The sequence below is a fragment of the Peromyscus maniculatus genome, chromosome 13 (assembly GCF_049852395.1).
Source record: "Peromyscus maniculatus bairdii isolate BWxNUB_F1_BW_parent chromosome 13, HU_Pman_BW_mat_3.1, whole genome shotgun sequence".
NCBI lineage: Eukaryota > Metazoa > Chordata > Mammalia > Rodentia > Cricetidae > Peromyscus > Peromyscus maniculatus.
This window is the reverse complement of record NC_134864.1, coordinates 3,295,501-3,353,326: the sequence shown is the minus strand read 5'-3', so window position 1 is coordinate 3,353,326 and position 57,826 is coordinate 3,295,501. Positions and strand designations below refer to the sequence as shown.

The window sequence follows — 57,826 nt, the reverse complement described above, 5'->3', positions numbered from 1 at the left end:
GGCACATGGATCGTATTGATCCAAAGCTGGATTGCATTTTGGTTATTTTACCTTCTAGGCATTCTCCTACAGGAATATTAATGCAGAGGGAAGATATTATATTGGAATGGATTTTTTAGCAAATAAACCAAATAAAAAATTTAAAACTTATGTGGAAAAAATCTCTGACTTGATTTGGAAAGGAAAATTGAGACTTTGTCAGTTAGCAGGACTAGACCCAGCAGAAACTGTCATACCTTTAACTAAAGAGGACATTGAAAAATTATGGACAGAAAGTGAACCTTGGCAAAGAGCTTGCAGTAAATTTTTTGGGAGAAATTAACAGCAAATATCCCAAAAGCAATAGAATTGATCTTATAAAGAGAGCTGATTGGATCTTGCCTTGAATTGTATGGGAAAATATCATATCTGGAGTTTGTACATTTTATACAGATGCCAACAAACAAGGAAAGGCAGTTTACAAATCAGAAATTTTAAGTAAGTGGTTCAAAGTCCTTATAATTCAGTTCGAAAATCGGAACTCTATGCTATTCTGTTGGTATTAATGGATTTTTCAGAACCTCTCAACATAGTAACTGACTCTCAGTTATGCTGAAAGAGTGGTATTACATATTGAGACTGTAGAATTTATCCTTGATGCTTCAGAATTAACTTCACTATTTATTCAATTACAAGATACAATCAGGAAAAGGAGTCATCCTTTATATTTAACTCACATTCGATTCCATACTGGTCTGCCAGGCCCTCTAGCACAAGGCAATGATGAGATTGATAAAATATTGATAGGAAGTGTGCTGGAGGCCTCAGAATTTCATAAAAAACATCACGTCAATAGTAAAGGTTTAAAAAAGGATTTTTCCATAACCTGGCAACAAGCCAAAGAAATAGTAAAGAAATGTCCTACTTGTTCCTTCTGCAATCAAAGGCCATTACCAGCAGGATGTAACCTAAAGGGTACTTAGAGAGGAATGAAATCTGGCAGATAGACGTGTTTCCCTTTGCAGAATTTGGAAAATTGAAATATGTACACCACACCATCGATACTTATTCAGGATTCCAATGGGCAACTGCTTTGAGTTCTGAAAAAAGCTGATTCTGTAATCACTCATTTGCTAGAAGTTATGGCCATCATGGGTATACCTGCACAAATCAAAACTGACAATGCTCCATCATACGTCTCTGTTAAAATGAAACAGCTTTTTGCTTACTACAAATATAAAGCATATTACAGGTATACTACATAATCCTACAGGTCAAGCAGTTATAGAAAGATCAAACAGAACTCTAAAGGATATGCTAAATAAACAGAAAGGGGTAACAAAAACCCCCAGAAATAGACTGCATAATGTTCTATTAACTTTGAGTTTTCTCAATGCCAAATTAAAAGGAACAACAGCTGCAAAGAGACATTGGATAATAGAAAAAGCTACAGAATTAAATCAGCCTATATACTTTAAGGATGTGCTGACCTCAGAATGGAAATCAGGATATGTGTTACGTTGGGGAAGAGGTTTTGCTTTTGTTTCTACAGGAGAAGATAAGCTGTGGGTACCATCAAAATTGATAAAGGTTTGATTTGAACAAGACCTCTTAATTAGAGGAGGTGATAGTTCATCAACCAGCATGAACATCCAATTTAAACTAACTTATACCAGTAACACATGCCTTTTCATTTAATCAGATAATAACTTGCCAAAAAGGAACCTCCCCAAAATTAGTCTTGGGGAAAGGTTTTTGTTTTTGTCTTTTCGGAGAATGAAGGTTAAGGAATCTGAAGAACACTGGACAAATGAGACAACTGAAGAAAAGGGACAAATCATCTATCCCAGGAAACAGAGTGAAATGGCCTATTGGTATATCTTCTAAAAAATTTTATAAGTCTTCCTAAATGTTTGTTTCTGCTCTTCTCTAAAGACATTTAACACTATTGGTCTTCTTGTAGTCCAAGTTCAATTAAAATTTAAAGCTGACTTTGGAGTTGGAGAATGGCTCTCTCCTTTTTTAAACTCAAGCATGTTGTTAAAAGGAAAATGCAAACTCCCTGTATCATGCCAGAAGAAAAGAGCTGTCTTCTGCTATGGGGCAGGAGAAAAAACAAATTAATTAAGGGACTAGTCTATTACTAATCTCAACTCTTTGATTCTATTCTGATTCTTTAAACTTTTCTTAAAGTGTGAATTTTGTATCAAAATTTACAAGATTAATATATATATATATATATATACATTTTAAACTTTGTTAAGATATAAATGGTTATATAGAGTACTAACTAATTCTAGAAAAACAGCTTCAAATAGCTGCATATATATGTCTTTGTGTTCGAGTCTCATATCAGTTTTCTGCAGGAAATCACGGCCAGGACTAACATCAACTGAAGTCTCCAGGAAGAAGATGGGGTCCCACAACAACAACAACAATTCCATGTGGACAATAATAATATCACTAAGCTGACAAACATCATCTACAGATCAACTTTGGACTACAAACTGCTCAGAGAAATTTTGAGATGACTAGCTGAGGTGATCCAGTCTCAAAGACTACTTGAATAAGGACTTGAGATAAACCCTGAACTTTGGCATTATACACAGACTGGATAATGAAGGATATAGTTACCTTTCCTAGAATTTGACAATTAACCTAAAATTTTTCTTTTCAGGATAAAGATACCTTCGCCCATATCCAGCAGGAAGCAATTTTAAGAATACGATGTCCACATTCCCAAAGAGGTGGTGTGGGGTGGGTGGTTTTTTTGGTCTTTTAATGGGTTTTGGGTCTGGGATAATTTTCATTGTTTAGGGGAGTTGGTTACAAGTTGTTGTCAAGAGTTAGGAAAAGGGCTAAGCAAAGGAGATTAGATTTAAGGCTCTTGTTTAAAGAAAGAAAGAAAGAAAGAAAGAAAGAAAGAAAGAAAGAAAGAAAGAAAGAGAGAGAGAGAGAGAGAGAGAGAGAGAGGGAGGGAGGGAGGGAGGGAGGGAGGGAGGGAGGGAGGGAGGGAGGGAGGAAGGAAGGAAGGAAGGAAGGAAGGAAGGAAGGAAAGAAAAAGACAATTACTAGTTTTAAATATTTTACATTGGATTGGATTGTTTTATATTATATACAAATTATATATATATTGAAATTGATATTGTTAGAAAATGCTATATGTATATTTCTAATTGTACTTATACCGTTCATTTAACAATGTAATGCAATTTTCTGATCCTTGAATGTTATTATTACCAACTATTAGGATATAAAGAAATGAAAGTTAGTAGTTAGACATTATAATAGAACCTTTAGTAATATTAGTATGTTTTCAAGATTGAGCAGATATATTTTAAATAGACAGGTCATCTTCAAACCCTTCAGAGATCTAAGAATATGGCATTTAAAATGTTTTAATAACTTAGAAATTTTTTCTTTTTGTTATGACTATGAGACATGTCAGCTCCAGGCAGTACCAATCTACTTCAGAGAGAATATGGGCATTGAAGAAACTGCATATGGAGCTAATTTTCACTGTGGCAAAAGTTAGCCACTGGACAACAAAGTATCCTCAAATCAACTGCTGACAAACAGGACAGACAGGACATGAAACAAAGGACTACCAATTCTTGCTAAAACAAGTGTGGTTATGGCTTTATCAAAAGGCATCTTCTGAGGCCAGGACAATACGGAACCATCCCTGAAGTGGCCTTCAAAATCCAGAAAAGGTACAGTGCCCTTTTCTTCGAAGGCAGCTGAACAGGCGGTGGGCCGATGGCTTCTGATGTGCAGTGGAACAGCAGCTGAAACAGTTATTCTTGAAGAGTAACTAAACTCACACCTCTCAATAGTAGACTGGCATTTAATAGAAGGATATGGAGAAGAACAGGATGCTGAGATGAAGCCACACACACACACTATTGGGGAAAATTATAAAGGCCACTCCACGTAGTTAAAAGGAAGATTTATTTAGTGGATGACTTACAAATGAAGGAATGGATAGGTTGTGGGGGTCTGGGGAAGGTGTATCGCAATCCAGCGGTGTTCTCTGGAGCTCTGCACAGTCAATCTCCACCGTCCAGGGTCCAGGCACAGAGAGCGTGCCCAGAGAGAGAGCTCGCCCATCCCGCTCTCGGGTTTTCAGCACCTCCCCTCGCCCCGCCTCGTAGGCGTGACAGTTGCCAGAGTCTCAATGGGGGTTGGAACTTCCAGATCCAAGCTGGAATGGCTACCCACTACAACACACACACACACACATACACACACACACACACACACACACACACACACACACACACACACACACACATAGCCAAGAAGAATGGACAGCTGAATTCAAAAAACATCAACAATTTCCAGAATTTAAAATCCTGAATCATAACAGGACACTAGTGGAATTCAGGTGTTTCTAGTACATGGACTGCTCTCACCCAATGTGAGGTCAAACTATTGACCTTGTGTACATCCTATTTCACAAATGAGTCTGTCAGATACGCTAAGCCTATAGGCTAAAGATGATGCCCCGACACTGTGGAGAAACCTCAGGTGACTGTCCAGGCAGCTGGCTGTTTCTGTCAACTCACAATTTTTTTGGAAGCTGCTTGCATGCACTTCCTGTTTTTATTTTTTAATTAGGTAATATTATTTTTCTTCTTGGATCTCTGAGGAAGTTGAAGATTAGTTAGTTATAGTTGAAGATTAGTTAGGATAGAAATTGAATTAGGCACATTTTGGACTTACCAAAATAGAATAGATAGTGGAATTATTTTCTCTGAATTTGTCAAATACAAATGGACTAGACATTGTTTAGGTATTTATTACTTGTATATATTGTATATAGTTATTGTACTTTTGTATATATTTTTTCTTATGTTATAACTTTTTCCTTTTTTCTTTTTATTAAAATAGAAAAGGGGAAATATGGTGATATTTTATTTGTACTGAAATGTGATTTTATTTGTATGTTAATAAATAAAGTTCCCTGGGGGTCAGAGCTAATAGCAAGCCATAGCAGAGCTGGGCACTGGTGGTGCATGCCTTTAATCCCAGCTCTTGGGAGGCAGAGCTAGGTGGATCTCTGTGTGTTCAAGGATACAGCCAGCATGGAGACACACGCCTTTAATCTCAATACCAACCATAGAAGACCTGGAGGTCTGTGCAGACAGGCAGTGATGAGGAGGTCATGTGTTTGGGTTTACAACCAATGAGAAGGCAGAACAGAAAGTCTATATAAAGACAAACACACAGGAAGTAGGTCTCTTGGCTGAAGAGGCTAGCTGCAGAGTGAAGGGTAAGGCTCTTAGCTCTGACCTCTTGGGCTTTCATCTTTGCCTTGGCTCTGTGTTTCTTATTGAATAAGATGGTTACTTCTACACCCCCCTATTATGTAGCTCTGAATGTGCCAGGAGTTGCTATATAAACCAGGCTGGATTGACCTCACAGGGATCTACCTGCCTCTTCCTCCTGGGTGCTGGAATTAAAGGCATGCACTAACAGGCATTGTGGACAGGCTGTATTTGAACAGAAATCAGGAGAAATTCACTTTGCACTAAGGTAGGACTATACATGTACACTGTTGTCCAATCCATGCAGCAGTCAATTCTCTTTAGCCTACAACTTTCTGGTAGATATTACATATTAATAGCTGCATATCGATTACCAGGGGCTGTAATAAAGATACATGTCTGGTGAGATGACTTAGAAGTTGAGAACACTGGCTGATCTACAAGAGGCCAGGTTTGATGCTTAACACCCACACAACAATATAGCAGTTCACAGCTACCTCCAATTCCAGTTCTAGAATCCAACACCCTCATTTGACTTCCTCAGGCACCAGGCACAAATGTGGTGCACAGGCATATACAAAACACCTATACATACAAAGCAAACAAGTGTCAATCACATCTGATACAGCTACAATCAGGGCTTCTCCTTGTTGATTAGTTTTTGCAGACTGTGGACTGCAGAACAGAATGGAGTTGCAACAGGGATAATAAATACTATATCCTCCCGTATTTACAAGCAGCACTACATTCCCTGGACTGTGCTGGGATACTGCTTTCCAATATTTGTCCCCTGACAAACTTCAGTGACCACCATGCCTTCTGCTTGGTCTTTTGGAAACAGTCTCTGTCATTTCATAGTGAAGAAATCATCTCAACTAACTGCTGTATCTACACTGATCATACATCTAGGAACCAGGGAAATGATTGCTGGGTGGTTCTGGAGATCCAGTGGACTCACTGTGACAGGGACATTACCTGACCTCTTCATGGCCTCCTATCTCAAGAGATAGTGAGGGAGCCTTGGGTTCCCAAATATCAGCATCAGCTCAGATGCTGTGCCCAACATCCTCTGAAAGAGCCATACGTTCCTTTCCTTGGCAGGAAACAATGTGAACAGATGTCCTGAGATTCCTTTGAGGGAAGAACTGTGAGCCATGGTGTATACACATGCAAGGTTCCTTCTATTGAGAAACAGGTCTCATTCATTTGATGGGCTCTGAGTCCCATTTAGAACTGTCTGAAGTTGGAAAGTGTAAAAAGGATCTAGACTTTACATTGGGATAGTGGACTTCCACCATGTGTCCATCTGATTCCCCCCTTTGATGATATATATGAAAAGTAGCCTACAGGCTGCTCCGCTGTCCTGACTGTAGGAATATCCTATCCTATTAGCTTTCTCCACAGACACCTACAGATAAGGTCTCCAGCTGTCTCTCTAAGGAAATTACTTTATCTGGCTCCAACAGCTATGTGCTTCCACCTGGTCTGTTATTCTGGGACCTAATGTTTCCATTGCTACTGTGGAAGTCAGGACTGTGCCATGGTCCTACCATTATTCCATTCTACAGACAGCAGCCACTGATGGGCTGCTCCACGATGCTCAGGGCCACAGCAGTGTGTCCCTAGTCACCTCATGAAGTTCATGCCTCTGAGTGGCCCTGAGAAGCACAGTCATTTCTAGTACTAGAGGGTGAAGCTATCTCACCATTACAATTAGGTTTGTACCTCTTAGTCTGCTGTCATGGTTCCAGCTGCTTACTTCCACTTCATTAATATGCTCTGAATTATGCTGAACCTGCAGGAGCCACCAGGAGACAGCCTGGAATCACTACCCTGGCCATCACCAGGTTGATTAGGTTGTACAGCACAGAGGAACATTTAAGTATCAATAACTCTGTTAGGCAGTTTAGTATTTCAGCTTTCTTTATTCGGTCCACCCCAAACACAACCTTCTTGCTGAGCTTGCCATTCCTCTGGTGTGTAGCCCCTCTCACACCTTCCAGCCACACCCAGGGCTTGTCCACTTGAGCCATCCTGGGAGGCCTCACATAGTCTTCATTCAAGCAAGACAGGGGAGAGTGTTGGCTCTTCCTTCCAAGACACAGCAAAGGGATTCTTTCATAGGCAAGTAGGTTCAGGGGAAACAAGTTCAAGCCCCTACCCATATCTATTTCAATACCCCCTGTCAGGACCCTGACTTTGGCAAGAGACTTCCAGAACTTAGAATCCAGCCTTTGCTGGAGATCTGTCTTTCTGATATAAGGGCCTGGAACAAGCCTTTGCTGCTGTCTGAAAATACAGCTGCAGGATTGGGTGTCTCTTTCCTAACACTTGGGATTCTGCAGCTAAGCCTGCCAGTAGCTTCTATCAATTTATTAGCACAAAGTACCAATAGCCAGCAAACCCAGCATTCTTAGAGTTGCCTTTTTCCCATCCAGTTGTGAATATGCCACTTTGCCTGTCGCTCACACAGTCGTTAGTGCCTTTCTACAGGCTAAAATTGGGTCCCTGTGCTGGTATTGCACCTGAGGGCCTGTTGATATTCCACCAATCACCTTTTGGTTGGACAGTGACCCAACTCTAGAATCCCACCCTAGGCTTGTTTCTAGGACCATTGTCTTCTGGGACCATCATCTTCTAGGACTATCATCTTCTAGGACCATCATCTAGGATGAGTCTCCTAGAGAAATATCCAAAGATGGGGTCTTTTTATGAGTCTTATTTGGTGAGTTGTTTGCTCTTGAATCAGGTTCTTACTTTATAACCCAGAGTAGCTTAAACTCACTATGTAGCCCAGGCTGGCATCACACTTGCAGCTATCCTTCTGCCTCAGCTTTCCAAGGGCTGGGATTACAGGAGTGTGTCACCACATGAGTTGGAGTCTTAGAAGCTTGTGGTTTATTATAAAGTGCTCTCAGGAGTAGGGACAAGGGAAGCAACATATGTGTGTGTGAGAGAGCTAAATCAGTTGGACTTGGGGAGCAGAGAGCAGCAATTTATCACACCCTTGGTTCTAGCTAGAGGCAGGGGGATGGACCACAAGGCCGAATGTGACCCAGAGAATCCTCTGGGGATGACAGAGTCGGTAGAGAGCACTCACTGCTGTGGGTGGGAAGACCTGGCCAGAAAAGGACAAGGGGCCAGGCCACCAGCAGCATCGGGGACGTCAGTCAACTGTTTTCATTTGTGTCCTGAATAGCAAACACTTCCTTGAAAGTCTTCTCAAACTCAGACTCCAGTCTAAGTCCCATTTGGCCAAAGTTAACGTCCTAGAAAACAAATATCAAAGGCAGGAATGATGGTGATCATTATCAGTGAGAGAAATATCTCTTCCTTCTCGGCACTTCTACCCTCTGAATCTGTTCACCCCTGGTCCAATCACATGTAAGGAAACTTAGACTTTGGTATTTCTAAGAATTGTGCCTGTGTAAGGTAAGAAGCAGAAACTTCTCAGCTGGGAGATGACTCAGTGGGTCAATGTTTGTCACACAAGTGTGAGGGCCTGAGTTCGGGTCCCCAAATCCATGGAAAGCTGCACATGGTAGCACACATCTGTAATCCCAGCACTCCACGGTGGTGACCAACAGGTTGCCTTTTCTCAAAAAAGGTGAAATGTGAAGAACACCCATGGTTGCCCTCTAACTTGATCCTCATGTATACTATGACACACATGCTTTTACATTCACATGAACATGCACACACTTATGTATACTATGGCATACAGGCATTTGCATTCACACTTGAACATAAACACACTCATCTGTACTATGACACACATGTTTCTGCATTCACACATGAACATTCACATATTCAAGTACACACACACACACACACACACACACACACACACACACACACACACACATATTTAAGCTAGGAGCTTGACAGATGGCTTGGTGGTTAAGAGTATGTACTATTCTTGCAGAAGACCCAAGTTCAATTCTCAGCATTCATGGCAAGTAGCTGTAACATCAGCTTTGGAGTATCTAACACCTTTGGCCTTTACAGGTACCTACTGTCACAAGTACATACCCTGTGCCTTAACACACACACACACACACACACACACACACACACACACACACACACATACACACTTCTTTCTAGATAGGATTTTGCCATGTAGCACACTTCCTGACACTTGTTCTGTAGACCAGGATGGCCTCAGATTCCAAGATCTGCCTTTCTCTGCCTGCTGTGTGCTAGGATTAAAATACTGTGCTACCATACCCAGATTAAACATAGACATATTATAAAAATCAATTAATAGAAATAAATTCTCATGTGTGTATACAAAGGATGGCTTAACTTTCCTCTGCATGGTCAGTAGACAGGGGATGAAATGAGCTATGAACTCTGTGATGATGGGAACCTTTATGGTGTCTAGACAGTTGATAGATCTTAAACTGAAAAGCAAAGCAAAACAAAACACCTCACTTCCAGGATTCTGGTTTGTTTTTTTTTGGGGGGGGGGGCTGTTTGTTTGTATGTTTGTTTGAGATAGGGTCTCATACTGTAGACAAGGAAGGCTTTGGACACAAGACAATCCTCCTACCTCAGCCTTTTGAGGGCTGTGAACACAGGCATGCACCATGGGGTTGGCATCTCAGACTTCTTGCTTATGCAACTTTAATACAGGAAGATGTGGGAAATGTGAGTTTGCACATACCGGAAACTGAGGGAAGAGTAGCTGGTGAAAAGAAGATGAGATGCAGGCAGAGAGGAATGCTGACCTTGAACGTGGTCCTGTGATTGTGGAAGATGAGCCTCATGTCCTGCACAAACTCTCCCACGTGAGAGTAACCTCTCCTTCTCAGCTTTTTCTTGATGATGTCCAGCCACATAGCTTTCTGCACACCCACAGATGTTTCCCTAAACTGGAGACAGAAACAGCAATGGGAGAGGGACTGGTATGGCTCAGCATTTACCTTCCACGGGGCCCCAGAAAGTCCACAGAAACAACAGAGCCCGTGGACCCGGGGGACTGTGAGCCCAATCCTCTAAGTCACATGACATCATGGCACCAGTGATGGAGGGTTCAAGCACCAATACTTACATAACAATAATGTGGCATCTTGGAAAAAAAGGAGCTCTCAGAACAGCAATAGACTTTCAAGAGGACAAAGTCACACTTCTGCAGGAAAAGGAGACTCAATCAAAATGACTTATTAAGACAGAGTCCTACACATGCCCAGGAGGAAGGCACCACTCAAACCCACATTCTAGAAGTTTCTCTAACTTAGTGTCTCTTGGTTACAGACTTAGAATGGCTGAGTTAGTTCTTATGCCAGTGGTTTATGCTCTGGTAGCAGCATGGTGGAGTGTATCTTGGAGGAGCAGGCTCCCTTTGGTGCTATTCTTCTGACTCCAAACCTGTTTGTGCTCTTCCAGGGGAAAGGAGAAAGTGTGGGGTTCACAGGGACTCACCAACTGTTCCTGGGGCACCATGCGCCTCTGCAGTACCTCAGATTCTGGATGACTCTGCTGGCTTCCTAAGGACTGCATCCTACAGAAGATGCAGCTCCATGGTGTTCTGAAAGGTTGGACGTGAAGTGAGCAGCAGGCAAGCCTTGACAGCAGCCACAGTTCTGTGCCTGCCACTGTGCTTTCAGGAATGGCTGACAGTCTCATCTGGGGGAGAGGTTCCCAAGCTCTGAGGGACCCCCTGCGGGATCTTAAGCTGCCAGTGTTCCCATCAGGGTTGTGGCAGGAGCCAGTCCTTGGGAAAGTGGGATTTATAGTGAGTGCAGGGATCTACATTTTCCAACAGAGGTTTCTGGGAGCACAGAGAGGCGAGGCTATCAGGTCTGTACATAGTAAAATGGATTCCACAAGTTCTTGGAATCTTGGACCTCAATCGGTCCATTACAACCTGGTGAAATGTAGGAAGCAGTCATGTTTCCTTCTTTCATGAGTAAGTACAAAGGAGAAAAAACTTGGCATATTCCACTCTTAATCTTTTTGACAAGAAGTTCTGGTAAACAACTTTGAAGAAAAAGCAGTAGCAAGGCATCGGCAAAGGGCCCAGGCTTTGTGTCAGGAGAGAAGCCTCCCCTAACACAGAGACATCAATCTCTGGCTGACAGCATCTTCCTGTTTGGTGTCTGTTATGAAGAGCTCTTGCTCTTCCCCCATCAAGACACACACTCACAATCTACAAGAGTTATGTCTGTGACAAGGAAAAGATGTCTAAGAGGAGACAGAGAAGGGACGACATCTCACTCACCTCTCAGCCTCCACCGTTGGGATGTGACACTCCTCGTGGAAGGCTCTGGAGCAAGTATCACAGCAGAAGAGTGTTCCTACATCCCGGCACACCTCACACTCATCTGAGTTCTGCATCTAGAGAGAAGAACATCTGTGTCACTGGGAGATGAGACCCACAGAGCCACCACTGTGGCAATCCTCAATGTGGGGCCTTTGTATGTATCTGCAAGGACATGGATGCATCTTCCTGGGACAATAAGGAACATCATGGAATGTAAAATGCACAACAAGACTTTCTGCTCTCCAGTGAAGTTTGAGAGAAGGGGGCCATGAACCATCTTCCTTGTCAACCAAAGATCCCGACACAGGAAGGCTGCCAAGAAAACGCTATTTACACAGTCTGGCTACTTTTCCTATGATGTAGATAAAATAAATTTCTGAAGTAAATATTAAGTCCATTTGCCTACACAGCAATGATGATATTGACTCACCAAGAGATGATACTACTGGGAATTTAATTTGATGGGATAAACTAAGAGAATACCATATTCTGTAATGGAGCCATGAACAAGCCTTTGAAGAAAGAGTCTGCAGAGGAGATTTTAGACAGTGAGTTCTGTACCTAGAGAGCCCTGAGCCTGTGGTGGGGCCTCTGAGAAGACAGGGGATGAGTACAGATGACCAGCCTAGTAGGTACAAAGAAGGAAAGGACTCTGTGGCTGCTGGAATCTTGTAGAAGATTCCACATGACCAAAGAAAATGGGCATGTGAGGCATGGAGTCACCATCACTTAAATATAAGGACTGTAGTCATGACAACCACCCAGGGATGGAGACTGGGATGGTTTTAATTGTAAACTTGATACAATCTAGAATCACCTGAGGAAAGAACTCCCTTGAAGGTCTAGTAGAGATCACGTTAATTACAGTTAGACCCACCCACAGTGGGTTCCTGGAGTGTGTGAGCAGAGAAAGTGCAGTGATCATGAACACACACAGGTTAGGTCATTGCTCTGTGCACTTGATGGCAGATGTGATGTGACCCGTTGTTCCATGTTCCTACCACCTCGACTCCCCTGCAAGGCTGGACTGGAACCTGTGAGTCGGTTAAGCCCATCCTCTCTTAAGCTGCCTTTGCCAGGGTATTTTATCACAGTCACAGGAAAGGGAACTGAGACAGACACCAAAGCTCTGCCATCTTTTTCTGGGAGCAGAAAAGAGAACTATGTTCTATAAAAGAGAAAAATCCCCCCAAGTCAACAGAGATTGGACTTCTTGTCATGCCTAATACAGAGTGGCTTTAGTCAGTCAAATTCAGTTTTTATCTAGAGAAGTTCAATTGACAGTGTGTGTGCCTTGTTGCTATAGAGTAAGGTCTATTTAGTCAAATCAATAGGCTGTTCAGAGCAATGATGAAGAGGCCAATAGATACCCACTGTATGGTACTCAAACCCATGTGTGCTCAAGGTGTAGAAGTGGCCTATGCCTGAACCGCTGCTCTGTGGGAAGAGTGGCATAACACCAAAGTTAAGGCTCATTGTTATATCCTGCCCAGATATCTAGAAAAGTCGGAAGGCTTAAGTGGGGTGCTCAGATTAAGGCATCCCACTTAGGAGATTAAGGCAGCAAAACTATGAGTTTGGAGACAGCTTGAAACCTCTGTACAAAACAAACAACTGAGGGCTAAAATGGCCTCTGAGTTCTCTGTACCACTCTGCTCCTGCAAGTGAAGACCTCTTGCTAACAACCCCCATCATCCTTGACTGGCGGGGTTCAGTTTCTGTCCCCCACCAGAGAACTATTCTAACTGGTACCTCACAACCTCCCTTGGGATGTTGTGGAGTTTCCTATGATCAGTGTTAATACAGGAACCAGAAAGTATCTGAGTGACATGTGGACAGGAACTCATGCATTCCTAGTGTCACTTTCAGAAAGAACAGTGGCAGTTGGAGATCTGGATGGTGGCTCTATATCCATATAGAAAACCCCCAAATCAGACGTGGTGGCACATTCCAGGAACCTAGGCACTGGAAAGTCGAGACAGGAGGATCAGGAAGGAGTTCAAGGCCATCCTTGGCTACATAGTGAGTTTGAGGTCATTTTGATCCAAATGAGACCCTGTCTCAAAACCATCATGGAAGGCAGAGAGGGCGGGAAGCAGCAGGGATGGTGTGAAGGAAAATCTCCTATGCAGTCCTTGGGCTGTTGGGAAAATTCTACTTTCTTGTGACCGTCTGAGGGACAAACATGGCACTGGCCTGAGGACTGGTCCACCACTGAGTGAGTGGTGGGAAGAAGGGAAGTAGGCAAGGTGACAGGGTCAACCATTCTGTGCCCTGTGCCATCTCTGCCTTCAGGTGAAGCCTGGCCTGTGTCACAATTCTTGGTGGTTTTGCTCCATCACCTCAACTGCTGGACCACTTTCCTTCCTGGATCCTCCTCATCATCATCATGCAGACACAAAGGATGGAATTCCTCAGGTTTCCATCCTTGGCAACAGTCTGTCCATATGATCAGAGTCAATCCCCAGCTGCAGGTTTCCCCTTGTGTCCTCAGCTTCAGGGCGTCTCATCTCTCCTCTGCAGCCCTACATGTCCGAATGCTCAGCGATGTCTCCTCTAGGGCTCCTTAAGTGCACCTCACACTCATCCTGTGAAACTATAGCCCGTTGTCCTCCTGCACCCCACTTGTTCTTTGGCACTTCCATTTTATATAACGTGCTCCACACACCACAAACCCCGGAGTCCATCCTGCTTCTGTGCTCTCATTTTCTAAATCAATCCAATTCATTGTGCCCTGAACACTAATTTTAAATTTTATTTAAAATTTTGCTTTGTTTAGCAAGATCCACAAAATACAAGGATGCTGGTGAGCAAAGAATATTGACAGGACCAGAAGGATTACGATGATGTGATAGCTGTTCTTGGTTGTCAACTTGGCTATATCCGGGATGAACTACAATCCAGAAATGGAGGGCACATCTGTGATTCAGATCTTGAGGCAGAAAGACAGCATGCCTTTGGTCAGGATTTTCAGCCCGAATGACACACACCTTTAATCCAGATCCTGAAGCAGGAAGACACATTTTTAATCTGGGCCACAGCTTCCTCTGGGAGCCTATGTAAGGACAGTGGAGAAAGGAAGGGTCATCCATTCTTCTTTTCCTGCTTGCCCCTGCCTTGCCAGTGCATCCCTTCCTTCACTGGCACTGGAGCCTTCTTCTTTGGAATCCCAGTGTATACAGAAGACCAGCTGAGACACCCAGCCTCGTGGTACTGAGTAACTAATAGATTCTTGAACTTTCTATTAACAGCTAGCCATTGTTGGATTAGTTGGACTGCAGTCCGTAAGTCATTCCAATAAAGTCCCTTTTTGCAGATAGATAGATAGATAGATAGATAGATAGATAGATAGATAGATAGATAGATAGATAGATAGATAGATAGATGATAGATGGATTCCTTCCATAAATTCTTTGACTAGAGAATCCTGACTGCTACAGATTTTGGTACCAGAGTGGTTCTAGAGAAACAGAACTATAAGGATGAATCTTTTAAGCATTTGTAATAGGCTTTTTAATTCACCATCACCTTCAGATAATGAAGTCTCTCCAGGCACTCCATCTCCAGGTAGCTCAGAGAATACTGAAAGCCCATGGTGTGAATTATATTACAAACTTAAAAATGTAAATGGCTTTGATTATCTTGATTAACCAATTGTGGGTGGCAAAGAATTTGGTGACCCTATGTATGAAACTTTTGACAGTTTGGGGGAAAATAAGAAAAACGATGTTGCTGGTTGGTTGCTCTTAGCATCTCTGGATAAATTGATAAAAGGATAGGAACGAGCTCCATGATAAAATTAACCAACTTCAGAATACAGTGAAGCACAGCAATGAACTCAAAATTGACCAGCTCCAGATGTGAATAAACAGCCTAAAGGTTTTTAAGTTTGCCATGGAAGAAAACCTTCTCTCCAGCAACCACAGAGCTCAAAACCAAACTGAAAGGTTGCCTGAATTACAGTGAAAATTCAAGTCTCAGCCTCAGGGTGTCAACAGTTAAAGGAGGGGCATTAATTAGTAAAGAATGGGATCCTATAACCTGGGATGGGGATGTGTGGAAGGACTTTGTTGAAGCTGAGAACTTTGTACCCTCAGATTCTTACCTGAGGAAGCAGCGCCCTCAGTCCCACCCTGTGAAACATTGCCCTTTTAACCTTCCACTGAGGGGATTAATCCTTCAGTGTCTGCTGCACCAGTGATGACTTTCTCTGAAGGAAATGCCAAGCAAGACAATACATATGTCCTCCAGGGCCCATAATTTGTTGTCTCTAAACCTTTAACCAGACTCAAGGCAAAGCAGGCTCCTGGAGGGGAAGTAGAAAGTGTAGTCCATGAGGAAGTATGCTACACTACTAAGGAGCTTAAGGATTTTCATTCAAGCAGAAATCTGGGGAATATGTGTGGGGATGGATTTTAAGGGTGTGGGATAATGGTGGAAGGAACATAAAACTAGATCCAGGGCACACTTAAAAACCTTTGGACACATCTGGAGCTGGTCAATTTTGAGTTCATTACTGTACTTCACCGTATTCTGAAGTTGGTTAATTTTATCATGGAACTCTTTCCTATCCTTTTATCAATTTATCCAGAGATGCTAAGAGTAACCAACCAGCAACATCGTTTTTCTTATTTTCCCCCAAACTGTCAAAAGTTTCATACATAGGGTCACCAAATTCTTTGCCACCCACAATTGGTTAATCAAGATAATCAAAGCCTTGATATGGGCCCTCTGAGTGGAGAGGCTAGGTTTAATATGGAAGCTCACACAGTTAAAAAGAAAAAAAGTGTCAAGTTTGTGTGAATGGTTGGCTAAAGCATTTGTTAAAAGATGGCCTCCTTACACCCTGTGGTTGCTGGAGGCTGTCGTGTAGGTACAGCTTTCTAGTGGATAAAATGGGCTAGAGAAACCCTGTGATTTATGCATGGGAGCTGTTTCTTCTCAGCAGCTGCCATAGCCCAGTCATTGGTACATTATTTAAAAACAAAAAAAGGACAAAAACCAAAACCCATGTACATGAGTATATGTTTATGTCTATATTGCACATATTAATTCATAATAAAGACTTGTATATTAGAGTGTTTAAAAAAAAAAAAAAGACGGCCTCCTGAACAGAAATTGGAGATACTTGATGTGCCTTGGCATAGGGATGACAAAGGGATTTTAAGGCTCAGGGAGACTGCAGTGCTAGAGTGGATACTCTGTAAAATCTAACCCTCCACAATGGGAAGGCCCAGAAGACATGCCTTTCACGAAGCCTATAAGTGAGAGGGCACCAGCACGTTTGAAAAGTTTTGCCACCCTTTTCCTGTGTCCGATCTTAGGTTTGGAGATGCTGCTGCTCAATTGGATGAATTAAATGCAATGGGTTTAATTGGGCCAGGTGGTAGCAGGGGCCAGGTGGTAGCACTGAATTGCCAGAGACAAGGTGACCATTGCTATCATAATGGGCAGTGTAGACAAAACAGTGTTCATAATGGCTTAACCTGTAATGGTCAGCACAAACAAGGTGAATTTTATAGTGGCATGACTCCTATGGACCTTTGGTACTAGCTAATCAATCATGATGTTTCTAAGCATGAAATAGGTAAGAAACTTGCAGCATTTCTGTTTGACCTGTACAAGCAGAAAAATTCTCAAATGAAAGAAAGGCACTTTGGATCAAGGCAAAAGGCAATCCCAGCCAGTGAATCAGTTTCCAGACTTGAGTCAATTTGCAGACTCAAAACCCCTTGAATGAAAGGGTGGCCAGGTCCCCTGAGGAAGGACCCTGAGAAGACACCTAAAAATTTTCAATTAATCTTTCTCCAGTTGTTCCTCAAAGGGACCTGAGGCCTTTTACAAGGGTGACTGTACACTGGGGGAAGGAAAGTCAGACTTTCTAGGTTTCATTGGATTCTGGTTCTGAATTGACGCTGATTTAAAGAGATCCCGAGAAACATTGTGTCCCTCCAGTTAAAATAGGGGTTTATGGAGGCCAGGTGATAATGGAGTTTTGGCTAATGTCTGGCTAATGGTAAGTCCAGTGGGTCCCCGAACTCATTCTGTGGTTATTTTCCAAGTTCCACAATATATAATTGGGGTAGATATGCTTAGAAGTTGGCAGGGTTCTCACATTGATTCCCTCTATGGAGTGAGAGCTATTATGGTTGGGAAGGGTAAATGGAAGTCTTTAGAATTGCCTCTGCCAGGGAAAATAGTGAATCAAAAACAGTACCACATTCCAGAATTGCAGAAATTAGTGCTACCACCAAGGACTTGAAAGACACAGGGGTTGTGGTTCCCACCACATCTCCATTTAATGCTCTTATCTGGCCAGTGCAGAAGACAGATGGATCATGGAGAATGACAGTTGACTAACGAAAATTCAATCAAGTAGTGACTCTGTATTGAAGCTGCTGTACCAGATGTAGAGGTACATAGTATGCACCTACTGATTTAGCAAATGCCTTTTTCTCTGTACCTGTCCATAAGGACCACCAGAAGCAATTAGCTTTCAATTGGCAAGGCCAGCAGTATATCTTTACTGTTTTACCTCAGGGATATATTAACTCTCCTATTCTGTATCATAACTTAGAAGGAATCTTGATCATCTGTCTCTTCCACAAAATATTACACTGGTGCATTATATTGACAGCATTATGATGATCAGACCAAGTGAGCACGAGGTAACAACCACTTTGAACTCATTGGTAACATATGCGTGTCAGAGGATGGGAAATAAATCCAGCCAAAATTCAAGGACCGTCTGTCCACCTTGGTGAAATTCTTAGGAATCTAGTGGTGTGGGGCATGCAGAGATACTCCTTCTAATGTGAAAGCTAAGTTATTGCACTTGGCCCCTCCCACCACCAAGAAAGAAACACAACGTTTAGTGGGTCGATTTGATTCTGGAGACAGCGCATTCCTCACTTGGGTGTTACTCTGGTCCATACAAAGTGACTGGGAAAGCTTCTAGCTTTGTGTGGGGCCTGGAGCAGGAGGAGGCTCTTCAACAGGTCCAGGCTGCTCTGCTGGCTGCTCTACCACTTGGACCATCTGATCCAGCAGACATAATGATACTTGAGGTGTCAGTGGCAGGTAGGGGTGCTGTTTGGAGCCTTTGTCAGATCTCTGTAGGTGAATCATAGAAGAGACCCTTGGGATTTTGGAGTAAGGCTCTACCATCATCTGCAGACAACTATTCTCCCTTTGAAAGAAAGCTTTTGGCCTGCTATTGGGCCACTCGTTATGGAAACTGAACATTTGACAGTGGGCCACCAAGTTACCATGTGACCTGAACTGAGTGTTATTGGACCATCAAGTCATAAAGTAAGATGTGCATAGGAACAATCTATTTTCACATGGAAGTGGTATATACATATACATATATATACATGATTGGTCCTGAGCAGGTCCTGAAGGCACAAGCAAGTTACATAAAAAGTTGCCCAAATGCCTACAATTTCTACTCTTGTTACAATGCTGTCTGCTGCCAAGCACACACCTTGTGGGGAGTTCTCTATGGCCGGTTGACTGAGAAAGAGAAGATTAGGGCTAATTTACTGAGGGTTCTGCACGTTATGCAGGCACCACCCCAAAGTACACAGCTACAGGATTACAACCCCTTTCTGGGACAACCTTGAAAGAGACTGGTAAAGGAAAATCTTCACAGTGGGCAGAACTTCAAGCAGTACACACGATATTACAGTTTCTTTGGAAGGAGAAACGGTCAGATGTGTGATTGTTTACCGATTCATGGGCTGTAGCCAATGGATTGGATGAATGGTCAGGGACTTGGAAGAGCATGATTGGAAAACTGGTGAGAAAGACATCTGGGGAAGAAGTATGTGGCTAGATCTCTCCAAATGGGCAAAGGATGGAAAGATACTTGTGTCTTATGTAAATTATAATCAAAAGGTGACTTCAGCTGAGGAGGAGTTCAGTACTTTAGTAGATAAGATGACTTGCTTGGTGGACAGCCAGCCTCTTTCCCCACACATTCCTGTCATTGCCCAACGGGCACATGAACAAAGTGGCCATGGTGGCTGAAATGGGGGTTATGTATGTGCTGAGCAACATGGACTTCTGCTCACCAAGTCTGACTGGCTACAGTTGCTGCTGAGTGCCATATCTGCCAACAGCAGAGATCAACACTGAGCCCCAGATATGGCATTATTCCCTGGGGTGACCAGCCAGCAACCTGGTGGCAGGTTGGCTACATTGGACCATTTCTTCCACAGAAGGGACACTGCTTTGTCCTTACTGGAGTAGATACTTATTCTGGTATCTTCTCCCCAAACCACCTGATCCACTAACATGGTATTCCACACATGGTATTTCTTCTGATCAGGTAACTCATTTCACAGCCAGAGAGGTGTGACAATGGGCCCATGATCATGGAATCCACTGGTCTTACCATGTTCCTCACATCCTGAAGATAGAAAGATGGAATGGCCTTTCAAAGACACAGTTACAGTGCCAATTAGGTGGCAGCAGTCTGGAGGCTGGTATATGTTTGAATCAGCATCCAATATATGGTACTGCTTCTCCCACAGCCAGGATCCGTGGGTCCAGGAACCAAGAGGTGGGAAAGGAAACAGTTTTGCTCACTATTAACCCTAGTGACCCACTAGGAAAGTTTTTGCTTCCTGTTTCCACATCCCTAAGTTCTGCTAGCCTAGAAGATTTGGTTTCAGAGGAGGGGGAGTGCTCCTGCCAGGAGCCAAAACAAGCATTCCATTGAACTAGAAGTTAAGCCTTCCCCCTGGTCCTTTTGGGCTTCTGATGCCCTTAAACCAATAGGTTAAGAAAGGAGTAAGAGCGTTAGGAAGGGTGAATCATCCAGATTACCATGGGAAGATTGGATTGCCACTCCACAATGGAAGTAAGAAGGATTATGTCTGGAGTGCAGGAGATCCTTTAGAGTGTCTCTTGGTGCTACTGTGTCCTGTGATTAAAGTCAATGGGAAGCTACAACAAACAGCCTGATCCAGGCAGGATGACAAAGGGCACAGACCCATTAGGAATGAAGGTGTGGGTCACTTTTCTAGGAAAAGAGCTAAGATCTGTTGAGGGACTTGCCTAGGGTAGAGGAAATACAGAATGGTAGTAGAGGAAGGTAGTTCCAAAGACCATCTAAGGCAACATGACCAGTTGCAGAAATGAGAATTATAACTGATATGAGTGCTTCTGTTGTATTTTGCTAAGAATGTATTTGTACAGATATTTGTGTTTTCTCTCAATTTCCTTAAAATGTTGTAATAACAATTAAGAGAGCCAGGCGATGGTGGCACATGTCTTTAATCCCAGCACTTGGGAGGCAGAGCCAGGCAGATCTCTGTGAGTTCAAGGCCAGCCTGGGTTACCAAGTGAGTTCCAGGAAAGGTGCAAAGCTACACAGAGAAACCCTGTCTCAAAAAAAAAAAAAAAAAAAAAAAAAACAATTAAGAGAATATTAATAAGATATCTCCCAAGGGACATTGCCATCTGTTCTAAATTTAAAATTCATTTGTGGTTGTATGAAAGATAGTTATATCACTTTAGTTATAATTATGACCTAGTTAAATATATAATGTGTTTGTGATTGTATATGGCATAGTTATATTATGTTTAAGTGTTATTATAACTCGGTTATTGTTTTTATTTGGAAATTAATCATGACATAAGGAGATATGATTGTGTGTCCAGTTGACAAGGGGTAGATTGTGATGGCTATTCTTGGTTGTCAACTTGACTATATCTGGAATGAACTATAATCCAGAAATGTTGGACACACCATTTGTGTGCATTGTGGCAGGAAGACAGCATGCCTTTGATCCAAATCTTGAGGTGGAATGACACACACCTTTAATCCAGATCTTGAGGCGGGGGTGGGGGGGACACGACACACCTTTAATCTGGGCCACACCTTCTGCTGGAAGCCTATATAAGGACAGTGGAAGAAGGAAGGGTTTGTTCTTCTTTTCCTGCTTGCCCTAGCCTTGCCAGCCCATCCATTCCTTCACTGGCACTGGAGCCTACTTCTTCAGGATTCCAGCACATACAGAAGACCAGCTGAGACACCCAGCTTCATGGGACTGAGCAACTACTGGATTCTTGGACTTTCCATTCACAGCAAGCCTTGGTTGGATTCACTGGATTGCAGCCCATAAGTAATTCTAATAAATTTCATATATATATTTAATAAATATACTTATATACTAAATATATATTTAATAAATTCACACATATATTATTTAATATATATGAAATTTATTCATATATATCTATATATAGAGAGAGATTCCATCTACAAATTCTGTGACTCTAGAGAACCCTGACTAATACAGATGGTTTGCCTGTGCTTGAGAACCAGCCAAACTGACCAAGGTAAAACACCCTGTGAACTGGTCCATGGTGGTGGTTTTGGTCCTAACCAGATGAGCCCATGATGGCTCCCTTCAGACTGACCCCAGGGTTTTCATGAGAAGCCATTCACTCTGCAGGAAATTTTCTTCAGAACGAAGAGAGGTTTATACCTAGAGCTTGCACATGAGGCCTGACCGCCTCCTCCTGCCCTGAGCTCTACCTGCATTTGGGATGCATGCTGGGATGTTATATTTCCACACACTGCCTTTTACAGATGCTGTCTCCTCTCGTATTTGCTCCTCACCCTTCATTCATGGCCAGCCATGCCCACTGCCACACCAGGCTCTGTCCCAGGGACCCCAGACATCTAGAGCTCTGTCTCCCATCCTCACCTTTAGGGCGAATGAGGACATGAGAACACACGGGGACACACATGGTAGGGTGCTTCTGGCCCAGACACCCAGACTGACCCCTCCTCCCTGGGTTGGGAACAAATCTAGTAATCTTTGCTTATCACCCAGAGTAGTATAACCAAGTTGATGGTGAGTCCTTTCAGGGAAGAGGCAACAAGACATAGGCAATGCACCAAGGGGAAGGCTGGGGCTCTTCAGGGATTGTAGCTAGGAGTCAGTACTTACACAAGGGTCAGCTGGAGAACAGTACAAATTCTGTGTTCTCTGCAGAAAGGGAAAATTGAAATGACAATATTAAATGAAAGATTTGAATATGTTCATTTAAGTAGTCAAATGATGGTTGTTTACGTCTGTTTTATCACTACCAGCTTTATTGTTGGGTTTTGGTTTTTGTTTGTTTGTTTTTGTTTTTGAGACAGGGTTTCTCTGTGTAGTTTTGGTGCCTGTCCTGGATCTCACTCTGTAGACCAGGCTGGCCTCAAACTCACAGAGATCCAACTGCCTCTGCCTCCCGAGTGCTGGGATTAAAGACAGGAACCACCACCTCCCGGCTGTTGTTATTTTTGAGATGGGTCTCAGGTAGCCCAGGCTGTCCCTAGACTCAGTATATAGCCAGTGCTGGACCTGAACTACTGATCTTCTTGTTTCTATGTTCCATGTGCTGGGATTCCAAGCATGTGCCATCTTCCCTGGCTAAAGTTAGTATTATTACTTAGAGTGTGCTGGGTACAAACAACTCAAGTGCTTTGAGTTCCCATCTAACAAATTAAAGTTAATGCCAACAGCAAAATCAGAGGAGGTACTTCAGTCACATAAGGCCATGGCCTAATATGTGGGGGCTTTCTCACTAAGGGCTTTCCATCATGAGCACTCAAATGTGTTTCTCTGTCTCACTTTCACTTCAGCCTTTAGAAACCATGGCCTCATGCACATGTAGGGGGTTTCCAGAAACCACCACTTTACAGAGGGCACTCACTCCTTAATTCTTTGATTAAAAATATTGGTTTTATTCTGTCTAGAGGGTTTCCCTTAAAATATCTACTTTTTTCCATACCTATTTTTATGGACCCGTGCATCTCTCTGGAGAAAGAGATGTTTTCAAACTACTGTTTGACCCAAAGCAAGTTCCACTCCCTGGCTCTTGGTCCCCAAGAAGCCTTTGTGGAGTCATACAAATAGGCAAGGTCTGGTTTCTACAGGCTGGTTTGAACAATTCCACCAGTCCTCAAACATAATGGCTGTCAGCCATTTTTCTTCAGTTTGGCCACCCAGGATGTATCAACCACGAACACCAGCACCTCCCTCAGAGTAGCTTAAGTGAGAATGAAGCTGTGGAGTACCAATCATATCCCAGAATGCATAAGGCTCAGAGTTCTGGAGTCTGGGAGATCCTAGAGAGGAAATCTATCACCATTTGTAGCTCTCCTGAGGTCATAGCCCTGAAAATCAAATGAGCCCAAGGCACCCAGGGCTGCAGCCTTTCCTCTTAATGGCGTCCCACCCCTCTATTCCCAACTCAAAAAGAAGTCAGTCTGGCTGCACATTCAGAAGCAACACTGGACTTCACATTGCTTTTGCAAAGCCACTGGAATGACATGTCACTCTTCCTTTGTGACTCAGCCATTCTCCGCTCTTAACCCCAGTCCAGGGACCAGAGCTGGAGAGAAGCATGGTCTGGTACACAGTCACCTGAGAGGGGTGTCACTGTCCACTGTTCTAGAATCTCCCACTTCACACTATTTGGTATTCTTTAATGTAGACAGTGACTTTGACACAGTCCTTGAGGTCCCTCAGGGCTATTCTTTCCATCTTCTCTACAGTCCTTGGATGTTCTGAGGATACTTGGTAATGGTGCATTATACAGATGAGTAAATATGGCTTTGCTTGGGGAAAGAGAATCCAGGTATCTCAAGGCAGATATTGGCATACATAAATAATGGTTCTGGTGACCATACCAGAGGGTCTGACACACACCAGTTATCACCAGAAAGCTTAAATGGTCCTGCATGGGCTGGGAAGCTGTCATGTGATCCTGACAGCGACATGGAAGCTCCCAGAATCATGGCTCTGAACAGATGAAGAGGCCCTGAGAGACTTAGGAAAGTGGAAATGGATCTTGGCTGCTCTTTCTCTGGGAACTCTGTTCTTGCAAATAGAGACTCAAAATAAGAGAGAGACAATTGCCCCTTGTTGCTATGGAGCATTGCACCCAGGAAGAAGGATGGTTGCCTGGACTGGACATTTCTAGCTCATTTGAGTGATCCAGGAAGAGGTACTCTTAGCATTTGGGGGAGGGTAGAGGCAATGGGCTTCAAAGTATCCATTGACCATGTAATAGGTTACATGGTAGCTTCCTGCTAGAAAACTGAGTGGATGAAACGTCCCAGTGGTTCAGAGTTCAAACCAGCCAGGCAATAATACAAATGACAAATAATACACAGGCCTGAAGTGCAAAACCTCAGTGAGCCATGAAGCTCAGTGTCCAGTGATATGTGGCCCATTGAAGTCTATGTTGGTGGCTCTTTATCATCTCCAGCTCAAAGGGGTCAACACTGAAGGAAGACCTAGCCTTACACACAGTACAGTAGCATGAGTAAAGACACAGGCTGAAAACAAGAAAAGAAAAAAGTAGAGGAAGGAGTGAGGGGTGACTTTAAGTATGATAACTCAACTGAGACATCATAAAATAAGAAGCTTTGTGTGTAAAATCACATGAGAACTCACCTTTTTTTTCCTGCCATATATTCGTGGAGGATTGGGTAGAAAGTTTTCCTGCAAGATAGAAGGACATGAAAAAAAAAAAAAAAAAAAAAAAAAAAAAAAAAAAAAAAAAGCCGGGCGGTGGTGGCGCACGCCTTTAATCCCAGCACTCGGGAGGCAGAGCCAGGCGGATCTCCGTGAGTTCGAGGCCAGCCTGGGCTACCAAGTGAGCTCCAGGAAAGGCGCAAAGCTACGCAGAGAAACCCTGTCTCGAAAAACCAAAAAAAAAAAAAAAAAAAAAAAAAAAAAAAAGATAGAAGGACATGAGTGCATAGTTATCTTAGTTATCTGTATTTCAGTGGTGTGAGTCTGGTGTTTCCAATCTCCTTGCAGAAGTTCTGCCTGGATCTTCTGTGGACTATTCAGATCCAAGTTGTCTGACCCCATTTCCCTCTTATCACCTACAACTTAGAGACTCTGGCCTGTGGCAGCTGGAAATACCTCCTGACATGCCTCTTCCTTAAGTCCTGAGAATGTTCCCTCATTCCCTCATTTTCCTCATTACCATTACATGTTCTCTGTTACCACCTGGCATGTTCACCTTGATTTTCCATGCTAGGACTTAGTCGGTTCACACGCAGTTGATGCATGCATCTAGGGTGTCACATACTCTGATGAGTTTGGAGCACACCAAGACAGAAAATCTCATTTGGGGAGATAGAGGAGAAAGCTCATGGGAGAAATGTCTCTCTCTCTCTCTCTCTCTCTCTCTCTCTCTCTCTCTCTCTCTCTCTCTCAACATGGTTTCTCTGTGTAACCCTGGTCATCCTGCTTGCACTGTAGACCAGGCTGGCCTCAAACTCAGAGATCCACCCACCTCTGCATTAGGAGTCCTTGGATTAAAGGCATGTGCTACAACCACCAGCACAGGGAACTAATTTCAAACAGTTTAAGAGGTGTCTCTGGGAGCTGAGGGGCCAGGACAGTCATGAAGGGGTGAGATATCTGAGCTAAGAATTATAGGATAAATACTAGCTTGCTGGATAGAGAGATAATGAAATCATGTCTAGGGTAGTCTGTTTCTAACAGTTTGATTGTCAACTTGACATACCAAAGAAGAGCAAACATCAATTGAAGAATTGTCTCTCATGGGCATGTCTGTGGAGTCATTTTACTGATTGTGGGTGGATATACAAAGTCCAAGCCCACTGTGGGTGGCGTCATTCCTATTAAGTTGGGTCTAAGCTGAATAAGAAAGGCAGTTAAACATGAGCCAAAGAGCAGTGTTCTTCTGCGTTTTCTGTTTCAGTCCCTGCCTCCATACTTCCGCCTTCTGTTCCTGCCTTGGTTTCCCTCCATGACAGACTGTAACCTGTAAGTCAGATAAGCACTTTCCTCCACCAAGCCGTTTTGTCATGGTGTTTGTCATAGCAGTACAGGAAGCACAGGAGAAGAAGGAGGCTGGGATTAGCTTAGAGCTGATGTCTTCTTTAGTTTACCTGAAGTCCTGGGTTCAACCCCTGCTCACCAAATAATGATGATGATGATGATGATGATCACATATATCAACTGCCATTTCCTTTGTCTTTCTTTTTTGTGGTGTTTTGAAACAGGGTCTCTCTATGTAGCCCTGGTGGTCTTGAAACTTGCTGTTTGACCAGGCTAGCCTCGAAACCATAGAAATTCTCCTGCCTCTGCCTCCCAGGTGTTGAGATCACAGGCTCCTGCCATCAGGCCTAGTCTTCAACTGCCATTTCTAACCTCAAGGACATCGCTGATCCCTTGTCCACATTTTGAACTGAGGTAATTAGGACAGCGTTAAGATCGTGCACAAACAACCTGAAATGATGGCTTGTGCCATACACACAGCCCATCCCCCTCTGTCCACACAACCCTCTTGGTTGCAGCTGCTTGCATGTCCTTCCTCTAGATTCCCTTTCACTCATATGACAGTCACCTCTTCCTTTGGCTTCAGGGCAGAAATTTCTCTGCAAGAACCCCAGTCCTGAATGGCCATTCCCTCCTCAGAGGTTCTGTACCTATCATTTGTCAGCACCAGCAGGGTGTACCTCCCAGCAATGCCTCTCTCCTGAGTGACAGGAAAACCTCACTGGCACCAGGGCTTTCCTGTACCTCACACCTATGTGATATGTAAACAGTGCAAGAAGAAGCATTGACCCCCCCATCCCCGCCCGCATTGCAATACCTGGATCAGGAATTTCAGGGGCCAGTTGTAGCAGCGCAGACTCAATCTCCAGTTCTTTGATTGTCCATGGCCTCCCAGGATTTCAAACTCAGGGGGTGTGTACCAGTCCCCATCCTCACTCTGTATGGACTTCGTGGAGATCCCTGTAAGACCACAGTAGGCTGATTGTGAGCCTGCTTTGTCTCTAGTGCTCAGATTCATGGCCTCCCACCACACTGAGCTGGGTTCACCCAAACCATGCTCAAAGTCAATAGCAGAAGAGCCAGGTCTCTGCTCTGGCTTCAGGAGTGCCAGCTCAGCCCTGGAATTCCCTAAAGAGTTTGCTGAATCCTTTTCTGTTTCTTTGATTTTCATGCATGAAGAAAATGACAATCACCACCAACAGACACCTTTTAAAAGCACTTCAGGGTCATTAGACAAGGACAAGCTAGTGACTGACTCCACAGGGTGAGTGGATTTCAACCTGATGTTGAGCTCTCGGGCTGGAGAACAGCCAGAGTCTCAGGAGGCCCCAGGCAAGGTGGAGGTGGAGTCCTCAGTTTAGAACTGAGCCTGCAGGTGGTTTCTACAAACTTGAGAGTTCTGTGACATCATTGTCTACCCAATTTAATGAGACTATTGAACAGAAGCTTGTCCATCGCTGTAGTTGGAGGTAGGTACCATCAAACATAAGTAAATATTATCCCATGGAAATACAAATTATGATTTTTTAAAAGCTAGTCATATGTTTGGTATCTTCATTTTTATAAAAATGCAAAGGAAATCACAAAAACATAGTTTCATGTCCCACCAAGATGACCATAATAAAAAACAAGAAGAAATAGTAGCTATTTATTATAGGGAAATTGGAAGTCTCCTGTACTGCTGGTGGGAATATAAAACAATTTGGCCACCACAAAAACATTTTGGTGATTCATTACTGAGTTCAACATATAATCATCATATGACCCAGCAATTCTACTTCTGTGTGTGTACCTCAAACTGAGTGTTTATATCACATAAATGGTTTATACAAATTATCAAAACAGCATTATTCATTATAACCAAAGGCATAGTTGTGCAAACTGAAGAACAAAGAAAATGTGATATAGTCATACAATGGAATATGAAATTATCTGTGAGTTTAAAACATATTGCATAACCTACACAGATGAGGCCTGACAGCATTGTGCTAAGTGAAAGCAGGCAGTCACAAGTGACATACATTACAAGATGTCATTTGTATGAAATGTGTGCAGTGGGCAGATTTATAGGACAGGAACTGGGTGGCTGAATGCTCAGTAGAGTGAAGTGGGAATGAGCATCAGCCACTAAATATACAGAGGGGGACAAATACATCCCATGCTAATTTTTTTCTAACGTACCAAAGTCAAATACCCCATTGACCATAGACTCTAAGTACTGAATTATATGGTATATTAATTATAACTCAGTAAAGCTGTTAAAAATAGTGACAATGTATTTCTGTCAACTGACATCCACAAGCTCATATTAAGAGAGATCTGAGATGAAGTCCATACTAGTACTTTCGTTTTGCAAACCTTTATGGTGTATGATTGCAGAATATGTTCTACCTACAATATAAATTAATCCTCGTGGATGTATCATGTGTCAGGCTTTATATTATGGTCCTCTACTTCAAAAATGAGAAATTTCATGCTCAGAAAGCCCCTCCACCACTACAGAATGAGACCATCACACTTGGCAAAGCTGAGTCTGGAATTTGGGTTCTCTGCTTCCCAATCCTGTGATGGTCTCACCATGACAAGTGCCCTGCCTTGGTGCTGATGATCCAGGGATGTGGAGGCAGAGGCTGAAGGTCTCTTTACATTTATGTCTGACTGGAAAGGAAATATACATTAGTTTCCATCTATGGATGGAAGTTCATGGGCTTCTCGCTTGTTCTCTGGGCATTTCATGGCTTCATCCATGTTGTTGTGAGCATCTGTTAGGTATGGTTTATTCAAGTGTGAAAATAACATGTTAGGATTCCTTCCTGTTTTCAAGCCATGCTAACCCCCAATTCCTTAAGTAATTCTGCTATTGCTTGTGATTTTTTTAATTTAGCACTTGCAAATTAAAAAACATGAAACTCACCTTGCTTGAATTTATCCTTGCTTAACACTCCCTTCATGTCACCACATGTCACAGGAAGCAGCTCAGCGCTGAAATCCACATTCTCATATCTACGCTTTCTTGGAACTGAAAAAGATGTTCCCTTCTGTTTCACTTTGTAGGTACACATCCCCCCGCCTCTTATCTCTTGGGGTCATTCCTTTAACACTTGGGACATTTTGCTCCTCAGATCTCTAGCTTCTGTCTTTCTTACAAGTGGCATGTTGGATACACAATAACAAATGTTTTACCCCTAATTTATGAAAAACAGAAAACTTAGCAGAGAAATTTGGCTTTGATAAAACTGTCCTGATTCTCACTCTAGTGACCACCACTGATTGCTACATGACCATCAAACAGGAGCTGTCTAGCGGTTCTGTTTTACATAAAGATGGTAGCCAGAGATGTTCTTCTTAACTCCCCATTTGAGCACTGACTGGATGAGCAAAGAGAGATGATAGGCACCTAGCAGATTGGGTGGAGATCATTCCTCTATTTGTCTGCTCTGCTCCATCTCTCCCTCACAACAGCAAAACCCATAAATAGTCAAAATATGATTTAAATTAGTTTAAAATAATTGTTATGGCCAGTCTTTTTTTTTTTTTTTTTTTGGTTTTTCAAGACAGGGTTTCTCTGTGTAGCTTTGCGCCTTTCCTGGAACTCACTTGGTAGCCCAGGCTGGCCTCGAACTCACAGAGATTCGCCTGCCTCTGCCTCCCGAGTGCTGGGATTAAAGGCGTGCGCCACCACCGCCCGGCGTTATGGCCAGTCTTAAACTTTAGAAGTATGACAGATTTGTCAACTTCTTATTGCCAACTGTTTATTTAGCATTATAATAGAAAGTGCAATTGTTGGGATTCATTTAGTAGATGCCAAAAAAGGTCAGTCTCCTCAGAACTAAGGGCATACTTCCTGTGGGGGGGCGGGGAGAGAAACCTGCAAAGGTTCAGACAACCAGATTGAGTTGGTCTCCTGAGGTCCAAGGACACACATCTTAAGGCAAAGTGTCAAACCATCCTTGTGACCACAGAGCACATTAGTGGGATTGGATCAGGCCAGAACGGGCCCCTTAAACCAGGCCCCAGAAGAAGAGCTGAATTTCTTTTAATGAGGCCAACCTGGTATCTGGCCCCTCTTCTTTCCTACTGGGGAAGCAATGGGAGCATCTCATGGGAGAGACAGCATCCTCTACTTCCAGCATCATTTCACAGCTAAGCCCATCACACAAGACGCCTACACAAGGCCCAGTCATTGTGTTCTCTTAACCTCCCCAACCCGGATGGGCTCACACCAGCTGCTATTGGACAGAGGCAGGGCTCCAGGGACCACTAAAAATGGGGCGGGGGGAACCAGCCCGGCTTTCCATGTCCTGCTCTAGGGCTTGCCCAGCTGAAGGAGAGGAGGTGCTTTAGATGGGAGGGAGCAAGAAGGTTTGTTCCTTTGCTGTTTGCTCTTTCAGACAGGGTCTTGCTGTCTCAGAAATTGAACCTCAGGTCAGAAGGGGCACTCAGTTGCTGGTGTGGAATGCTGTTGCTGCAAAAATGGAACTGGGAAGCTACAAGGCCTGCTCAAGATAAGAAAGAACTCACAAAAAGGGAGGAGGAAAAGGAGTATGAGACAGCAGAGTTGCTTTCTTCTTGTAAGTCACCCAATCTAGACATTTTAATAATCAATGGGCAAGTTAAAAGAATTTCCATAAAAATCAGGTTCAACTCAAAGGGAAGGGAAAAATTAGAACAGATAAGATTGATGACAGAAATACAGTCACGGCCTTGCTCCAAACAGCTTTGCTTCTAGATTTTGCTGCTCTCAAATTTACAAGTAAGCTAGAGTAGACTTTTTTAGGGTTTTAGATTCCCCTAAACCTTAACAAATTCTGTGTGTACTCAGGGGGGCAGGGGAAAGACCCACAGAAGCCATCTTACCCCTGGTCTTGGCAGAGGGTCCTGGGTTCTTTTTCATTTTCTTTCTCCTGAGAGCTGTCTGGCCACCAGCTCTGCTGTCATCTAGGAGAGACACAGGCAAAAGCAGAGTTGAGCCAAACTACAGCTGACAATAGGAATGAGCAAGGGAGGCATCCCGGTTACATTGGGGTACTTTCTCTACACACTGGGACGAAAGCTCATGACAAAGAGCCGTGATGGACCAGGCAGAAGTCAGACTTAAAGCATGTGAGGATTCTGTTGTATTAACACTTTGGAAAGAAATTTCATTCAAGTCTACACACAAAGAGACTTGAATGAAAATATTGTCAAAAACTCAGCCCGAATAATGCGGTTTTCAAAGTATGCATTCAAAAAATGGATGCAACTACTTTTTTTTTAACTTTCCAACAAAAATATACATAACAGTCAACAGCACAGTTGGGTCATTGTCAAAAGTGTAAGATTCCTAGTTTGGTGAAATTCATATTGAGTGGGATTCCAAAGCCTGCTTCATAGATCTGATGCAAAATTGATAATCATTTAGAAAAAGACACTTAGCTTTTGTCCGGGAAGAAAGAATCCCTTAGACCATTACTAAAATCAGATGGCAGGGGGCTATTTGTAAATATATACATGGTTTAGGAATAAGATTGTAGGATATGTCACCATGTAGATATGTCACCATATATCACCATATGTTTGTGATTAACTTTTTTCAAAATCTTGTAAGATTGATTGCTCTTGCCCCCCCCCGCCTCTCTCTCTCTCTCTCTCTCTCTCTCTCTCTCTCTCTCTCTCTCTCTCTCTCAAAAGAATACTTCTAATGACAAAGCTGAGCATATTAAATATTTTAAAAACACAAATAAAAATATGGACATCACTTCTATTCCAATAGCCAAATATAACCAATGCATGCATTTTTGCATGTGTGTGTACATGTTGTGTTCCTTTGTATGTACATCTGTGGACATGCCTGAATGTGTGCGGTGTGAAGGCCAGAGATCAAAGTCAAGCGTCTTCCTCAGTAGCTCTCCACCTCAACTGTTGATGAGGTCTGACATTAAGCAGAACTCACTGAAGTGGCCAGTGTCTAGGCTTGCTGGTGAACAAACACGAGGGACCCATCAGTGAGGGATTACAGATGTGTACATCATGCCCAGTGTTTTTACGTGGGTGCTAGGGATCCAAAGACTTGGGTCCTTAGACTTGTGTAGCCAACACTAAACACTAAGGCATCTCACCTGCCCTTCAATGAACACTTGTGAAAATGAACTGTCCATTATTTTTCTATCTCAAAGTATCTTCTTCTCTAGATAAATAAATAGTTATATTAAAAAGCCTGAATTTGTAAATAAAAATGAATGGTTTCATTGGTACATATGTTCACAAATATGTATCTTCTTATCACATGCACATACACACTTTTATACGTATACATATGCAGCCTGTTTGCCTCATTCATCCTTTGTAACATTTTTCCAAACCAATAAAAGTTTTGTACTGCGGATGACAGCACCTCTGGACTACCACATGTACGAGAAACAAACCACTTGTAAAAGACATTGTATGTCGGGACCCTTGTTACAGCATCTTAACCCATGTCTTATAGTAGCTATAAAACTTTTGTGGGAGGGTGGAGGTTGCTCAGTGGTTAAGTGCAATTAGTGTTTACGCATGAGGACCTGAGTTCAGATACCAACATCCATGTAAAAATACGTATGTGTGCATCTCTAATGCTAGTGTTAAGGGACTGGAGACAAGAAGCTCGCTGGGGTTTGCTGACTGACAGTTCTCAAGGGAATAAAGTAGAGGGTGAGAGAGCAGGACATTCAGCATCCTGCTCAGGCCTATAGATGTGGGTACAAGTATGTGTACCCATATGCACAAGTGTGAATACAACACACACGCACATCTCACAGCTCACACACACACACACACACACACACACACACACACACACACACACACACACACACACACTGTCATGGCTCAGAAACTCACAGGCCATATCCTCTGCTTGCTTACTTGTTGGCCTTCTCCATTTTACTCTTGACCAGTTGTGGCCTTTCTTTTTTCCTTCAAAATAAAAAGAATAAAATTAATCATTTAGAGACATAAAATGTAATTCTCTATGCCTCATATGCCAGCCATATTCAGATACTGTTTTCAAACTTCTGATCCTGGAAATGAGGCAAAATTCTTAACAACTAATGTAGTCATGCGAAGGTCAGTGACAGAGCTAAATTTTAATTGTTCCTGCATCTTGGGCTATGGCCTTGGGAGGCTATTGGAAAGCACCTTCCTTTGAACACCTTTGAAGAATGGAAAGCTAATTCCTGCTCATGCCTGAGATTGATTGGATGAAAAGTGTTAGGGCATGTATATACTGTGAAAATTCATGCCAGAGGCCATGCTACCCTGGAAGTTGAAGAATGCTCTCAACTTCCATGTAGAGACTTTTAAAAAACAAATCTCCATTCTTGGAGCTGAAGAGATGGCTCAGTGGTTAAAAGCACTGAGTACTCTTCCAGAGGACCCGGGTTCAATTCTCAGCACCCACATGGCAGCTAACAACTGCCTGTAACTCCAAGATCTGAAACTCTCACACAGATATAAAATTCAGGCAAAACACCAACACACATACAATAAAAATAAATATGCTATTTAAAAAAATCACTCCTGGTGGTGGTAGCACATGCCTTTAATCCCAGCACTCAGGAGGTAGAGGCAGGGGGATCTCTGTAAGTTCGAGGCCAGTCTGGTCTACAAGGTGAGTTCTAGGACAGCCAAGACTGTTTCACAGAGAAACCCTGTCTCAAAAAACAAAACAAAACAAAACAAAACAAAACTCTGTTCTCTAAAGTTAAAGCATGAAACCAATCACATGTTAAATCCAGCATAGGAAGGGCCAAGATGGGAGTGGGGGAACTTTAAGGAAGCCCAGTAGGATCTTTTTGTTACAGTTTTGTTTTCTCTTGAATTTTCCAAATTCATGTGACCATAGCTCTGAGGGAATGGAAATTCAGTCTAATGATGACAGTAATGGATCATTAATATTTATTAATCTGTGTGTGTTGATATATAGGATGTGAATGTGCATGTTCATGTGTGTGTATATGAGTGTAGCCATGCATGTTCCAGCGCATGCATGTGAAGATCAGAAGGCAACACCACATGTCAATTCTTGCCTTGCACTTTGTCTGGGACAAGGTCTGTCTGGTTGTTCACTGACTATTATTGGCTGGGAGCAGCCTGTGACTATAATTCTACTAGGTGGAAGTGAAGGCCTGACCCACAGAGGGAGGCCTTGTGATTTTCCCCACCTGAGATGCCCATTTTGTGGTGAGTCAACAACAGACTCCAGGGCTGACAAGGAAGGAAGCACCAAAACTGCTTTACTCTTCCAAGAAAGATGTCATGCTGAAGAGCATCCCACCCAGAGGTGCTGTGGAACAATCCTTTTGTACACTGTAAATATGCATTACTCTCATTGGTTAAATAAGAGCTGACTGGACTATAGCTGGGCAGGAAGAGCTTGGGTGGGAGAACCAGACTAAGAGGACACTGGGAAGAAGGGAGGAGTTTGGGGAGTCTTGAGGAGGCGCAGAGAGAAGGACATGCTGTGCTGAAAGAAGGGACCACCACATGGCAGAGGATAGATAAGAAATATGGGTTGATTTAAAATGTAAGAGTTAAGTAGTATGAAGCCGAAGCTATTGGCTAAGCATTTATAATTAATATTAAGTCTCTGTGTGGGTATTTGGGAGCTGGCTGGTGGTCCCAATGAAAAACTCCACCTACACAGTGGTACTTCTGCTGTCCAGTCTACTTCAAGCTAGAAACCAGTTTCTGAGAAATTCCATCAAGATTCACCTGGACACGGCTCAGTTAGATCAGCTAAGCTGATGCCCATGTCATCTGATACTATAGTTGCTCTGCTACATAGAACTGAAAGCAGATGTGCCCACTCATCAGGCTGGTAGAACTTAACCAACTTGGCTGACTGTTTCTTCAGTCCTGCGAGAAGCCATGACTGGCAGGTTCTGATACCTTTCCCAGTGGCTGTGGACTGTGGAAACAGTCTATGACTGAGTAGCACCCATCTCTGGTAATGGAGGCTGACACTGGGTTTGTCCTGCAGAGGATAGCCTTATGCCCATGGCTGGGCCTTGACCTACTGAAGTAGGGAGAGAGTTACAGGTGACACATGGGCCTACTCTGAAACTCAGGATTCTGTTCTGGTACCTAGGACTCCAGTCTAATTCTGGTTCCATCTATGGAAATTCTTTGTCTTTCTTCTTTCTGGCCCCTGGATAGAAGGTGTGGGTGAGAAAAGGAGATGGTCTGAACAAGAGGTGAGAGTGTAGTCCCCAGAATGACATGTAGATTTTATGGAAGGAAATAAGAACAGAACTCCATGTCCTACACGTAAGAGGTCTGGGGACAAGAGAAGCATTGATGACATTCTTTCAGAATTGCCAGACCATCACACTGGTGTGCTCTCCCCCACTGAGAATGCTGAGGTGATGCCACTCGGTCAAGGTCATGGGCAGAGAGTGAATAGGATGCTCACCCCCCACTCAGTAACCCTTCCTCAATCAAGGACTAGGCATGGTGCAAGGAGCTGGAACCCAGATTCACAGCTGTCCCCAGGCCATGTTGGAGGCACCATCTATGCCCACGGTGACTAAAGAATGTCCTGTTCAGGGGTACCCAACTATTACAAACATTTCTTTTCTAGGGACATGTTTTCTTAAGACCTGTGTGAAAGCCAGGCGTTCACATATCTCCCTCACACAAACACAGAGAGCTGCACTTTAGAGATCTGTCAGAGACAATCAGGAATTATACTCTATAAACTTTGTTAAATGCCACATGAAAAAGGTTGCATTTGACACTGCTGCCTTGTAATTTACAGACAGGGACTTTCAGCACACTGTGCTCTTTAATCACCATAGACCTGCGTGTGCAGCTTCTACCTGACCTGCTGAAAATCACAGTCCTTATGGATCTTGGTGAAGGGACAAGAAGACATCTTTCCTGTATACCAGATGTCACTCCTAGATGCTTCTGTAAGAATATGAAAGCAGGGTCCACAGAGAGACTTCTACAAGGATGCTACTAACAGCGTCTTCATAATATCCCAAGCTGGAAATGTTGAAGAGTCCAGCATTTGGAGAACATGCAAACAAATCCAGGCTATTCAGACAATGTATGTACTCCTTAGCAATAAAAAGAAGCCAGTTGGCACTGCATTCCTCACTGTGAGGTGATTGCAAAGTCGTTCTGTGGAGGGATGAGAACTCGACAGTAAAGAACATGTTGGAACATCTTATTTATAAAGCACTTAAAAATCAACCTAAATTAAATCACCCTTGAAGAATAAGTGGCTGCCTTGATGGGAGGTGGGAAGAAAGAGCATAAAAGCCTTCAAAGGCTTATGCTCTTGGTGTTTGTCTCAATAAGATTTTTTTATTGTAAAAATAATGCAATTAATTAGCAGGATTCATCAAAGGGTGTACTTAGGATTTGTGCCTTTTACTATAAATTTTATCTTAAATAAGAACTGCAAAAGACATTTGAACATGGCCACACGTTCAAATACTCCAGTGGGTTTTCTTCAGAGTACTCTCCACTTCCTCCTGAGTCCTCACTGAGTCTTTCAGTTCACTGCTTGAGGCATTCCAAGACTTTCCTACCATGGCATTTGAAATTCCTCCTCAAGGGCCCAGCCGCTGAGTGAGGCTTGCCTCTAATCCCAATATTCAGGAGGCAGAGGCAAGCAGATCTCTGTGAGTTCAAGTCCAGCATGGTCTATCTATACAGCAGGCTCCAGACCAATCAGGGTTATATATACAGTGAGACCCTGTCTCAAAAAAAAAAAAAAAAAAAAAAAAGACAAATGACAAATTCTTCAGTCTCCCCTCATTGCCTAGCTCCAGTGTTACTTCTGAATAATTAGGGATGTGGTGGAGCCATACCCCACTTTCAGCTGACTCATTACTGCTTACAATGGTGTATGTTCTGAGAAATGTGTTGTTAGGCTCCTTTGTCACTGTGCAGCCACCAATGTACTTACAGAGTAAGTCAACTGCAACCCCACACAGCAATACCATCTTATGAGACCATTCTAATACGTGTGGTCAGTCACTGTCATGGCCACTATTACATAGTTCCTGACTATTCCAAAATATGGACCACTCTTTACCTCTCTAGGAACAAATTGCCAAACATTCAGTAACTTCAAACAACACAAGTTTATCTAACAATTATGTAAGATATCTGATATGGGCCTCACCAGGCTGAAGTCCAGATGTCCACAGCCCTTCATCCATTCCTAGAGGAGAACCTATTTCCTTGCCTTTTCCAGCTTCTCAAGGTGACCCATGTTCCTTGGTCCCTTTCTGTATCCTCAGACTCACCAGTATTGCATCCTTCTGACTATTCCTCCACAGTCATTTCCTCTCTTTGCATTTGAGAAAAGTTCCACATTTTTTATGTTTGTTTGTTTGTTTGTTTGTTTGTTTGTTTTGTTTTGAGGCAGAATATAGCCCTGGCTCTCCTGAAACTCACTCTGTAGACCAGGCTGGCCTCAGCCTTAGAGATCTGCCTGCCCCTGACTCCTAAGAGCTGGAATTAAAGGCATGCACCACCATCCAAAGAAGGTTCCCCACTTCTTCAGAACCATAAAATCAGAGTAATCACTCCTACACCAACAGTCAAAGACAATGACTTACCAAGGTCCCTAGCTTAATCATATGTGTAGAATGTCTTTGTCATTAAGATAACAGGTTCCAAGAGCAAGGAGGAACTCAGGGGAGCTCACCACAGTCTACCCCATCGTCACACACAATAACAATAATATTTCTAGCAGTAAATAACTTATCAGAAACATCAAAAGCACATAAACTCTCATTTGTTTCCTTACTTCTCTTCCTCTTGGATTTTCCTACAATAGTGTTGTTTCCAGTCTCCACAGTATCTAGAAAACAATGAGTGGCAATGAGGGAAGAAATAATGAAGAGAAGTTACAAATCTTGGGGCCAATCACAGTGCAAATGTCCTGCTTACATCAAAGTTTCAACTGTCATTCATTTCCTCTTTCTAAAGACCCCAAGGCTACTGAACTGAGAACTAGGAATCCAGGGAGGGCCCTGGTTATTTTGGCCCTCTACCCCAATGTGACATTTTGAATCTTGACATATTTTTGCACAGATAAAATAAGAATTTTGTAGGAAATTTTCTGGGCAAGCTCTAATTAATTATTGGACATAGTTGAGGAGTCGGGTTGAAAATACACACTGGGTTGAAAATAGTTGGCTTGAACTCTTTCCTCCTCACCAGCAGCAGATCACACTGGACAGTGTCCTTTCTAGGGCCCTGACAAAGCATTGTCATCCAGTTGCAGGCGGTCCACTGCTGTCTTAGCTGGCAGGGAAGGATGGGTGCAATTCAGCACATCAAGGCAGCAGTCAAGGTAAGTGCCAGTTTTAAGAGTACATTTCTTGTACTTCATCCACATGTGATCAACTGACTCTATCTTCTTAAATGTGACTCTGTAAAGGTTTCTTGCTTCTCTCCAGCTCCCAACAGGCAAATGCAGAGAACTGGATTCAGGGATGAACTGGACCACAAGCTGGAGCCTGTGGTACTCACTGAGCCATGCCTAACCCATGACCCTTGTCCAGGCTTATCTATTAGTTACCTGCTCGGCTGCTTCCCATCCTTGCTTCTGGGTCTTCTCGCGTGTATGCTGGGGAACACATGACACAGGAACAGGCCTCATTTCCACTTGTGGATTGCTCTGCTCCTGGGCCAACATTGTGGGTGTTGGTTTGTTATTTAATTTAGCAATACTGGGGACCAAACTTGGCCTCATTTGTTCTAGGCAAACAGTCTACTACTGGACTACACCCTCACATGTCCTTTTATGCTTCCTTTTTTTGACATGGTGCCAACTAATTTTCCTGGATGGCTTTGAACTCACTCTAGCCCAAGCTAGCCTTGAACTGTGGACTTCTATTGTGATCTTAAGTTCCTGACAAATGATCTTTTTATATCTTAATTGATCTACCCCCTTTTCTTATTCCTCTAAAATATTTTTACATTCTCCCTTTGTCTGACTTTCAGTTCCTCTTTTTTTATTTTTTCCTCTCCTGTCTTGCCCCCTTTGTCAGAACTGCATCCGTGTGATGATTTTAGGGCATGGTCACCATGTCTCTCATGGGACAGCAGGTTAGAAGCAAGCTCTTCTGACCTCTTTCATTATTCACTTAGTGATCTAGTGCTCTGGATAGTAATCCTAACCAAACAATTGCTGTCCGTGGATCCTGAGACAGACAACTAAGATCCCACTGTTGTCTGACTACACAGCAAGCCAGATTCTGAAGGAAGAAACAAAAGAGGAGATATTTTCTGGGGAAACAAACAAAAAACAATAACAACTAAGAAACAAGCAAAACCTGCTCTAGCAGTCACACCCAGGATCCAATGGAGCTATTCTCTTTCCACCATGTACTTTATTTTCCATTTTTCCACCTTTAATTTGCTACATGTAGCTATAAGTAAGATTTTAAAGTTCTTATCTTCTATGATGAAGAATAGAACTATTCTTTGAAAATAGTAAAGAATAACTTTTGCTAGTTTTACCAGTTTCAAACCCATCCCAAATTAGCCATGATTAACCACTAACTAATCGTTAACCATGCTTCTGAAATCTAGCCAATGAGAGGCAGCAATACAAATTTGAAATTTAGCCAATCAGCAGCAGCCATCCTCCAAACGCTTGGGTGATGGTCCCATAGCTGCCTGTGCTAAGCACTTCTATTTTGCAAAGTCTATAGCCCGTGAACTACCTGCTTCTCAAAGCTCCGGGTGAAATGAGCTGTGGCCACATGCTTACACACAGTGTCTCCCACTCCCACCACGGCCTTCACTTAGCAAGCTTTCAGCTTCAGACGTGGGAGTGATGACCTCTAAGTACAGTGTTCCCACCAAGATCATCTGAAGACCTGCTGGGAGTGCCCTGCGGGTGTGAATTCTAGACTTCTTGTGCACAACTCAGATAGTGTTCCTGAACCACTGCCAAGTGACTCAGTCTCAACAGCAACTTGTTTCATTGTGTTCTTTTTTCTGAGTTATGTTAATTAAAGATGCATATGCAATTCAACGTAAAGAAATTGCTATCTTGATTTGAAGGTACAGCATTTAGCAAATACTCTATGTTTATTCTTGCTTCATCAACTTTTTTTTTTTTTTGGTTTTTCGAGACAGGGTTTCTCTGTGTAGCTTTGCACCTTTTCTGGAACTCACTTGGTAGCCCAGGCTGGCCACGAACTCACAGAGATCCGTCTGCCTCTGCCTCCCGAGTGCTGGGATTAAAGGCTTGTGCCACCACCGCCCGGCACTTCATCAACTTTTAAAAAGTCTTTTTTCTTGTGTCTGTTCCTGATTCTCCCATTCTTTCTGAATATTGGAAGATAATGACCCCTCCCTTCAATAAAATAGATGGAGAAAAAGGTCTAACAAGTCCTTAAGCCAAGTTGGTCTCAAAAGCTAATAAAGGTGGATCCACCAGGGGGTAGCCAAACTGTGCAAAGATTCTTGGTCCTATTCTGTCTTGGGACATTCACAAAGACACATGGTATCTGGGAAATAAGTCATTTTTCTCACTGTATATGTAATTTTGAATCAACTACTGTCATTTAATCAATCACATGTTTCTTTTTAGCCTCTATTTTTCTCAAGAACATCAGTATTCCACACATGACAACACACAGTTTACCGCTATAACCCAGCATCCTCTTTCCGTTAATCATGGGGTTATTTTCTCAATGCCACAATCCACCACGACAGAACTTGCACTTCCCTCTTGTATTCTCATAATGACTCTACCTCTTGTCCCTAATAAACGGCAAGGTTTCACTAATGATCCCACCTCACAATGGGGGACTTCACATGTGTTTCAAGTAGCCCTATAAAACAAGAGAGGGGGTCTCCGGTGTTCCCACGTCCCCACCAGTAGCTGTCAGTCCAGACCATTCTCTGGGGAACACTGCTTTCTTTGACAAAACCCCTCAACTTTGAGGTTGCAATCTTTCCACAGAGGAACTGCCAGGTTAAGTGAACACAGACATCTTTCAGAGGTCCTGAAAGGCTCGCCTGTGCATGTCTCTATAATTGGCCTGAACCACCAGCCCCTGACTAGGTGTGATGTGGGCCCTCATCCCTTCCCCAAAGTGCCTTGCTTAATCACGGTAGTCTCTCTGTCTCTCCTAAAGGCTTGTTCATGTCTTAGTCCATTCATGGTCTACTTTTGTTTGTTGGCCCTGTAATGTTGCTTGAGAAGATCAGTGAGTTATGCAGACATTAATTTTCTATGGGGTGCCTTGAGCTCTCTGGTGGTAAGGAGAATTCTAAGATGGTTCTCTAAGAGCTTCTTCCATAATCCTGGAAACTATGAACATGATGAGATGTTACTCCTGTGCTTAGCTTAGGTCATGTGGCAGAGCTGGCCTTAAGAGAGAGCAGGCCTCAGGGTAGGCCTGCTCTAATCAAATGAACCTTTACAAGCAGGGAAGCTTTTTCCAGCTGGCAGCAAAACAGGAAATCAGAGACTAGAAGCGTGAAGAAGGTTCCAGAGCCTCTTGCTTCCTTCAAGATGGAGGGATACTCCTGTCTGAGAAGGTGAGTAGATCTGGGGAGCTGACTGATCCATGGCAACAACCAGTACCAAAGCTGTGATCTCAGTGCTACAGCCACAAGGAGCCTTGCTCACCTGCTTCGGGACTCAGTGGTGATGGGGGTAAGTTATCCTGGGGCTCTTGTCCATCAAACATTTGTTCACAAGAACTACTTCCTTCTGTAGAAAGGAATGAGACTCAACAGACTCAGATGGCCAAGGGAAATCACAGCAGGAAAGCCATCTGAGACAACCAGGAAGGTCCAGCTGGCTTGGTGTCTCCTAGAATGGATGTCTCTGTTTGGGGACTCTGAAGTGGAAGCTGACATGACTCCTCTTCTGTCACCAGAGGCAGAAGATTGGCCACCTATCTTTTCCCTCTCTGAGCATCTCATTCCCCTTTGTTTCTGACCCTTGTTTCTGCCTCTATGATTTCTTCTCTCTGAGACTGTAAAGAGATGGCTCACAGGTTAAGAGCACCGACTGCTCTTCCAGAGGTCCTGAGTCCAATTCCCAGCAACCACATGGTGGCTCACAACCATCTGTAATGAGATCTGGTGCCCTCTTCTGGCCTGCAGGCATACATGCAGGCAGAACATTGTACACATAATAAATAAATAAATAAATAAATAAATAAATAAATAAATAAATAAATAAATAAATGAACAGGCTGGGGGAGCACTTTCTCTCTCACAGATTCACTAGCTGACTGGCAAATGAAGGCTCACTCACCTCCTCCATTGCATTGTGAGAGGCTAGGCACCTCCTCTGCCTGCTCATCATTCATTTGGGAATTTCCAGGACTACAGGATGCTGAAAAGAAACAAGGATACAACAAACCATACAGAGTGACCTCAGTTTGCTCAGGCAGAACCAGGAAGTTTGGGAATATAAGAAAATAAGGAGTACAAGGCAGTAAAATGACAACATGGGCCGTGTAACACAAATAGTGGGAAGAGCAAGGCACTGTCTTTCCTCAGTAATTACTACTTTAACGTGAATAAAAAATCCACATATTCTACCCATAAGAATCAGGTTATTCCAAACAGGAGTCACAAGTATTTCTCAGTTTCCCACAAAAGGCAAAGGATCCTTGATGAACCAGGGAATCAAAGTAACTACGAAAGCTTTATACAAACTATTCTCTTGAAGAACAAGAGAGGCAGATAGGACGTTGGAAATTTTAGGGAGGAAAATGAACTCAATCCTATGACAGCAGGAAGTTGTTGAACTAAAGAGGAGAGTAAGGGATGCCAAGTGCATGTCTGAATGTCTTGTTTTATTGGAGAAAATGAGTTTGATGGAACAAGACTGAATGAGAAAAGGCATCCGAGACTAAGAGCTGTTTCTGTAGTCCTAAGGTAAAAACAAGAGATCTGTGTTGGGGGGCACTGGAAAGATGGCTCAGTGGTTAAGAGTGCCTGCTGCTCTTCCAGGAGACTCAGGTTTGATTCCCAGTGCCACATGGAAGCTCACAACTATCTGCCATTTCAGATCCAAGGGATTTGACACCTTCTGACCTCTTTGGACAACAATCAAGTATGTGGTATAGATAGATAGATAGATAGATAGATAGATAGATAGATAGATAGATAGATAGATGATAGATAGATAGATAGATAGATAGATAGATAGATAGATAGATAGATAGATAGATAGATAGATAGATGAAGGCAAAACACTCATACATATAAGTTAAATTAAGAAAAAGATTTGATTTGGTTTTTCTGTTGGGAAAGAAAACAATGGACAGGGCTCAGGGGAAGACTGGAAGACTGGTTTACATTGGGGAGGGGCAGTCATTAACAACCCTGCTTGAGGATGGAGAAATAGTGTCCTACGCTGAAACAGAGACACCAGCAGAGGAGGCAGGTCCACTGTCATTACAGATATCATGTGCAACTTTGAAAGTGTCTCACACTGAAGGTCTTGAAAAACATCTGGATAAAGGAGTCTCTGAGAGAGCTGTATGAAGATATTCAGGCCTGCAGATGAGGAAGCTGACAGGCAAGTCTGGGGCTTTGAGTTTGGGGATCATTAACTTACAGACAGAGCAGATAAAAATGCCTGGGAGAAACTGGTTGCCCTGGTATGTTTTCCAATACCACTTTAAAAGTTGGGGACATCACAATCTGAAAACTCACAGCCAATGCTTTCACTTTAGGCCAGAAGTTAGTTTTGGCTAGTAACTCAGGCCCTTCAATGTCTCAATCTTTTCTCTCTTCTCTGAAGACAATTTTTTGCTCTCAATTTTTTTCTCAACAATTTAATTGTTATTACTGTTGTTGTTGTTGTTGTGTTTATTTGGGGATGGGAGAGTGTCTCACATACCATGACACATACATGGAGGTCACAAAGACAACTTATAGGAATCAGCTCTCTCCTTCCTTCATGTGAGTCCTGAGGATCGAACTCAGATCATCAAGCTTGGCAGCAAGCTTGATTTTTAATTCATTCTTCTTTATCTTTTCTCTGTGTCATATACTCTTTAGTAGCATCTCCCCTTTACAGAATTTTCTCCACATTTTAAACTCTGCACCTTGTTTCATGGTGGAGATTAGCTCTTTCCCCTCACTGCTCCAATTTCTCCAGCTCAGTCTGTTCTCTTTAGTTAGCTTGCTGTTTCTGATTTTTGCAACTCAAATTTTAATCTAAACATTCCATTTCTGCCATTCCTGTACATTGTTTCATCATCCTTTTATGTCATCAAAAGGCTTTGTTCCCTGTGGACAAAGGAGGAGATTCCCTTGCCAAGTCCTCTTCAAAAGTCCTCCTCAGAGTTTTCTCAATTGCAATTGTACTCGCACGTGCATACTAGCTTAACTAAGGGGAAAAGTAGGTTAAGGTGGTCAGTCCCCCTCAGCAGTGTACCCTAAAGGGCTATATTAGGATTCCATATCTATTTAGGTAAAACTGGCAATCACTCAGAGCTCCAGTTTTGATGGCTCCATCTAGGGTTCTCAAATTCCCTCTCTTGGTGTATGGTCTGTACTCAAGAAAATCTCAACCAGCCTGAATTTAGATTTCTATACTGCTTGTGTCTCCTGAAAAAAATTCAAAAACTGAACATCTGGCCATCTGTGAGGGGTGTAGGAGAGAAGAAAAGAATGGATGTTGAAAGGATGGATAAATGGATAGATAGGTGGATATCTATCTAATAGGGTAGATCTATTGTCAGGTGGGTGGCTGTATTGGTATGTGGGTGAGTGAATAGATGAATGAATGGATAGATGCATAGACTGGCAGTGGATGAATAGCTAGACGGTTGTACATGTGTGAGTGGATTCATGGATTATGGATTGGTGAACAAGAAAGGGAGTAAAAGGAATGGAGGTTCTTCTCTGTGATGACGGAAATAAAGTGACTTAGAGAACAGGTCATTGAAATCTGTATCACCTTCTGTACTTCTGATATTCCTCCTGCAACCAACTGGAAAGAAGATTCCTGGGTCATTGAAGAGAGAGAAAAAAAAAAAAAACATGAGCGACAGTTGGTATGGCCTGAATACATACCTGATGTGAATAGGTTGGATGCTGACAAAGTATCGAGTCACTGCCTAAGAGTGAGCATGTTTGCACCTCCAAGATTTGCCAACCTCTTTGGTCAGCACTGCTGTCTCACACCGTGCATCTATTTATGCAGCTTATTGATTTGACTTTCTCTTGTTAATTGTTGCCCTATCTTTCCATTTCTGTCTTTTTCTCTATATACAAAGTTTTACCTCTTCTCCAATCATCTATTTATTTTTATACCCACTTCCATTACATTTCTCCTAATGCCCCATTTCATTGTTCCTATATGATCTCTAGCAAGTATGTATAATTTTTCCCTTTCTTATCAAACTCCATCCTGAGACTACATTCATGTGACACATTTTAGTCCAGAATGGACCACATTATAAGAGAGACATCACATAGGCTGATATGACCAGTGACTTGATCGCTGGGATCTACAGGGTCAACGCAATAAAGAACTCACCTCATGACACATTTCTCAGAAATTCATTACCATTGTTAAGTGACACATGACTATATATAAAACCAGATTGATTTTGATAAACTCAAGTCTGCTCAGGAATCTCCTGCCCCTGCTGCTAATCTTCATTTTTATGATTTGTACTCTTTAATTACCCAGGAGCACGTCTATTAAGAACTCACCCTTATTCCCTTTTTGTCTCCCACTGGGGACAGCAACCACAAGTTGAACAAAAGCATGTGTGTGTGTGTGGAGGGGTATGTGTATGGAGGGGTGTGTGTGTGTGTAGGTGTGTGTGTGTGTGTGTGTGTGTGTGTGTGTGTGTGTATGGAGGGGTGTGTGTGTGTGGAGGGGGGTGTGTATGGAGGTGTGTGTGTGTGTGTGTGTAGGTGTGTGTGTGTATAGAGGGGTGTGTGTGTGTGTGGAGGTGTGTGTGTGTGTGTGGAGAGGTGTGTGTGTGTGTGTGTGGAGGGGTGTGTGTGTGGAGGTGTGTGTGTGTGTGTGTGTGTGTATGGAAGGGTGTGTGTGGAGGTGTGTGTGTATGGAGGGGTGTGTGTGTGTGGAGGTGTGTGTGTGTGGAGGGGTGTGTGTGTGTGTGTGTGTGTGTGTGTAGGTGTGTGTGTGTGTGTAGGTGTGTGTGTGTGTGTGTGTGGAGAGGTGTGTGTGTGTGTGTGTGGAGGTGTGTGTGTGTGTGGAGAGGTGTGTGTGTGTGTGTATAGAGGGGTGTGTGTGGAGGTGTGTGTGTGTGTGTGTGTGTGTGTGTGTGTGTGTGTGTGTGTGTGTGTACCTCTTGGGGATGGTGAGGAGAGAAGGGTAAAGACAAGAAAACAGTACCAGAGAGATAATTTGTAATCTAAAACCATAATCACCTTCCTTAACAAATCCTGGCAGTCCGGGCCTCTCTTCAGCATCTCTTCCATTCACCCTCTGAGGAGTCCTGTGACTGCTAGAAACTGAAGAGAAACAAGACAATGACAATCAGACCTGATGAGGCAGAAACCTCCAAGCACTCTTTCTGAGCTCTGGCGCTCAGCACACAGGTAAATTACTTCACTTCGTCTGAGACACTCACCACCACCACCCCCCCAACCTTGCTCTGTCTCCTTTCTCTCTGCTCACCCCTATTACTTCTTTTGGTCCCCGATGCTGTTCCTCTACAGTACAAAGCATCGCACATGCCTCAGTCCTTTTCTTCCTTGTTGACTCAAAAGATGCTCTTTAGCACATCCTACTGCATCTCTGAACTTCCTTTGGCTCTAGAGTGCTTATCTCCATGTGACAGGCTCCAATTCTCTGTGTGTTTTTCCTTTGTATCAGGTTTGGTACACTCCTCAGGTCCCCGAGGTCTCCCATGAGAACTCTGTTCAGTGATCCTGGCCACCCAGAACTTCTGCCAGTCTCACACAACATCACCACAGTGTGTCCTGAGGGATGCTAGCTTTTTGCTCCTGCTTGACTTTGGCCTGACAAAGTTACATACATCTATACATCTACTTTACATATAAAATGGAATGAAGCAGAATTTGTCCCTCTTAATTTGTAAGCTTGTGGAAATAAATAAATTGATCTGCAGAAACACCTTCAATGTAGAAACAAGATTTTGGCAAGCTATGACCAGCCTGCTCAACGCTTGAGTCGGGGCTGAACCTCGGCTGGGTTGCTGATTCCTTGCAAATTAGGTAATAGAAGTAGACATGAACCAGTGAGAAGGGGAAAAAGCAATTGGGAATCTCAATTGTGAGCCGAGCTACATCTCACAGTTCCACATCCAACTGCACACTGGACTCCGGTTTCTGTGCAACCTGCTAGCCCTTCCGGTATCCCGAAAAGTTAGAGACAGACAGGCAGTCCGGAGGTAGCAATCATGGTTTGTACCTCTTCAAAATTGTCAGAGGACAGCGAAAACCAATTTCAGATGAGAACACAGGCAGAAAACACTTTACATGTGCACAGCTAAGACAGAAGGGCAGGGTTCTGGAGGAGAAGGACAGTTTTAGAGAGACAGACTGGAGGGAGGGAAGGAAGGAGGGATGGAGAGAAGGAGGAAGGGAAATGGCAGCATCTTTCAAGGATGCAGGAAAGAAGAAAAAGGGAGGAATGTAGGGAGAGAGAAATAGAGAAACAGAAAGACTTGCTTGAACTGAGTCAGGGAAGATATTCTGGTTACAGAGAAGGACAGTCCTGAAGAAGAAGCAGCGCTCCCCTAGGCAGGATGGGTGCGTGAAATAAAAACCTGCTTTTTAAAATCTAACATGGGAAGTGGCTGCCAGTGACCCCCAGGTGACAACTCCGAACCTTCAGAGCTGCATTTCAAGGTGACCAAGTGATACAAATGGAGAGACCTGACCCAGGGATCATGAGGGGAAAAGGAAAAGAAACCCAAGAAACATAGACACATCCTGCACACTAAGTCTGATGAGGATGTACCTTCTGGAAAGGAAAGACCTTTAGAGGAAGGGGAGCTGGAAAAATGAGGCCACAAGGGACCAGCGGGAGCTACAGAGGCTGCTCTCTGCCCACCTGATGACTTCACATTCATGCAACACGCCAGACCCTGGGTTCTAAAAGTCCACCCTCTTTTCACATTCTAAGTTGACACGTGCTGCCCTCTCTGATGCCTGGGCCCAAGCTGGGCTTCCCTTGTGATTTCTCTATTCTTCAAAGAAGGAAGTTGATGTAGGACTTTACTGAATGATACATTTTCTGATACAAGGAACATATTTTTATTGTTGGATATGTCTGCAAGTATCAGAGAAACCACTCCTTTCTAAGGAAACTCACCATTCATAGTGTGTTTTACAGCAAGAAACTCTGTTACTTGTCCTATGCGTAAGCTCCTGACTACATGGGCCACGTGTGTTTCCTATATTCCCCCTGTGCTTGGCATGCCATAGTCCCTCAGTAAACTATATGTCAACTGTCAATGAAAAAAAAAATGAATGAATGATTGAATGAGTGAATGAAATTGTCTTGAATTCCATGAAGCAGGTGAGAGCTATAGTTACCATCTAGGAAGCTTCTCAGAGTCTCCTTTAAGTCTGGATAGGCCTTCAGATGCGTTTTGCTGAATATCACTTCCAGAAGCAGCAGGCTAAACTTGTTCTGTAGGTCACTAAGAATGTCATACACCACTCTGCTCACTGGAACCAGGTTTTGACACCTTTCTTGAGAATCCTTAAAAAATATCGAATGAAGAATTATGTCACAATGGATTTAGAGGCTTAGACTGGTTCAAACACCATTTGATTTCCTGTAAAGTATCTGAGTTTTACATACATCAGGTGACATCTTACATATCCTCCCTGTAATAATGGACCCTTGCTTATCTGAGAGCATCTCTGACATTGACACACAGTTGACAGGAAAGAGTAGTTCTGAAGAATAATCAAATGGTGTGTCTGTAAGAGCCCTGCCAAGATGCTCCACTGTTGCCCTAACAGGCCATGAGAGGCTGTCTGGGGACCAGACAGTAACTCCCTGGAGACTGACCTGGTCTGCAGGGCTCAAGGCAACAAAGTGAGCATCCTGGCCACAGGGCAAAGACAACGCACAAAGGAGACAGGACTTGACTTCTTTATCCCCAGGGGACCCCATCACCATCCTTTACTACGTTCTAGGGCCTCAGTGGTGCCTGAAGAACAGGAACAATTTGGACAGACAGAAGTGAGCATGATTTCTAGTTCTATTCTCATGCGACCTAATTGCCTGTGACTTTCACAACTCTCAGGCTCCGGGATTTGGAATAAGTAGGCTTTGTAAGGAAGCACTGCTTGGACGTGTCCGCTCGCGTTCTAGTTTCTTTTGTTACATTGCACAAGGAAACCTGAGGTGCTTCGCCCTTTAGTGCATTCCCACTTCCTATACCATCCGCTGTCACCATGTACCTCAGCCCCGGTTACAGCAGCGATGGATGTGAATGTTTCCTGTGATGCCCGCTTCTCCTCTCACTTTTGACTTCCAAGAAGAGAAGGTCCCTCCTCCCTGGAGGCCCTTCAGCCTGTTGGCTGCACCCAGAGGTTCAGCATAACACACCCGGGCCAGGCTTACTGTCAGGGCTGAGTTCATTCTCCTCACTTACCTGAAACTTCTGCTCAGAGATGAAGCCGCGGTCTCGGAGGCTCATAAGGAAAGGAAACGGCTTTGTGATGGCGCTGGCAATTTCTACCTTATTTTCATGGAAGTGCTTGAACATGTGCTCATACTTGGCCGACTCCTCTTTGCTCTGGTCTTCTGTGATTGCCCTAAGGGATAGATTCCAGGGAGAAGCAAAAACTGGTTTACAAAAGGTTACCAATGGCTGGGTAATTTCTGGCATGAAGGATGGCCCACTAAAAGAAAAAATTTGAAGTAAAAATTGAAACTTTAAACATCTAAAACAGTGATGCAATTTGTGACACTTTAGGTTTTGTTTGTTTGAGATAGGGTATCACCTCTATCTGACTTGCCTAGAACTTGCTATGTAGACCAGGCTAGCTAGCCTTAGAGATTCATCTGCCTCTGACTCCTGAGTGCTGAGATTCAAATCATGCTCCACCAGGCCCAACATGATGGTTTTGATTGTTAACCTGACACATTCTAAAATCATCTAGGATTGTATGAGCCTTAATAAAGGATTGTCTAGATTAAGGTGGTCTGTGGGTATGTCTATCCAGGGTTGTCTTCATTATGCTAATTGATAAGGGGAGATCCAGCTCACTGTGGGCAGCAACAATTCCTAGGTAGGGGATCCTGGGAAGCATTAAGTGTAGGGAACAAGTTGACAGGCATACTCGCATTCATGTCCCTCTGCTCTTGACTGTGGATATGACCAGCTGCTTCAAGTTCCTGCCTAGACTTCCCTGCAATGATGGACTGTCACCCAGACCCGGGAGCTAACAAGTTCTTCTCCCCCAAGCTGCTTTATGTCAGGGTATGTTATCACAGCAACAGAAATAAAACTGGAAGACAACCTCTGGACTGCTGGGTCAAAAAAAATGTCAAAACAATAGTAAACAAAAACAACTGCATGATGTAGTGGGTAGCCATTCCAGCTCTGATCTGGAAGTTCCAACCCCCATTGAGGCTTCGGCAACTGTCACGCCTACAAGGTGGGGCCAAGGGAGGCATCTGGAGACCCGAGACCTGGATGGGCCAGCGCGCTCTCTGTTCCTGGACCCTAGACGGTGGAGGTTGACCGAGCAGAGCTCCAGAGAACAGCGCTGGACTGCAATACACCTTCCCCAGACCCCGCGACCTACCTATCCCTTCATTTGTAAGTTACCCACTAAATAAATCTTCCTTTTAACTACGCGGAGTGGCCTTAATAATTTCACCAATAGCGCACCCTCTTCTTCCAGTTCATGTGTGAAAAAAACTGATAAGTAGTTGATCCAGGACTGAGAAAACGTTCTGCCTGCACACACGCTCTGTGGCTTTTCCTCCATTGCTCCACATGCTTTCTTCTCTCCTCTGTGTTCCCCACCTCCTTGCAGTGATGGGGGGCTCTCTAGCAGCTCAGAACCAGCACTAATTAACCATGCTGCCCTCTGCTACCGTGCCTGACATCTCAGGTGGCAGCTGCTCCCTGCCCAGAGACAGAGTCCAGGGAGAGGATCCTCTAGGGAAGGAAGGCCCAGAAGCCCGGTGAGACATGGGAGCTGTTTGTTCATGTTGTCGACTCCATTCTGGTGGGCAGATGGGAACAAATTATGATGCACAGTACAATGACAGAAGCAAGAGAGCTGGACAGAGTCCAAGTGCCTCTAGTCATGGCATCCTGGAAGCTGAAGCAGGAGGACCATCACGGCCTACATAGTGATTTACTGTCTCTTTAATTTTACTTAGTATTAGTACTGTTATAGTACTAGCACATGTAGCGGTCAGAGGACAACTTTGTGGAAGTTGGTTCTCTCTTTTCACTTTCATGAGTTCTGGGCATCAAACTCAGGTTGCCTGGGAAGCACTTACCTAGTTATTTCAAGGCTGGCCTGGCCTACATAAAAAGACCCTGTCTCAAATAATGGGGGAAAAAAATAAAGATCAATACCAGCAAATTTCTACCACAAAGCAAATGGCAGGATGGCTGGTGAGAAGGGTCAGAGGTAACGGTGCTTGCCCTCGAGTATGACGACCTGAGTTCAGAAACCCACGGGGAAGAAGGAGAGAGACGGCTCCTGCTAGGGGGGGAGGGGCGAGTAAAAGTGGGACACGTGTGTGAAGATGCCACGATGAGACCGTCATTTTGTATGCTAACCTAAATAATTAATTAAAAATAAAACTGAAAAATTAAAATAGGGTACATCTTTCTTTTTGCCTTTTGCTTACTTTAAAATTTTATAATTTTTTTGAAAATTTCATACATGAATACTGTATTTACCTCATTTCTACTCTTCTCTTTTCCTCTCAAGACCCCCCATGCTTTCCTTCCCCATGCCCCCTCAAATACCTTCTTTAATTATTACATGTATATTTATACAAATACATATACAGAGATAGATGACAGATAGATAGATAGATAGATAGATAGATAGATAGATAGATAGATAGATAGATAGATATGACAGATAGACAGACAGACAGATAGATAGATATGACAGATAGATATGATAGACAGACAGATAAATTATGACAGATAAATAGATAGACAGACAGATAGAATCTGCTGAGTTCATTTAGTGTTGCTCCTATGCATATGTGTTTAGGGCTGAGCATTAGGGACTGGGTAACCTAACTCTGTTATCCAGTTATCCCTGGAGAATACTGACTGATTCTCCGTTTCTCAGCAGCCATTAATTGCCTATGGTTCTTCATCTGGAGGTGGGGTCTTGTGAGACATGCTGCATCCACACCGGCACGTCAGCTGGTGCTGTCACTGAGGTACAGCTTCTTTTTTTTTGTTTGTTTGTTTGTTTGTTTTTGCATTTAAAATGCCACCTAAATGCTAAATAATTGAGAAAGGAGACTCTCAAGGTACAGTCTGAGGAACCCTGACATTGCTCAGGGCTTTTTCAGATGTCTCTGAGGATAAACTATTCTCAGACTAATACTGAGATACCGTGTGCCCCTTATCTCTCTCCTCCTCCTAAAAGTGTTCAGTGGAATTCTCCGAGGCTCCCTGGGCTGTGCCATCAGACAGACTGAACACGGAGGTAAACAGGGCAGTCTGGTGACTTTCCCTGAGCAGGAGAGTAAAGGCATTTGCAAGAAGGTAAAGCAAGATTATATCCTCGCCTTATTCTCATTTTAGAAAATACTTTCCATAAAAATATGTTACTTGTGATAATTATAAATCCATTGCTACTACTTTTAAGGATAAATATTCTAAATGTCTGAAGTGTTAATTTATAATTAATGGTAAATCTCATTAGATTTAACTCAAAAAGCTAGCTTTGGAGGTTCTCCATAAGTTTTAAGGAAAAAAAAGGGGGTGGGGCATGTGATTACACACACCTTTAATTCCAGCACTTCGGAGGCAGAGGCAGAAAGATCATCATGAATTCAAGGCCAGCCTGGTCTACATAGTGAATTCCAGGCTAGTCAGGACTACGCAACAAACAAACACAAAGGTATCGAAGTTATTTTATACCAAACATCTTGAGAAGTATTGTTTCAAAAAGAACCTATATTCAACATGTAATAATATAACAAAACTACACAATAAGTTTTATCTTAAACTTTAGGAGGTCGTGTGTGTGTGTGTGTGTGTGTGTGTGTGTGTGTGTGTGTGTGTGTGTGTGTGTGTGTGAATGTGTGGATGTGCTCATGTGCATGTGCCTGGTATGAGGGGACGAGTCACTCTCACCTTCTTTTTTGAGACAATGTCTCTCACTGACCTGAATATCCTTCATTCAGCCAGATTAGCTGGCCAGTGAGCTCCAGGGATCCAACTGTGTCCATTCGCTAACTCTGGAGTTAAACACACACACACACCAGGGCATCCAGCTTTTAAGTGGGTTCTAGAGAGCTGAGCTCAGCTCCTCATACATGAACTGGAGTGAAAACTGGAGTTAGAGCTGAATTATTTCACAGAAATAATTTAAACAGTTCAGTCTTACACTTGATGCTGTGACCCAACTAGAGACATGCAGCAAATTCATCAGAAACCCAAGAGTGCCGAGGTGTCAAAACTAACTACAAATGCCACAAAATAATGAGCAGTCGGGGGGAAAACCCACATTGTTTAGCGAAAACAACAGACATAGATATAAAAGTTTCTTCAAAAATCATTCCCAAGAAGATCCCCAGAATCAATCTCTAGTACTGCAAAAAAAAAAAAAAGAAAGAAAAAAAAGAAAAAAGACAAAGAAAGAAAGAAAGAAAAAGGAAACAAGATTTTAAAAAAAGTAATGAAGGAAGTTAAGAAAAAAATCATAAAATGCTTGTTGACTAAAACCAAAAGACATAAAAAGAAAGGAAGGCCAAGAAAAGGGAAATGAAAATGTTTGCAAATGTGGTAGCTGTGGCCCTGTATTCATAACCAGTCTAAGTGTGAACGGTCTGCATGTGACAATTAAAACAGGATACATTTGAAAACAGCAACTAATACTGTAAATAAAAGAGAGCCACTTTGGAGCTGATGAAATGGCTCAGTAGATAAAGGCTGGGCACGGAGTCTAAAGGAGGACCTGAGTTTGCCCCCCAAGATGTACATGGTGGAGGGAGAGAACCAACTCCCTCACGTTGCCCTCTGACCTCAACATACACACTGCGGCACTTGCACACATACAATAAATGAATGCAATTAAAGAAAAAAAAAAAAAACTGTGGGTGTAGATGGGTAAAAATGTGGCCCTTTCTCCTGCATCTAAAGCCCTGAAGTTAAAATCAAAATGATTAAAGCTGAGACACAACAAAGGCCCAGGGGAAATGTACAGCACTAAATGTGCATATCAGAAGCTAAGCGGGGTCCATGTGAAAATCTTCTGAAGAACTAGGAAAAATAAGGAGAGCAACTTCATCCCAATGAAAACAAAAGATACAATAAAAATTCAAGTAGAAATCCATAAAATTAAAATAAGGTAGCATTATACTTACACCAAAACAGTATGATTATATACCACACCAAAAACCACTCCTTTGATCAATAAAGTTATTATCTTTATCTTTTTTTTAACTATATCTCCAGTCAGTCTAACAAGGAAAAGACAAACAAAAAGACACAAGCTGTAAATTCCTCGGACATGAAAGGACAGCAAAGACTAATAAAGCAGCCATCCCTTTATCTGCAGAGTTGACAACAGCGGCAATATCAACAAAAATGACCAAATGTCTTAAAAAACAGAAACTACCAAAACTCATGCTCTGAGAGACGGATCGCCTGACAGGCTTGCATTAGAGAAACGGAGCCAGTAATTAATACCACCCCACTCCCAAAAAAAGACAGCAAGCTGTTGGTATCAGTAGTGGATTTGACCAAATTTCACTGGAGAAACGATGCTCTCTCAGGACTTCTGCAGGACCAGAAGTAGCATTGACTAAGTCTCTGTTAGAGGATGATTAGCTCCATACACCTTTGTCTTATTTGTTCTATTTTCCTTTTTAATTATGTACATATGTGTCTGTCTTGGGGTGTGTTTCCTGCACGTAAGTGCAGTGCCTAAGGAAGACATAAGGGGATAAGGGGATGTCTGATCTCCTGGAGTTGAAGCCAGAGGCAGTTGGAAGCCCCAGGGTGGGTGCTGGGCACCCAACCCATGCTCACTATTAAAGCAGTATGAATTCTTAACCACTGGGCCATCTCTCCAGTCCTCCTGCAGTGTGTGTGTGTGTGTGTGTGTGTGTGTGTGTGTGTGTAATATAATTTCAATCCATTTCTAATCAACTATGTTACCAGCACACATTTAAAAAAAAAAAAAAAAAGGTTAAAAACAACACCCGCTCCCCACCTGCTTCTGTTAGTCATTGGTCTCCATCACCTTTCACTTCCTCCATTTGAGTGCTCTAACTCCTGAACTGACTAAGCCACACAGGTGGGCTCAGAGCTCAACTGTCCTCAACTGCAGTCTGAGAAAAGCTTGGCAACAGTCACAATCACGTTTGAACTTTTTATAAATGGTCATTTTTAGATAGACTTGTCTCTCGTTTGTTTGTTTTTCGAGACAGCATTTCTCTGTGAAACAGTCTTGGCTGTCCTGGAACTCACAGAGATCCGCCTTCCCCTGCCTCTGAGTGCTGAGATTAAAGGTGCAGGACCATCACCAGGCTCAGAGTTGTCTTTTAGAATGATAATTAGGAAGAGATGAGAGGTGAGAGTCCCAATGAGCCAGCCACTCCAGCAAGAGCTCCCAGGAAGTCCACAGTGTCAGCCCAGCTATGGGACAGGAGCAAGGAAATGATGAGCTGGGGTGACCATAGGATTCCAACAGCTACCCTACTGCAGTAAAAACTGCTGTCCCAGTTCTTAATTTCCTGTGATCTCCTTGTCTCGCATGTCTGTGGACTGTGCGCCCGGCCCGGGCGGTCCTAGCAGCACATATAAACATTGATCTCAGCAGAGACACAGGACAAGGAGAGGGGAAAGGACTTACCTGCCGCTGGATCCATTGTCCTCTCCTGCCATCCCCTACACAGCCCTGAGGGTGCCCTGAACTTGGCTCAGGGAGGAGTGTACCGCCTTTGAACCTCTGGAAAGTTCAGAGAGAACTCTTTCAGGGCCCTCCAAAGAGGAGGAAAAAGAAAGTGAAATTGCTCAGCTGTGACGTGGCTGCACTCACACACTGTTTGGTTCCCTGTCATTCAATCCCCCACCCACACTGTCCTCCTACCCAGTCACTGCCCCAGAGGGGAGGAGCAAAGACAGCCCAAGTCCCCAGAAACCTGGGACCCCTGGTTCACTCCAGGGAAAGGTGGAAGAGCCTGTTTCAGCTAAGGGCTCAGAGCTGTCTGAGGCTAGGTGGTTGCAGAGGATGGGGAGGAAGTGGCTCCTTTGCCCTTCCTGGGGTGCCTGGAAGGAAAGGGAGAGGGGGTTGTCTGCAGTCTGTCAGACCTGTGGCTGTCCTGGCACCCTAGTGAGCCAGAACTAGGGGAGCTGGACCTGATATCTGAGCCCCAGACTAGGAAAAGTCAGAAGGTGTGGTGGCCTCCTAAAGTGTTTGGAGCTTCTGAATGTAGCCAGAAGCAAGAAAAAAACTCTCCTCTGCCTGCTCCAACAAGGATCCAGGCAGAACAGGTTGAACAAGTGTGCCCTTGACAGCTAGGCAGCACAGGGCTTCAGCACTTTCACAGAGGTCTTGAGAACAAGAGATTTCTTGTAGGATGAGGAAGGGGTTCATAGCCCACCAAGGACAGTACGGTTCTGGAGGGTGGGTGCATTACATTTACTCTGCACATCCTTTTCACTTACACCTAACCCTCACTCTGTAAATTAGAAAACTAGTTTGAAGTGGAAAGCTAAAGAAACAGGAGTAAAAATGCAAATCAAACAAACAAACAACAAACAAACAACAGACATAAGACTGGAAATGCAAGCGAAGCATGGCATCAAAGCCAAGGTGGCCAGGGCCGAGGGCCTGTGCAGTCCCAGGCTCAGACCTCTGCTAAAGAGTACCAGGTCCCAAGGGGACAAGTGCTGAGCAAATGGAACCACACACGAAAAGGATGTTTTCACATGGGTGAGACTTAGCTGTGTGGCAGCCAGTCTGTGGTTCCCGGGGTGGGAGTCCAGGAGAGGTTTTTTTGTCAAGAACAGGGAGATTTGGTGGGGAGGGATGGCTTGCGTCTTCATTGTGGCGTGATTATATTTGGTGAAATTCTCCAAAAATCATCACTTCAGATGAATGCATTTTACATATCTATAAAACTGTGCTAAAATATGTAATCTTATAGGCTCTCACTTGGTGTGAATTACCAGGTGAGGTTTTACCATTTTTACTGTATTCTTGAGTATGTTTGGTGTAGAATGAGCTCTTTTGTCCTTATTCACATCTGTCTGATGTAATCATTTCTCCTGCTTTAAGGGTTCTTGAGGTGGAGTATTTTTCTGACACAT

The 57,826-nt window shown here is 43.3% G+C and overlaps 1 protein-coding gene and 1 non-coding gene across 15 annotated transcripts; one reads left to right on the top strand and one right to left on the bottom strand.

Moving 5' to 3' along the window:
• Nucleotides 1-7,159: 7,159 nt before the first annotated feature.
• On the bottom strand, nt 7,160-56,701 carry LOC102915384 (nuclear body protein SP140-like protein). Of its 14 annotated transcripts, XR_006062852.2 has the most exons (21): nt 56,367-56,694; nt 49,940-50,102; nt 48,867-49,035; nt 46,731-46,814; nt 45,283-45,330; nt 42,619-42,699; nt 41,983-42,066; nt 38,911-39,015; nt 38,134-38,187; nt 33,207-33,281; nt 31,206-31,286; nt 29,263-29,367; nt 27,166-27,308; nt 24,984-25,031; nt 22,485-22,523; nt 11,476-11,591; nt 10,677-10,782; nt 10,306-10,383; nt 9,983-10,126; nt 8,350-8,518; nt 7,160-7,340 (listed from the first exon to the last, which is right to left on the bottom strand). XR_006062852.2 is itself a non-coding variant. In XM_042259726.2 (20 exons), exons 1-20 carry the CDS (start codon nt 56,396-56,398, stop codon nt 8,511-8,513), a joined length of 1,827 nt encoding a protein of 608 aa, XP_042115660.1. In that variant the 5' UTR covers nt 56,399-56,701; the 3' UTR covers nt 7,160-8,510. The 14 variants fall into 14 exon arrangements, 13 of the variants coding, with proteins under 13 accessions (XP_042115660.1, XP_076405588.1, XP_006984241.1 ...); XM_042259726.2 differs by having other exon boundaries at nt 7,160-8,518; nt 9,919-10,126; nt 56,367-56,701; XM_076549473.1 differs by having other exon boundaries at nt 7,160-8,518; nt 38,911-38,958; nt 56,367-56,699.
• On the top strand, nt 16,361-16,493 carry LOC121822160 (small nucleolar RNA SNORA84). The gene has a single exon (XR_006063179.1). It is a non-coding gene; the product is annotated as a small nucleolar RNA SNORA84 (small nucleolar RNA).
• Nucleotides 56,702-57,826: the final 1,125 nt, after the last annotated feature.

Coding starts and splice junctions, on each gene's coding strand:
- LOC102915384 (XM_006984179.4), bottom strand. CDS start 56,398: ATGGCAGGAGAGGACAATGGATCCAGCGGCAG. Junction 42,700..45,282: donor GAATATCAGAAGTACAGAAG/GTGATACAGATT, acceptor GTTTCTTTTCAG/CATCCTGTAGTCCTGGAAAT. Junction 29,368..31,205: donor ACCCTCTGCCAAGACCAGGG/GTAAGATGGCTT, acceptor CATCTTTTTCAG/TTCCAAGAAAGCGTAGATAT.